The sequence below is a fragment of the Aulonocara stuartgranti genome, assembly GCF_965226115.1.
Source record: "Aulonocara stuartgranti genome assembly, chromosome: 16".
Classification (NCBI taxonomy): Eukaryota; Metazoa; Chordata; class Actinopteri; order Cichliformes; family Cichlidae; genus Aulonocara; species Aulonocara stuartgranti.
In genome coordinates this window covers 20,862,280-20,934,158 of record NC_138952.1, presented here as the reverse complement: position 1 = coordinate 20,934,158, position 71,879 = coordinate 20,862,280, and the positions used below count along the sequence as shown (strand labels likewise).

At 40.2% G+C, this 71,879-nt stretch overlaps 3 protein-coding genes and 2 long non-coding RNA genes across 5 annotated transcripts in view; 1 reads left to right on the top strand and 4 right to left on the bottom strand.

Annotated features, from left to right (window-relative positions):
• Window positions 1–11,986: 11,986 nt before the first annotated feature.
• On the top strand, window positions 11,987–15,882 carry LOC309690935 (dynein light chain Tctex-type 3-like). The gene is made up of 5 exons (XM_082508411.1): window positions 11,987–12,148; window positions 13,229–13,270; window positions 13,366–13,489; window positions 13,607–13,684; window positions 14,952–15,882. The coding sequence occupies exons 1-5, from the start codon at window positions 12,122–12,124 to the stop codon at window positions 15,026–15,028; spliced, it is 348 nt and encodes a 115-aa protein (XP_082364537.1). The 5' UTR covers window positions 11,987–12,121; the 3' UTR covers window positions 15,029–15,882.
• A 1,097-nt stretch (window positions 15,883–16,979) lies between these two features.
• xk (X-linked Kx blood group (McLeod syndrome)) lies at window positions 16,980–25,885 on the bottom strand. Its single transcript, XM_082508410.1, has 3 exons — window positions 25,053–25,885; window positions 21,127–21,389; window positions 16,980–19,036 (listed from the first exon to the last, which is right to left on the bottom strand). Exons 1-3 carry the CDS (start codon window positions 25,295–25,297, stop codon window positions 18,108–18,110), a joined length of 1,437 nt encoding a protein of 478 aa, XP_082364536.1. The 5' UTR covers window positions 25,298–25,885; the 3' UTR covers window positions 16,980–18,107.
• Window positions 25,886–29,389: 3,504 nt separating this feature from the next.
• On the bottom strand, window positions 29,390–37,280 carry LOC309690865 (lanC-like protein 3). Its single transcript, XM_082508266.1, has 5 exons — window positions 36,561–37,280; window positions 34,169–34,292; window positions 31,837–32,034; window positions 31,544–31,751; window positions 29,390–29,632 (listed from the first exon to the last, which is right to left on the bottom strand). The coding sequence occupies exons 1-5, from the start codon at window positions 37,092–37,094 to the stop codon at window positions 29,473–29,475; spliced, it is 1,224 nt and encodes a 407-aa protein (XP_082364392.1). The 5' UTR covers window positions 37,095–37,280; the 3' UTR covers window positions 29,390–29,472.
• Window positions 37,281–53,966: 16,686 nt separating this feature from the next.
• LOC309690225 lies at window positions 53,967–55,977 on the bottom strand. Its single transcript, XR_014271674.1, has 3 exons — window positions 55,458–55,977; window positions 55,238–55,341; window positions 53,967–55,133 (listed from the first exon to the last, which is right to left on the bottom strand). It is a non-coding gene; the product is annotated as an uncharacterized lncRNA (long non-coding RNA).
• A 14,213-nt stretch (window positions 55,978–70,190) lies between these two features.
• Window positions 70,191–71,879, bottom strand: part of LOC309690957 — a 1,960-nt gene continuing 271 nt past the window's right edge. Inside the window, exons 1-3 of the long non-coding RNA XR_014271838.1 lie at window positions 71,633–71,879; window positions 71,413–71,516; window positions 70,191–71,310 (exon numbers count right to left, since the gene is read on the bottom strand). The exon at window positions 71,633–71,879 is cut by the window's right edge and continues 271 nt beyond it. This is a non-coding gene — a long non-coding RNA (uncharacterized lncRNA). The remainder of the gene's footprint in view (window positions 71,311–71,412; window positions 71,517–71,632) is intronic.

Below are 71,879 nucleotides of genomic sequence, written 5' to 3'. Positions count from 1 at the left end.
CAGACCACAGCATCCAGAACTTCAGGCCCCAGGGGGCCCTGCTATGAGGAGTGGTTTAACTACCTCAGTGAGATTTTCCCCAGTGATGTGCAAGCCATCCCCTTTTCCTGGGAATCCTCAAAGTATTCCACTGTACACTGTATCATGTTCCCCTCCCAAGTCACCTTATGGTTTGCCAGATTTGCTTTTAGGCTGACACTGGCCTACCACAGCTAGGTTTTTGCTTCAGCTGTTCGGCCAGCGCCGCACTGCATCTGGAGTCCCACAGGCCAACCAAACCCAATAGGAATTCTCGTTCAGCTTGATGACTCACTTCCTCCATCTGATTCATGCAGGAACGAAGATGGAGTGCTTTGTAATTGTTGGAGTAACTGCAGTTTTGTTTGGTAATCTACACTGAAGCTGATATGGGTTTTGAGGTCTTGTCTTATACAAAAAGAGCTGTCATGTTTACAGTGAACGGTGTACTGAACAGTTAAGACATTTGAAGGTAAACAACAAGACGAGAGGGAAAAGGGTTGGTTTATAGTGTGTGGGCTGCACACAATGCACTGTAAGCAATAATACACCGTGTCAAGACAATGCAGCTAGCAGTCATATTACAGAAGACAGCCCATATGAACAATGGAAGATGTTATATGAGCAGCACAGACTCAGAATGAAACTCTGACAAGAATCTCACATTGTAATTGAAATTGTTACTGCCAGGTCTGAATCAATCTGCAGCATCACATTGACAAAAAGAATTCAGCTTGCCCCTAGAATGACCTCAGAGTGACTGAAATCAACAAGATATGATGTTTTTTAAGGGTAAAACCAAGAACCAACAGCTGCAAACACTGCAAAGCCTACAACACTGAATTACATCTGCAAATTGATCTGTTTGTACTTCTCTTGCTTTATAAAAGTGCATGATGACAAAATGTATACCCACTTACAAGACTTAATTTAGAAAATGGTTCTCACAACTACACCAGCAGACGTGTAAAACACCTGCTGAAATAAGACAGGCCTCTGATGTAAATCAAAATAATGATTTAACCTGTATTATTACATTTGTTTCCTTAGATTCTGCGTGGCCAGTGACAGAGATGCCATTTGGTCCTTCAGTCTTCAGTATGATCAGCTGCTCTCATTTCTGCAGTGTGAAAGCTGCCAGTTTATTCTGGCAGGACTGAAAAGCAGCAGTAAAATTGTCCAGAACTGAAGCCACAGTCTGGCGCCTGTTCCTCAAATCTGGCACTGTTTAGAAACTGTGAGACGGTTCAAGTGCAGGAAGTCTGTTTGTTGGATAAACAAAGATTTTCACTGCAGAGAGTCTGAAATCTTTTACTCTTTGCCATCATACCCTCTGATGAGGGGAGGCAGATTTTAAAGAACAGATTAAACTAAGATTTAAAAATGTTGTCTTTATGTTTCGAGAAAACTTTACATAGTCAGATATGTAATAGATTTGCATGCTGCCAGTGCGCAAACACTTAAAGAACAAGAGACAAGAGCTTTTAGATTGAGGCAGGATCTCATTAACCCAGTTTCTGCTGCCACTGCTGCTTCTTCTTCGAGAGGAGAGGAGTGAGAGAAATGTTCGGGTTAAACCAGCTCCCTTCACTAACATGGTTGACTATTTCATAACACTCCAGTCCAACCAAATTGTACTTTCCTTCATCTTTTCAAGACACTACAAGCTAATGGACAGAAGGGAGATCCTCTGCATGCATGCGTGCGTACATGTTCATAGCAGCATTAGTATTAATCACAGCGTAACAACTGAACAGCATGTGTAATTTAAGGCTGGGCAGATGCTAATGGATTATGAAAATTCGTCTGATAAGCCCTGCATCATTTCGGCTTTATTGCGCTGTATGCTGGTACATTAGCATAGCTGGAAAATCTAGACAGATGCACAATGAAATTCAGTGTTAAGCGTCTGGGCTGGCAGAGCCTCCACAGCAGATCGATGAATAAAGATCTTCTAGCAAAGACAAACTGCTGTTTAGACAGACAGGTGGGACCTGAATCCTCCGGATTTAAAGCACTTCTGGATGTTATTTATCCCCATAACGTGTTAGAGCATGCATTTATAATTTTCCTAAGGATTATGTTGTTAATGGCCATGACATACATTCATCTGAAATGGAACAAAACATTTTCTGTTCTATATGCCAGCTCCTGGCATCCCACATGCTTGTGGAAAATCCAGGCTAGGAGCCAAAACAACTGCTTCTGCAAAATAATTAGCATTCAGCAACCAATATTTAGAGCACAGGACGTTTTGACAGGAAGGGCATCCTGCTCTGCATTTCAGAGCAACCACAGACAATTACTGATTTCTCACATAGGCTGGAAAAAGGTTTTGTTTTGAAGTTCAAAGATGCCCCTCCAACTCGCAATTAGAAAGCGTTACCAAAGAAGCAGCTAACAGGTTTGTTCATGCCTTATATTGCTTTAATTGTGCTTAATTTGTGGATTAGTCATTTTTACGAAAGGGTGTCATGTTGTGAAACATCACTTTGCACTCTTATAAAGCAAGACTAAAGCTGCCAGAAGGAATGGGAGACTTCAAATTAGTACAAAAATTCAAGACACAAGACTGGGAACTTTGATTTGGCAGATTTTTAACAGCAGCTAAACCTGCTGATGCAACCCCAAAGAGTTTTGTTTTCCTTCTTGGTTTGGACTGGGGATCTTCTATTAGAAGACTTCTTATAGATTATAGATTTACAGTCACTCAAAGTTCTCAAGGTCTAAAGCCTCAGTTACGTGGGAAAAAGTGTAGTCCTCGACTTGTTGGAAAGCGGTCCCTAGAGGTTACTGTCTGTTGCTAGGTGAAACAGGGCACAAAGAGAAAAATCTTTGTGATTGCTGTGGTCACTAACAGACTCCCACAGTCGCCTGTAATTTGCATGGAAGATGGCAATTTGCCTGCAAACAGCCTTAAAGACCAAGCAGTAACAAAACTTGATACGTAAACTGGAAACAAAGACTCGAGCTGTGCTTTCACTTAAAATGAACGCATTTCCAAACATGTAACTTTTACTTTAACTGCAAACTGTCATTTCAGGTTCGCATTGCACTAGCACTTAGCGATTGGTTGGAGAGTAGTTGGCGTTTTCTATACAAACTACAGGTGATGACGGCAATCTGCCAGCAACCAAAGCAATCACAAGTAGATTTTTGGTGTACCGCCATTTAGCTTTTTGTGAAAATTTCGCCTAACTGCCAGCAACCTCCAGCAAACACTTGCCAACTACAGATTGGGAAATGCAACTTTTTTCTAGTGTCCCATGGTTAGTAGTGGTTCACAAACTGGTCTCTAGAGCCTACACAATTAGGGCTTTAGCAGTCAATTTAACAGCGACTGACATCAGTCAGGAAGGATTGGAATACTGTTTTTATCCTAGCAACAAGTGGTTGCCAGGTGGTTGCCAACCAGTCTCTAGGCATGTGTGATCAGGGCCCAGCATACTAACCTAATGTGAGCTAGGTTCTGCTCATAAGCAGGCTACTGTAATTAGCAGGCAGCTTGAAGAACAACTAGAAGCCTTTCAAAGCCTGCTCACCAACACATTTCCAGTATTATATCAGGAGGGTCTATGAAGAACTATTTCTGTATTTAATTCAGTAGACAAACCAACATTCACACCCACGTAAATCTCCAGCTGCATGGATTTGAAAGTGAGCCAAGGTTAACTATGTGTTAGCAAATGATCTCTGAAGTCTACAAATTATTAGTCAAATATTTATAAATCTTCAATAATCTCTAACTTATGCAACTTTCGAAATCACGCTGCACTGGATGTGTTGCGACATATAAAAATGTGAGTCAATGAACTGTAACGTCATTGGAGGAACTAAAACAGCTAATTAATGAGCTCAAATGAATTAAAAACTCCAACATGATCTGACCTTAATGTAAGAAGAGGACTACTAAAGACACAAAACAAAAACACAACTGCATTTCTCAGAACCAACAAAACCAATACGGACTTTGCCCTTGTCGACAAATATGGGTGAGGTCGGCGGAAAATTTAACCGAAACTTCTGATTAATGTTCAGGATTACATGATTCAAATGTACACAGCAACGAGGACTATGTTATAATCCTACACCTGTGAGTCTCCGTCTGTTATGACGACATAAAGGCAGTGACCTCCTGTCTCATTCTGATAAAAGTCCTTGTTGACCAGATGAAATATAAAACCTCGCCTTTTTCTTCAGCAGCAGGTAAACATTGACTTCAGATTCAGCTTTATGTTTTCCAAACCTGCGCTTACTGGAAACAAAAGTCTATTCGCTTAGAGCTTAGCAGCTAGCCTTTATTAGGAGTCCCAATTCTTTTGATTATTGGCTCCATTGTCAAAAAGTTACTTTACTAATAGAGTTTAACAGCATGTCACATCGATTTTAGGAAGATTAAGTCGACTCCTAGCATCCAAATATCAAGATTTAACTCTAAAGCTCAAATCCAGTTGATTTCCATTTAACTAGAACACATTTTAGAAGCAAAATGCCAAATAATTAAATGATAAATAACAGTCATTCAACTCTGTAATACCCCATTTGTTGGTTTTCAAACATATAGCGCTTTTTAATCAGTAGTTTTCCATTCATCATTCATAACTCTGCAGTCATTTCACAGCCCAGGTTTATTGCACATTTCCATTAATTCCTCACATCCATTCACGTCACTGCAGCTGGTTAAAATAGTTATGATTAAACACCGTAATGTGCACGAAATGTCAACAATGAATTTAATTAATGCCTGTGTTACATGTACACCGTGCTGGGTGGATTTTCTTCACTGGCACATCCCGGTCAGCATGCTGAGTGCTGTGAAACACTAAGATAAGGATACAACTTTAAATAAAAAAGGGGCATTTTCAGTGTTTGTACTCTGTGTTTAGGTTCAAGTGTCCCATCATCCCACTGCAGCGCCCACAGAGGCATGTGTCCACACATTCAAGGTTTATGGAGGGCGACAGTGAGGCATCACTCCCTGACCAGCAATCTATTACTCAACTGAGCCCTTTCCCTCAGCACTGCCTCCAAATTACATTTCTGCTGTCGAGATGCTTTTCCCCTCCCACATCCGCGGGGTTGTTGTTTGGACAGGTTGCCTACTGATTGCCTTGCTGCTGCTGTGATTGAACAAGGATGCGGTGCATCTCTGAGGCCACGCGGGGCTATAGGCTGCATACCAAACGGGCAAGCAGCATGCGTTTGGAGAGCTTTGGATGAGAGCGCCATCAGTGAGTGGGAGGGAGGGAAACCCCGCACAACACTGCACTACAGAGATCAGACATTCAGTGCAGCAGCATGGAGGAGCTTTGTTTCAGCACCTCAGGCATCAGCAGTTAATCTGAATGTAATTGTGCACCAATCTTAAACACAATATGACTCGCGCTTTAAAGGACGACAGTTTGATGTGTGAATCTCCATAATTCTTTAAGACATCTGTGAAAATATGAGTAAATGAACAATGCAGAGAGACGTTGTTTAAGAGGCAAAGAGGGTTCCCTAGAGAGGCGGAGAATAACAACTAAAAAAAAGGATTTCAAGTTTCCAGGCTTTCTAGGAAACTGCAAGCACATTATGTATTTTTAGCCCCAGCTCATTCATATGTCTCATTAACAGAGAGATGAAGCTTGAAATATTAGGGACTGCAAGTATGAGATATTTCCAAACTGGTAAAATTACAAGAAAAGACTGTATCAAAATAAAATCTATCACTAACCCTTCTGCAAGAAATCAGTTCACTGTTTGTTTAAATCTGTTTCAATATGGTAAAAAGCTGTTACAAAAAACAAAACTATAGACTTTATTTAGCCAGATTTTATGTCTTTTGTGTGATTTTAGGCCCATTGTGTTAAGAGAATATTCAAATATTTAAAAAATAACTGTTAAGTCAGACATGTGAGGGTGAAGAATATTAATGCATGACATATTGTTATTACTCGGCTCATATCAAGTTTATTTTGCCTTCCTAAAGCTTCATGCCACCATCTTCCAAATCTATGTTCTGCACTCCACTTAAATTAAATCCATTATATTAAAACAGAGGTGAATAAAACTGACCATTTGAAGAGACATTGACTTTATGTCCTCTCCTAAACTTCTGGTTTCACTAGAGCTTTGTGTGCGTGTTGCTGTAAAGGGAGGGCAGGGTGAAGAGGGAGAAGCGACAGGAAGCCATTTCACAAAGAAAGTCTTGAACACATTACTATAAATTTAGTCCTAAAGAGGAAATTTTAAGGAAAACAAAAGTCACACAAAGGTTAACATTGCTTTAACTGCTGAGCTCATATCCATCCACTTAAGGTCACTAATTACGGTACTTCCAATCGCTCGATGCAGTCTAAACAAGGCTCATCTGCTGGTCGCTTTGTGAAGGAGATAAATGGAGGAAATAAACTCGCTGGTGTGCAGTATGCATTATGGTGGGTGGATATAGTTCCATTAACTAGTATACATTAACCCGTTCCACTTACCTGCCCCAGTGACAACCGTATCAGTTACTGGTGATCACATGAAAGGGACTATATGACGACACAGCCTAGAGATCACCACATGTTGTTTTTCACCCACAGACATAAACATGAATGTTTGTTTAAGACACTTTCTGAAGACAGAAGCCATGGCCATCTTTTATATACAGTTTATGGACAAAGCCAAGGGAATGAATTAAATATTTTATGGATACAGCAAGTCAGGTGTGAGGCTTAGCTACTCTTCTTTTATCCAGCTCTATAACCTTCAACTTGAACATTTTATCATACAGCCTAAGAAATCCTTACTCCAGCTTACTCCCACAGTTCAAAGACATGTAGTTAGTGACGTTAGTTTAACTGGTGATTTTTAATTGCCCATTGGTGTGAATGTGAATGGTTGTCTGTCTCTCTGTGTTAGCTCTGCGACAGGCTAACAACCTGTACAGGGTGTACCCCTTGATTCGAACTATGGTAGCTGGGATAGTCTCCAAAAACCCTCCCTCCACTCCCTCAGGACCCTGAATCGGTTAGGCAGACAAGAATGGAAGGAAGCGTAAGAAATCAGAGGACTTTGGCTCTCAGACTCCAGAAAATATCTTCACATATTTTCTCATGTAAAAAAAATAGAAATGATTATGAGCACACCAAGTTTAGATTGAGGCTTTAAATGCTGCACTGAGCAACATTTTACCATCTTCCCAAAGAAGCTTCACCTTCTTTATCTGTAACAACAACAAGATCTCACAGCTCACGACAACGCTGCGAGCATCAACCACAAGCGCAGCATGAGCTAGTCAGATACTGCAATCTAGACAGCTACAGAAAGGTGGTGCAGCTGTCTAGTTTGCTTTTTGAAATACGACTTTGTAGAAAGTATGACATATTTGTGGTATAATAGTTTTGTCTCAAGTCAATCTGATACAAAGAGCCACACCATGACTCAAACTTTAAGCAGAGGTTTTGGATTTGCAGCACACAAGTATCAGTCTGGCACATTTGGCTGCAGCCTGCAGTGTCTGTCACAAGAATGCATGTGCGAGCAAATGTATGTGCACACATACAAATGCACGCACACACTCCTCTATCCTGTGCCGGCAGATCCCGGAGACCTCTAATGCTGTGTGACTGCAATCCCCAGGGATTCTTTCTGCACTACTGGATGAGCTCCCCTGCCTTTGTGTTAAGACATCAGGGAATCCCTACATTCGCTTGCTTCTCTCATTCTTTATTTGCCCATTTGTTCCCCTCACAACCCCCACAGCGGGTGTGCTGCATGAAGGTTCGGTTATCATCACCGAGGTACCCTGCTCGAGACTACGATACAACAGCCTCAAATGATAACCGCACCTATTGCTTAGAGGAGCCGAATGAACCAATTTAGGGAAGCGTCAGTATGACAAATTACAGTACGGCAGGATAATTTCTTACACTGCAATGGCTTGTTGTTTATGAAGGAAACAGCAGTGTACATTTTGGATCTTTCACATTGGCCTTTAGGGGTTCATAATAAAAATTATGCAATATATGAGCTCATTAGCTCAGCAGTGTTGTTTAAATCTACTCAGTGGACGGGGCTGACAGATGAAAACGTTGCCAGTTCTCGTCTGAATCTACTTTGTCAGTGTTAAGTAGCCACTCTGGACAGCAGCCAACCCTGTCTGAGGTCTAAGAGCCACTTGGGAAAGTTGAATTGGGCTTTTCTATTTTCACATTATACTGGCTGTTAAGATGTAACACTTGAGGCCAAATAAGAAAAGTAAATACAATTTAATTATGGATCAGCCCACATGTCTGACCTAAGGAGCAAACTTGCTCATCATTTCAATGGGTGCTTCAAATATTTTTTTTTTAAATCAAATATTGCAAATTCAAACAAGTGACAAATTAAAAAAGAAAAAGAAAGAAAAAACTGTTATTTTGATTACACGAGAAAGAAATTAAAAGGGTTTTTTTCACCAGTTGTGTAAATATCATTAGGTGATTTCTTGTTGCTTGGATATTTCAAAAAGTATTCAACTTCATCCTCTCTAAATCAAAAATTATTTAGCACTTAAAAAAAAAACCCATCTACAAACAAATAATTCACTCTGGAGCCTAAATCACTGATGAAAAAATGAACTATTCTTGAGTGAAAGCTCACTATTACGCTGTTGATTCAGACAAAACAAGGCAATCAGAAAACATCCTTTTTGCCACTTTTTCCTCAATTTTCTGTCATTTTGTATCCCGAAACAAAAACACACAAATATGCATTTGAGTCACCGATGATTACTTATTCTCCACGGCTGAGGCCCCAAATTGATGGAAAGCCAACCAAGCATAAAATATTAATAAATAAATCCTGCATACATCATGTTTTCCTGTTGGTAGCTGAGCAGAGGTTTTTTTTTACATCCTGCAGCTGACAACATTTCAACCACCAAATGGAAGAAGAACTTCTCATTTCTGAATCACCCACATGCACCTCTGCTCATCTGAAGCAAAACCCACCTCTGAACAGCAGAATGAGGTCAGCCTGTTTCTTTATCAGCGCAGCCAGAGTACAATGAGCACTGTGTCACGCAACCAGCCCAGCCTCCATACATTCAGCAGCATCCCGAGGCCACTGCTGTGCGCCTGTCACCTTTACGGTGAAATCCCCATGAAAAGACCTGGTGGGATATCCTGGTGACTCCGCGGACAAGGTCATCACTAATTAGGCTAAAACTCGGTTTATTATAAGAATAGGATGAAACAGCCTTGTTACACGGTCACTTCTTGTCACATCAAACCCAGCTCAGATCACTTGATCTAAACACGCATTGTTTGTGCTTTATTTATGTTTCACATCATCTTTAACAGCTCTTCGGTCTGCTGGAACAAGTTCAGCAGTGCAACACATTCTCAACAGGTTATTAAATTAACGAACAGGTAAATCTACCGTCGAAATCAGCGGAGGCAAGAAGGGAAATACCAGCTTTCTGCTGCAATGCACCTGCCCAAACGCGCCTAACTTTAGGTAAGAAGCGGGGCTGTCTGGACCCACTGATGTGTGCTGAGTCCTCTGAGGTCGTGGTCGTGATGGTGGACGGAGAGAGCCCCCTCCCCTCCTCTTTCGTCCCCGCAAAACAAGGAAAAGGCACAAATAAAACATCAGGAACTGCGAACAAGCTGCACTGCTGACCATATGTGCCGTATGCAACGCGCCGGTGTTTCAGCGTCCCGGAGCGCTGCCGGCTGACCTGCAGAGCGGCGGTGTCTTACCTGGTGTGCTCGCCTTTCACGGTGAGGGTCCGGAGGGGGGTGAGCACGGCCGGCTGCGGAGTCAGCCCGAGAATCATGAACCGTGTGAGAGCCTGTCGGTGCGCCTCAGCACCGTCTGAAGGCAGAGATCCACAGCCAGGGTGTTCCCGACAGGAGGGGGCGTGGTGTGTGTGTGTGTGTGTGTGTGTGTGTGTGTGTGTGTGTGTGAATGAGAGAGCCAGAGAGAAAGAGAGACAGAGAAATGGCTCTTTTCTGACAATGCGACATTCATTCTTTTTCTTCTTATTGTCCGTATAAATTAAACTTTAAAGGGCAAGTCGGTTCATAAAGCGCACACTGCAGTGCAGATCTAGGCTGAGGGAAACTCCCACTTGTCACTGCTACATTATGTATTATGGATTTCCCTGCTGGCATCCTCTGGGAGTCTGTATTTCTGTGGTAATGGCCGCAGGAGATGCCTGCTGTAGAGTGACTGTTTATTTACTAGTCTCACGAAGGACTGGGAGGGTTGATTATCTTTGGATAAAACACACAAATCAATATTAACAAGGCACACAACTTGTTTATGTCTGTGTGCCGCACACCTTTTGGTAAACAGTGCAGGAGTCTGAAATAAAAAGGATTTCTGGTTACATTTAAAATGTCAAACACAATCTGACTCATCCATCCACACACCAAGCAGCTGTATTTGTCTGTTTTTGTTCAACACACTGAGCAATCAGCCGCAAAATGGAAGTGAACTCTTTAATATAGTAACTCGTTAAAAAAACAGAACACCTACTGGGATCATTTGAAGGGTTAGAGATATGACTGAATAATAATTTAATCAAATTAAAAATGTTGCAACAAATCTGAAAAAATTAACAAATGCTTTTTGCCAGTCTGTGAAGCTGGGGGTCAGACACCCACCTTTACCCACAGCCCAGCCTTCATTGCTAGGCTCAGCCTTAGAGATGGCGCCGAGTAGAGTCGCTGCTCATTTGGCTCAGAAGGAGCTGCTTGAGGTGGTTCCCTCTGGAGGTTTTTCAGATATTTGCCCAACCTGAAAGAAACTCTGGGTTAGATCTAGAACCGACTGGGAAGGTCATTTATCTCATCTGGCACTGGAACCCCTCGGAATCCTGCAGGAGGAACTGGAAAGTGTTGCTGAAGAAGGGCGTCAACAACATCCTGTTTACCCTGCTGCAAAAAGTGACCCAAGGTCAGATAAGAGGAAGATAATGGATGGATGCTTAGCCATCATACCATTAAGCAAATGAAAATAATGCAGTATGATTGTTTTACAAGTAGGCTACAGCAAAATCCTATATGTAAAAGTAAAAAATGATCAGTCTAATAATTGTTCTAATCAATTAGATCATTTGGCTTTTGTGCAATCTTCTTTGTTTCTCCCCCAATACTTGTTCTTAAGTTTTATCAATGAACACCAAACAGTTTAACACACACACACAAAACAAAGTTGTGTGTAGTCTTTTCATTCCCGGTAACAAAGGGTAACACTTGGCTCAGAAGCATTGATCCAACTGTGTAAAATACACTTTCTGGCAATTACAAGGAACTTCTCCAGAAGGCTTTAATGCGCTGTGGTTGGGGAGGGGAGGCTTAAGAGGAAAACGCCAGGATTTTAACATTTTATCTTTATTTTAAATATCTCATTATGTTCTTTGGAAATCATTGTCCAGAACTTGGAAATCAATTGATGCTTCCTCCCTATCAGAATGGCACTTAATGCACAGATGAGAGAGAGAGAGAGATTTGTCTTGTGCAAAACAACAGTGATATGTAGTCCATAACAAATCTTATACTGAGTCTCTCTCAGTCTATTAAATGTAGAGATAGGTTTGACCAGGGCTTCCTGCCAGTCATCCTTTATAAATGCTGTTTAAATCCATTTCACTTCATTTATGGGCAACATTTGGCAGCTTGTTTGCATCAGAGGACGTGAGTAGAGAGTGAAATGTGTAATGGTGTGTGGGATATTTTCAGCCCTTTGGACCGGAGCATCATTTAAACACCACAGCTTACCTGAGTGTTGTTGCTGACCATGTTTATCCCCCCAAAAAAGAATAGTAATATAATAAGTATAGTCATTTTTCTAACATATTTGATGAATCTTAGTCATCCTAAAGGTTTCACAAATGTTTTCTCCTCTTGTGTTTCTCAGTATATTTCTTTCTGTGTGGCGCTTCTGTGCTAAAACGCTTTTGTAATGTCTGAACTGAGCCACTGAGAGGCGATACAGAGAAAACAGAGTCCCGCTTCAGGCTGCGGGTCCAGCTCTTCTCTTCGCTCGTCATCCGCGAACAAGAGGAAGTGAACAGGAACAATAACAGCCGACACACCGGAGATCACAAAGAGGGCAGGCAGTAGTGTTATCTGTGACGGCAGCGATGGAGGAGTATAACTCTGGAGAGGAGGTACGGCTTTCTTTATGAGCGAAGTTCATCCAAAGGTCCGCAGCCAGCAGTAAACTTACAGCTAAATTACCTAGCTGCTAGCTTAGCCTGTTAGCTAGGTGTGGTCCTGTTATCAGATTTATTTAAGGCGATAACATTTGTTTTAATTTAACCCAGCCTCAAATACAATGAAGGGAAAATGTGATCATGCAGTTAATCATCTGATATTAATATTAATAACAAATAATACAGCTTTCTCTATCCTCCTGATGCAAACATCCTTCATTGTGGTGCACTGACATTGCTTTCCAGGTCACAGGGATAGGAGACGAGGAGGCACAAATTGGAGAAATGAGAAAAGCCTTCAGGGGTGTCCAACTCCAGGCCTCAAGGGCCGGTGTCCTGCAGGTGTTAGATTTGTCCTTGATCCAACACAGCTGATTTAAATGACTAAATTTCCTCCTCAACATGTCTCGAAATTCTTTAGTGGCTGGTAATGAATAAATCATTGATATCTAAAACCTGCAGGACACTGGTCTTTGAGGCCTGGAGTTGGACACTTCTGTGGTTTGGTCTCAAATCTCCATTATACAAAGCAATAAATCCTCTGCTATACAAACAGGAAGCGCAGTAGGACAAGAACTTCCTGCTCTCATTAAAAATAAAATAAAATGGTTATTAGTTACTTGCAGAGGTGAGGGCAAGCTGACTCATTTAGTAATACTTAGTTTAACTGTGATTCAAAAATGTAATTCATGCAACTTTAATTTCAAATTTCAAATATCCTATGATATTGGTGTCAAAGTTGCCTGTAAAACAGATTTTGGTTTGAAATTCTCACTTGTTTTTAATCTCGTGTACTGGGGAAAATATGATGAATTAAAAAGGGCCAAATTTCAGCCTGCCCTGTGTACTTCAAGGACCTGTAATGAGGACTATTTTTGTAGCATGAACATCAGATTTCGCATCACTTGATTAAATATACGAAAATGACCGCACACAAAATCTGTTGATGTTGAGGGATTCAGGTGGAGGCAGTGATTGAACATTCATGGAATAACCCGGATCCTCTTTGTGCTTCTTTTAAAACTGATCCTGCAGGTCGGCTTTAATCCCGATGAGATCAGTGTCTCGGTAAAAGAGGTATGTTCTCTAATCTTTGGAAACATTCATAATAAACAGTATTTTAAATGCAATCAGATGGATGGATGACTTCCTGTTTACTGATTTAATCTCAGTGCGTTGAAGGCGTCATCGGTGGAACAGATTATAACCAGAGTAAAGTCAACCAGTGGACGGCCAGTATAGTGGAGCATTCACTCACTCACCTGGTGAAACAAGGTCGGGCGTTCAAATACATAGGTGAGCAAGTCCCTGTGTTCGATAACGTGAGCTTCAAGGACATCAAGCTTATTTGTAGCGTTTGTGTGTGAAGGTAAGCGTGTGTTTGTTGTAAAGCCGCTCTCTGATCTGTCCCAGTGAACTGTACGATCATGCAGAAGAGCGGCGCTGGGCTCCACACAGCCAACTCCTGCTACTGGGACACAGCCACTGATGGTGAGACACTCAAAAAAACAAACAAAGATTATTTCAAAATCATTTAAATCCAATATTTTTAATTGGAAGTGGCACAAATGATAACACATTAGAGTGATGTGCCACTTTTTCTCCTCCACATCCAAGAGGAGAAAATAATCAGTTTTATCTAGTGATTTTTTTTTTTTTTTTTTTTTTTTTACTGATTTAAAACAAACAAAAAATAACCACAACAGTCAAAATACAGAGGTACTCAATCACCCACAGCATAAAATATAGGAATGATCTTATAATAAAAATATAAGTAGATGGCCGGACCAGCACAGACCTGCCTGCAAGCAGATGAAATCATAATGAAACCTAAACGTGTTCTTGTAATTATTAATCCCATGGAGGAAATTAAAACTCCAAAAAAATATTTTCAGCACATGGAACAACTTAACTGTTTGATCTACACTCTGGACTTCGTCACCAGTTACTGGACTTCTAATTTTTTCAGACTTTCATTAAAACTGAAACGTCCCTGTCGACAGGGAGTGCTCCTAAAGAAGTTTCTGGGACTGCTTCACCCACGACCAAGGTTCATGGAGAAGAGGATAAGTTAAAGGCTCAGTTTCCCACACATGGATTAAGCCTAATCTTAGAAAACTTTGATTATGATTGCCATTGAAAGAAGTTTTTAGTCAAGGACTAGGCTTAAATAGACTGGAGAGACTGATCTTTTATTCTTTTCTCTATGTAGCTTAGAAGTTGGTGAAGTTGTGCCAGAAACCTCCTTTCTGTTTTTTGTTTTCAAATGTTAGAATAAATCACATTTTCTTGCTATAATGCAGAATCTCCATTTAACCTAACATACACAGAAGCTGGAGAACCCACACAGGCTCAGAGAGCGCCCAGAGAGGGGGTGAATTCAAACCCAGGACCTCCTTGCTATAAGGCAACAGTGCTAACCACCACACCACTGTGCTGCCAACTTGGAGCTATAATTGTGGAAATAACAATAATAATAGTTAATATCCGTGTTTGCATTTTACATATGACACTGATGTTACATTTTGGATTAAACCGGGTTAATTAATTTATGAGAGGTGGGTTGTAACACCCCCCAACACTCAGACCAGATTTGCCTCCCTTATGTTGATGCATGGTGCCATGGTTGTTGGTCAGTTTTTCTTTTTTGATCTATTGAATAACTTGCCCACAAAACTGGTTTATAAATGGAATCATAAAAACATGTATTTCATGTATGATTTGGAGTAATTTCCTCTGCTTGTCTGTGGGTTTTCAGGGAGCTGTACTGTCAGGTGGGAGAACCGCACCATGTACTGTGTGGTCAGTGTGTTTGCTGTAGCTGTGGCGCTGTGACAGCCCTGCGCCCACCTCTCCATCTTCGAACACTGTCATGTCTCAAACTTTGCTTGAATGACACTGAAGATCCTCTGATTATATACCCTCTGATAGACGCTGACCTACAAGTATCTATTTCTCCTTGCAGGCAGGAACAACAGTTTTGGTTTGTGAGTTGGCAGCCTGTGAATACGTGCAGGTCTGACAGTGACAACATGTTGTTTGGTCTGGACTGGAGTCATGATCTGCAAACAGACCTGTTTGGAAAGTACTTTTCAAACATGCTCAGGTGTTTTCTTTGGCCCAGAAGTACCACATGTTGACTGTATTTTTTTTTCCTGTTGTGTAAAAACAGATGACTGCTCTTTGTGTGCAGCAGGAAGTTTACATTTGTATTTTTGACTGAAATATCTGAACATTCATTGGATTGTTTCTTATTAAATTTAGCACTGATATTCATCCCTCAGGAAAAACTATTTTAATTTTTAATTTTAATTGATGACATTCCTTCAGTCTCAACTGTGCTTTGTGCTGCTAATTAGAAAATGTTAGCATGTTTGCAACTTTGTCTCCTTCACTATGTTCCCTTAATAGAAACTGAACTATGACTATAAGAAGCTTTGTATGTTAGAGAAGCTCTGTTTAAGTAATCACTACAATATACTGTATTTCTACTAGTCTATATTAATATTTTAATAAGTTATTGAAATGTTTAGACAAAACAACAGTGTTTTTCCTGTGATGCATTTAATGGTCAGTCCCTGTAACCAGGATTTTTTTTCTTTTCTTTTTTTTTTTTTAAGATCTTCTGTATTACTGTTGAGTTCAAGACTGTTTTTGTTGAATTTTGTCCAATAAAGTCCTTAAAGATGTTCCACTGTGTGTTTTCGTGAGCACTGATAAAGAAGCTGAAGGCCAACACCTTTGGATGAGAGGATGGATTTAACCAGTGTTGGAGTACAGCGTACTTGGTTTTTCACTCTAGTTTCTGGTCTCTTCATAGCACCACATTTGCTTAAACTTGCCTTCAACTCAGTGTAGCATATTTTTGTATACCACTTGGAGCATTGTGTATGCATTTCTGGCACTGCTCTGGAGTGATTCAGAGCGTACCTGGCTCAGAGAACTTTTCATATTAGTCATGTGGGGTTCCACAGGGCTCAATACTTGGGCCTCTGCTATTGGGAAGGATGACTGCTTTATTCAAATTTGAATTGAGTGTCTTGAGAAACTAAAAGCTTGCATGGCTCTAAATCTTAAGCCTAAGTCTTAAATTTTAAGAGGTGATTGTTTTTGTTTCTGATGTCACCGGTGGGACTTACCCTATGGCACAGTATGGATAGCCTACTGTCACAAACTTTTGTTTTAGGATGGACAGCGGCTTTAGACCGGATGGTCAGATCAGTGCAGTGGTGAAATCCAGCTTCTTTCAGGTGAGACAGTTGGTGAAGATTAAAAAAAACAAAAAAAAAAACATTGTTGAAATCTAATTTTAAAACCATAATCCACATCTTTACCATGGGATTACTGTAATTCTTTGTATGTTGGTGTTAGCCAGTCCTCCCTGTCTCATCTTCAGCTGGTGCACAATGCTGCCACACACTTTTTAACTGAAACACAAGTTATTCTCAACATTTACGTCAAATTTATTTTTATTTCTGATTAAATATCCTGATTTTCTCTGTGTCCACCTCCAACCCACTGAAAAGAAGTCTTTTATAAAGGGTGTGCCAATGCACCTTTGCTAAAGTAGATAATTAAGTAAACAGTGGGTGCCTTTAATTTGCATTTAGAGCATCCCACTAGCCACACAGATCCCTCCCAGGTCACTTCAGTAAGTCAGGATAGAGCAAAATTCACTAGTCATCTGCAAACGAGGATTTGCTAAAACAGGCAGTTTCACTGATCAACCACTAGAGGTCAGCACAGATTCACATTGCGTGACAGATCAAAATAATGCAAGACAATATTCACATATAAATATAAATTTAATTTCTTTTTTTTTTAAAGTACGACTTCATATTTTCAGTGCCTCCTTTTGTGTCTCTATATGTTTGATGTGTATATTAATTTTTTTTGGCTTAAACAGTGCTTTTCTTATTTGTACAAACATAAGAAGCATTCATGTGATTCCCGAGGTCATCATCTCTCTGCAGACACGTTGCAAAAAGTAGTTAGTGCAAAAACAACCACAATCACATTCTCTCTCTATCTCTTGCTTTCTTAGTACATTAAAGGTTGAAATAAGAATAAATACTTTTAACAGTTCAAAACACAGACTCTTTTTCAGTTAGATACAGTAAATGTTTCGCGTGCACTCAGTGTAAATTTTCCAACTAAAGAGACAGACAGACAGAAACACAGTTGACAGACATAATAGGCGAAAATAAGAAAAGGAAAATGCAAATACATCCAAACAAAGCACATCACTACAGCTGCTGCTGCTCAAAAAATGAACCAAACCACCAAAGTCCTTTCTTTTTTTGTGTAAACGTGCAAAAGCCATTGGGAATGTCCGTGCTTTACAGTAACAGTATGTCTGGCGATGGAACAGGCTCTTTTACAACGTGTGGCGATTAACATCTCATCATCAAACACGAGCACATCACGAAAGCAGCGCGTATTAATCTTAAAGCTCTTATTAAGGAGTACAAAAGCATAATTGTGGCCAAAAAAACTAGCACGGGGCCGGCTCTCCCCCTCCTCTGCAGAGTAACCAGTTACACCTCGTCTGAGGCTCCACACATGCACGCCTCCATGCCAAAGAGACACTAAATACAATCACTTCAAATGCATTGGCTCCTTGTGATCAGTAAATGCAGCATATACGTGGACACGGTCTCCGAACCTAAAGAAGAGAGTGAGGTGATGGTGCCTGTGGGTTTTTTCTTGGTTTTAAAGGCTGCAGGATGAATTGTTGGCATGTAGTCTGATAAGACAGGCTGCGCGTTTACAGCAAGGATAGCTCTCACGTTAAGGACACATTTGCTTCATGTAGAATTGCAATGGATGTATGAGGGATCCATGTGGCACTTAAAAAGATTAAAGAAGGTTAGATAATGTCCTCTTAATGGCACGTAAGAATAATTCTGATGCGTTAAACGGTGCAGGGTACACCGTGTCTAATGTCGCCATTTATTCCACCTCCTATGTTGCTGTCCATTTCGTTCGGCGTGTCGAAGGTGGTGTCATTGAGCATGTCATACGTCGTGTCGTTAGGCATGTCGTCTGTGCTGTCGCTGGCTGTGTCGTGGGGCCGCTGTGTGGCTGGCTCTTTTGGCGCAGATGGGGTCGGGGCCTCCTTCCTCATGGGCCGGTTCTGTGGAGAGCCAGAGCTGCACATCAGGCAGAGAAGTGAGGAGCAATCCCAAAGGCCCTGGGTCATGCTGGAGGAGAAGAGCCTCCGACATGGGTGGCAGAATTGGTAGAAGACCAGCATGAAAAAGATGGCGATGGCGTAGGCTACCAGCAGCTGCAGCACCAGCAGCGGGGCACAGATGAACTTGTAGATGTCTGTTTTATAGATGTACCAGAGCAAGAGCAGCGAGGCATTTTCCACAAAACGCAACATGTAGTACACGGCCATGCGATACCAGTTCTGGGACTTGTTGATGAGGTCTGGGTCACTGAGTTTCACCTGCACGGCAGACCAGCAGAACATGTTGATGCCAGCGTAGAGGAACGTGAGCATGCAAAGCACGATGGTGGTTCCCACTCTGGTCAGAGTTTTTTCTATATTCTCAGGGAAAGGGGAGTGGCTCTGCCAGAACAGGATCCAGGGGTAGAGGAAGAAAACGAGGAAGTTCAGCAGAACCACGGGCAGGATCCAAAGCTGGAGCACCGAACTGAACAGGACCAAAACCACAACGCGAGTGGCGATCTCAAAGCTTCGCCACAGGAATATGCAAACATAAGCCATAGGCCGGACGTCCACTTCATAGTCATCATATTTGATCTTGATGGCCAATATGTTGCAGCGCAGGGCTCCATACACAATGGACAGGAGGGAGATCACCATCAGTGTGCCTGACATGCAGATAGAGACAGAGTCATTTTTTTAAAAAAGTTGGAAAAAATAAAACAAACAAATCTGCCTATAAATCAGTGAAAGCACGTCTCCAGTTTAGGATACTTTGCAGCTCATTCCATGTAAACACTGCTTCGTTCCTGAAAAACTCTTCTACCAAGGTGAGTGTGTACATGAAGTACTGCGTTGCCAGATTTCTGAGAGAAAAAATATGATAATAGAGCTTTAAACTCACCATCTACTTTGTAAGGTACATCTGCTTAACTGGTAATTATTTTCTAACAACTGTCTCCAGGGTTTACAGAGAATGAAAATAAGAAAATATCCACTGATGACTATGAAAGCTGTCACACAGTGTTATCACTGCAGTGACGTTGGAGCACTGACAGAACGTCTCACTCAAAGACAGATATGACAGGCCACTGCAGACTCATTTCACAGCTGGAAGAAAACAGACGTCCTGTGCATATAAAAGAAGCTTGGTATGAGTTTAAATTTCTGCTGTCAAAATTACTATGTTTTCTGTAATATTCGAGAACAGTAATAAGGCTGACATTTTTAGTTTATTACAGGATAGACTGAATCACAGGGAGAAGTGGATGAACCTTCACAAACATGATACCATTAACTTGGCATTTTCTGCACGTGAAACTAATCTGTGATTAGAGATTGCTAATTGAAACAAATCAAAAGCAGACTGAAGGTGTAGTTAAAGCTTTCTCCCCTAGGTACACAGTATTAAAGTAACAAGGCACAAAGCAGAGATAGGCCTCTAAATACATACAGGCCTAAAGTTTTAGGTTATTTCTCTATTTATAAACCCAAAAAGGTTAAAAGAAGAACAACATATCACAGTTTAATTACATGCAACATAATTTTATACAAACTAGTTTTCTTTCATAAAATATTTTACACATGCTGAGCCATTAACATCCCATTTAACACTTGTTACGGCCCTGGGCCTTGGAGAGAGTGAGACTACCCTTTTGTGCTTATGCAGATCACAGTGTGCCAGACCTCGCGGACGATTGGCTGCCTGGAGATCCCATGACCACTCCATGACCAATTGACTGGCTGATTGTCTGCACCGGGGAGTATAAAAGGCTGAAGATCCTTCACACTATGGTGAACTGCTGCTCTGAGGTGAACATGCAGTGGCCTCCTCGTCTGCTTTGCATGTGAAGCTTGTTTGTTAAACCTGTTTGCTGTGTTGCTCTTTGTTTAAACCTGGTATACAGCTGAACTTAGTTTCATTAGAGTTTTGTGATGCTGGCTTGCCTTAGTTAACCCTAAGCTTTTACTCTTGCCTGTTCTTTTCTGTTCTAAAACCCCTTATTTACTCAGATTTTGTGAGAGGGCTGGTGTATGTTTCTCCCCTCCTGTCGCCTAGCAGAGGGGGTCGTAACAACACTTCAGTTACTTTAGTTGGTTTATATACAAATTATGAGTGAAGTTAGACGGTTGTTTCTTCATGTGTTCACAGATCGATTTCAGAAAGATTTTAAAAAACAAAACAAAAAGCTGTTTGTGCTTTCCATGTAAGTGAACAATTTACACTCGCAAGAAAATAAAGATGGGATCTTAAATTGGCGGTATGAGTATAAATGACTATAGCAATATGGGACCATTATTTTAGGACAGATTTAAAATATGTAATTTAAGATTTTTATGTTCGGGCTATGACACAAAATAAGACTGAGATATTTATAAAATCTTTTATTTTGACCCAATTCAAAGACCAGATGTCCTAGTTTGACTGTTTGAACCCTTTACTCGATTTCTCCCAGGAATACTCAGGAATAGACCTCCTCACCCCCCCACTCCACATACACAGAAACACACACAGCCTGGCTCCCTGTTGGCAAACAGAATCACCATTTTCCATCTTTAGTATCAGAGAGGCGGTTACATAACACCACTTTGACTCATGAAAACATCCATTCTCTCATTTCCAATATCGCACTTAGCTGATCAGCCCACATTGTAGAGGACCTGTGACGGACTCTTAGCAGAGCCGGATGGGTGGATGATCCATAAAACTGTCCGGTCCCACACAAACACACGCTTACGTCATACGTGCTCCCCTCACCTCTTCCGATGGACACCCCTTGTTGCAGGACGCAGATGTAGAGCTGCAGCGTGAGCTGGGGGGCTGATCCCAGGAAGGCCTGAATGACAGAGGTGCGGGCAAAGGCCGCTCGGTGCGTAAACAGTTTCCCCTCTGCCTGCCCAACCTGCCGCTCCACCTCCTCTGCCTGACCCCTGCGGGGCATCTGCTTCTTTCTCGTGATGCTGACATAAGGCTCCTCCACGCGGCCCACGCTGCCGTAGATGCAGAAGGCCTCCAGACACCTGAAACAGGAGAGGAGATGAGCGTGTGCATCGGATTTCATCCACCTGATGAAAGTTGGATATATTGTACTGTCTCATTAACAACCCTCTAATCTAATAATTCAGCACAGTGTTGTAAAGGTAGTTCTCTTTATTTAATTTAGAAACACTGACCAGCATAAGGCAAATGAACTGTGCTTATCTTTTAATGGCCATAACAGCTCTTTAAGGAAAGGACTCATTTTCCTTCTAAGGCCGATTTAGTCCATTTCTCTGCTTGCTGATTATGTAGTCTTGTGAGTTTATGTGAGGTTGTACTTTACAGGAAAAATGCTATTATTCAGAGCTTAAATTTGATGTAACATAAAGTTTATTACTGTTTATAATAAGTATAGCTGAAGAATACATATAGCTTATTCTGCATATTAATTCAATGCTTGTTGCTCAGAATTATGAGCAGCTACAGAAGCCCAAAGAGCCAGGGGTAATTTTCATATGATCCTCATTTGGCTATCCATTATCTGTGTCAAATGAGGCCTCAATGACAGGACAGAGTCATGTATTGGCAAGTGCGACTCTAAAAACACTGAGGTGCATAGAGCGGGCAAAGCGCCAAAGGTTGAGGCAGCGTTGTCCTTGTCAAGCAGTGCTGATGCACAGCCGGTAAACAGCAAGTCGCAAGGATTTAGCCACAGGAGTGCTCAGGGACACACCGTTTATCAGCATGACTTACACTGAACAGACGTGCTTAGTGAACGCCTCACTGAGTTAGTAAAAATAAACGACGTCATTCAAGGGTGAATATCAGTCTCGCGCTCTGTCTCTGCAGAGCAAAGCATGTTGTCGGGAATACCTGAACACCTGCAATCCCATGTAACTATTCGACTATTGGTGATGCAAAATCCTGCAGATGTTTTCATTAAACAACAGAATTGTGAAAAAAATGTGATCACAGCGCCAGATGGCTCGATTTCACTATTTTTAAAACTGCAACTCTCCTGGGATTTTCACCGCAGATGTCTCTAGAGTTTACTCAGAGACATCTGAGTAAAAAACAACCAAAAAACCCATCGTGTCAGCAGCAGTGCTGCAGACGGTGATGCCAAAACGGTCGGGCTGGATGGAGATAAGAAAAAGGTTACGGTGACTTAGATAACCACTCTTAACTGCTGAGCAGAACAGCATCTTGCAGTGAAAAATGAGTCCGATCCTGAGACTGAAGCTGAAGATGTCAGCTGAATACAAAAAAGCTGTGGCTTTTCTGTTGGGGGAGGGGTGGTGTTGTCTTGTCATCTTGGCACACTTTGGGCTCATTAATATAAATTAGCAATTGTTTCAATGCCACAGCCTATTTTAGTGTTATTACTGGACATGTGCAGCCCTTTAGAGTTCAGCATGTTTTTATGGCTGCTCCCAGCCTGTCACAGAGCAAAAGCAACCTGGATTCATTATGAACATCATGATGAGTTTAGTAAAATGTCTGTCAAGCTACCAGATCTGAATCCTGTAGAACAGCTTAAAGACGTCGTAGAACAGGATCCTTTAGCTGACAAAACTCATGAACTTATGTAACAGGATCATGTAAACAGCTGTTTACAACACTCCAGGTCATATGATGAACTGCTGGCAGAATGATAGTCATATGCTTCAGTCACTCGTGTGTATTTGAAATCAGCATTTGCTCTCTTTTGCTCGTCTTTGGTCTCCACCAGCTCGCGAGGAAAACATCTGCTTTGGATTCATATTACAAGTGACCCAGTTCACTTGGTTATTTCACGTTTCTTGCTACGAAATATAGCAGTTATAACCACTATTTTTATATCCCCGATGACAGGTTGGGACACGTCACTTTATAAAGACTTCTGATGCACATCCAGTCATTTTGCTCTACAAGCAGGCCTGAAATACCACAGAAACTGCTCACTTCACAAAAGAAAAAAACAAGATTTCTCCAAATAAGCTTTCAAGAGTTAAAAGGTCATTTCACTCCCAGATCAGCTCTGCGTATTTGTCCCTTTAGCCTATGAGGCCTCTGTTCCCATTCATCTAGCAACATTTAGATTTTTGACCTGTAACATTACTGCAGAGTCACGAGTATTTAAAAAAAATGTTATTGGAGGTTTAAATACATCTTAAGGATAATTTGTTTAATAATTTTGCATACGCCCATTTAAAAATCCCACATCTATGCAATTTTTTGAAGCTTTTGCACTTGTTTAAGTTGTACATGAGCTTTAAATTATTTCGAGTTGCAGAAAAGGCGGAAGTAGACTTCTGTTATTTTGACAAACTACTCTTCAGCAACACTTTAGTGTTAAATAGATTAAAGAGCACTTCTCTTTAGGGCGACAACAGAAGAAATGATTACACCCAACGCAGACTTGTGAGAGATTTGAATACTTTCTCTGATGGTGACACACATCAAAATATCAGAGGTGTTGTTTTGGGAAGTCAAGAGGAGGAAGTGCTGCTGTGCTGTCTGCAGCAGAGAAAGAGAGAGACATTCCCCGGTCTGCTGTCAGAGATAAGGAGCCAGCAGTGACATGTGCTATTCTTAGATCTGGTCTTCACCGAGGAAGGATGTAGAGGTCTGAACAGTAATCATTTGAATGCAGTCGGGAGGGTAGGGAGGCTGTGCTGCTCAGTACGACTCTATTCACGAGCTGAATCATGAGGAGGCATAATTACCGTATGTGTGGCTGCAAATACTGGTTGTTTAGATTGTCAGGATTGCCTGTCACAGTTGTTATTAATATGGTCTATTAATTTTGGAAAATAGCAAAAGCTTGAATTGAATGAGGAAGATTAGAAAAACACCCATGAGTTTAATCAACTGCTCAAATAACCGATCTTAAAAGAGAAATGTACCAACCCATAACATAACCAACTTTGAACTAAGACAAGAGCAAGTCTTCCCATTTCATCACTGAATCACACACATAGTCTGTAAATCACTCTTCTGTCCATCTGGAAATGAATTAATCAACCAACTGCAAACCATGAGTGGGTTTTAATGAGTTTACCAGAGTCAGATTTCCTGCTGTTTGTATGTTTGATAGCAGTTTCATCTCTGTGTGTACAGCAGGGATGCTTTCTATGTACAGGATTGGGCTCAGGCTTATACAAAGAGGAAGACCGGGCCTATTATGATTTAAAGATTTCTCCGTGAGTGTGGAGCGACTCCAGTTAGGCTTCATAACGATGATTTAATGTCCTTTCAGTCAGAACAGTCATAAATCAGCTTTGCCCGAACGATCATGGCTGAAGGTGATCAAACTGGTAGAAGACCTTATTGTACTGTAAGTGCTTTGGCTCAGCAGCCTGCCAGCTGTGTATATATGTAACATATATCGATCAACAGTGGCAACATTGATCAGCCTTTTGCTTCCGAGCTGAACAACACGGACATACAGCACATCATGCGCCAGTATGTATGGAGCCAACCAGACAAAAGGCGAGAGAAAATGAAAACAACAGCATGTGCGCAATGCATTCATCGCACCATCTGTAAGCAGCTTATGCGCTGGCAGGCCTGGCATGTTTTTAAGAGGAAAAAAAACATCCGTGGGCACGACACCTGTGGGAGGTAAGAGACATGCCCTCGGCAGAACACAGTGGACACTCTGGATACAATGGGATCCAAGCTCCTGTTTGACAAACGGAGGTAAACATGTCAGCACTGACCTGACGATGGGACCGAGCTGCAAGATGTGCAACAGCAGAATGAGCGGTCTGTCTCTGCTCAGGTCCCGGTGGATGAAGGTGAGGGTGAGCTGCACGAGCACGGACGGTACGAGCGTGAAGAGGAGCGTGAGCCCCTGCCAGATCTGGTCTCCGGCGGAGCGGTACGTGGAGCTGAGGTACAGCGCTGCCGTGGTCTCGGCCGTGAACAGAGACACCGACACAAAGATGGAACTGGGGAATCGCATCCTCACTCACTCCGCCATTTGGGGAATGCGGCGCGCTGCTTCGCTCAGAGTCTGCACGTCCATAACGAAACCACCGAGTCGTCGGTTGGAGTGTTGGAGGAACGCCGCCGCAGGAGCAGCAGCTTGTCTGCGATATGTGAGGCAGGCGGGACAGGTTCACAGCCAAGTGTTGTCCCGGGGAGAGACTGCTGGGGGCGCAAGAAGCGCTGCGCTCTCCAGTGCGCACTGAAGCGCCAGTCAACGAGACGATAACGCCCCGAAGACTGATGTTACAATGGTGGTGCAAACATCTGCAGGGCCATGAGGCTAAGAGTTTCAATTACAATTCAATAACCAGCTTACTCATTTTTTGGACAATTTCACAGGCCTACTAATCTATCCATCATGGAGCCAGAAAGCCCAAATACTAATGTCACGTAAAATTAAACATAAAACAAACAAATAAACAACAACCATGAGCTATGACTAGTCTGTAAGGAAGGAAAAGCTTACAATTCAAACGTGACACAGGAAACTGTCTCTACGTAACACAGTCGCAAAGCTGCTTTGACGCCCCCAAATCATAACAAATGTTCCTCTGCTGCAGTGAAGTTGTGACAGAGGCTAAAAACATTTGAAACTGTACGAGCACACACACTACTGTAACTGTATATGAGAAAAATAAGGAACACATAAGTCAGCTTTAAATAAACCTGACACTGTACACATTCTCGGTGTCTCCTGTCACCAGCAAGCTGGTCCAAATTTTTTGAAAGGGTTTCATTCAGACAGCGCTGACCTAAAGAACCTGCTGATTAGTCGTGGAAACGATCAAGTGGGACACCACCTCCGCGCAGGAAACACACTAACTCAGGCTGGAAAATCCCCAGACACTTCCACGGACCATGACAGTTTCAGTGAATCAATGTTCTGATGGCTGCTTACAGCAGTATAGCGCACCATGTTGCACAGTTTAAATTATCTCACACTAGTTTCTTGAACGGGACAGTTCACTGCACTCAAATGGCCTCCACAGTCCTTTGGCATGTGTTGCAATGTGAGAATCACATTATGGATGTGCAGCTGACAAATCTGCAGAAAGTGTGCGATATTATCATGTCAATATGGACCATAATCTCCGAGGACTGTTTTCAACATCTTGTTGGATCTGAAGTCAAAATAGGGTCCAATATTAGCAAGGTGTACCTAATAAAGTGGCCAGAGAGTGTACATGTATGTGGGATATGACCAAGATGAGACCTATGTTGTTTTTGGCACTTACAGCTCAGTTAAAGTCCTGGCAGGAACAGGTGTGACTTGACATCTGGCCCATGTAAGGTGAAAATGTTCTTGCACTGAGGCAGCTGAGCTCACCCACGTAACAGCTGTGGCCCACTACATGTGTGGGCCGCAGCTGGACCAAATACTCACCTCTAAATAGCCTGTAGTGCTGGAGTTTAATACTGATGAGAAAGGTTCAGACATTTTATTGAGACTCTGTTCTAGACGACATTAAGAGCCTCTAACCCACGTTAAGTATTAATATCTTCACATTGTCTTCAACACTCCTATAATGGATTAAAATAAAGGTAAAATATAAAATAAAAGATGTAATAGTGTAGTTTTTATCTGCTCAGAATACGCAGCTTCCATTAAATTACAAATGTTTATAGGCTGCAACAAAGCGAAGCGTCCTTCTCCTCTTACGCTCTAAAAGCCAACTGTTCAGTGCCTCTACCAATATCAGGGACTAAGCAGCCATTAACATACAGGCACAAGTGTAATGATTTCCAAAATGTGGGTTTTATTTTACCCCACAAACAACAAAAATAATGTCAGATATGCACAATCACATAAATAAGCCATTTTAAGAAATAAATGGGCACTGAGAGGTTCAGCTAAATACAACGGCACCAAAAAATAATGGCTAACAAAATTAAATCAGCTGAATGTATATATTAACTGAGTAAACAATTTTAAATGCAAAAGGAGAAACAACAGGAACAAAAACTAAATTTAATTTTGTAAAAAAAACCACAAAAAAACCTGTTACCCCCCCATGTGGTCATAGAAGATGGTTAAGTCTATTTGTTTCACCTTTGGACTTAAACTAGCTCCATCTTCAACCTCCACTTTTGCTCTAACCTTAAAGACTGCAGCAGGAGCCAGGTTGATAAAAGAACCCCCCAAAACTGAAATATAATTAGTGCAACCTATACATACTTGCATATACCTATAAAATACTGTTAAAATGTTGTAAAACAAGTATGTACAGCATCATTTATTTATCTATATGAACCTCACTGACGGCTGTTGTGCGGTTGTGGACCAGCACATCCAAGCTCGATGGTTCCAGCTCTGAAAAGCATAAAAATACATTTGAAAAAGTGTAATATTTTTCTATTGCGAGTACTGATCCACTCACAAGGGGATTTTTTTTCTCTGTCACATTGTTCATAAAGCGGCATTGAAAAGCTGATAAAATATTACAGCAATTAAAAGTCATCAGTTTTTATGCAGTCTCCAATAACAGATCCTCATCAATCACCAGTGGACGCTTCGGTTCTGTGTTTTCATGTATTGAGTGTGTTTTCCTGCAAGGCCTCTCCCTTGAATAAAACACCAGTCATCTCTATTATTTTGTCATCTGGACACTTTATTGGTATCAATAATCCAGTAGCAGGTATTGTTTTAAACAGCTTGGATTGCAAATGAAAAACAGCAGCACACATGTACAGCTTGTAAATGTTTCACAACCGGCTCAGTTAAAGTTGGGAAACTGCTTTGGTTTGCTGTTATTCGCAGGCAGTTTTTTTTAATCAACATGAGCCACATGTTCATATAAGCTTCCCAAAGCATCTTCAGTTTCCTGTATTCTCTGCCTTCTTATTCTCTGAGAGATGTGATATCATATCTGAAAGCTAGACATTTGTTTGTAAAGCCTCATTTGCGCATTTAGCTCAAGAAATTCACCACAGAAAGAGTCGCCTCAAGAAACGGACTGAGTTGGACGAAAAGTGAAATTCTCACATCGGCAGCACACTTTGTTCTTTTCTCCTCCGTCTCCATCACAAAGGTACAGACTAACTTATTGTTTATCTGTAGGGTAAAAGTTGAAACCAATCACAACATATTGATCACTTTGAAAGTACCCACACAGTAGCTAACATAGTTTTGAAATATTAATAAACACAAATGGCTGTCACACTGGTACAAGGCGTAACCTCAGCTTCAGCGGGTGAGAACAGCACAGCGGAAACAAAGTGTTACTTTTATGTCGATAAACAGTTACATCCCTTCTGTACCTCCCCACCCAGCTTTGATGATCTTTATAGTTTGCGATTATGTAAAGACATGAACTCAAAGGTCTGCGATATGTGACGCTGAGCTGGTGAACTGGTAGAAAAATTTTAAAGGCATTTATGTGACACTCGTTTTTCTGTTTGCAGCTTTTTTGTGTGTGTGACTGGGGTGTGATTGCCTTTTACTTTTATGTGTAAGTAGCTTGTGTGTTTCTGACCTGAGAGCAGCATCTTGGAAGAATATCTCAGTTTCTCATCTCTGTACTTTAGTGCTGGGCTCCTTTCTTAGAGTGACCCTGATAAAGCAGACGACAACACAGACGGAACAATCTGGGCGCTTTGGGTGATGTAAACAAGAAGTACAGCTTAGTGTTAGCGGAGTCAGTGAGTTAGTTGTGGCCGCGTTGTTTTTAGCCTACATTTGTTTACACCATTAAAAATATTGCACTGTACCCATGGATGCATTCACGACTATCACTGCATTACTTTTACGATACAGAAGCAAACTTGATGATTCCCAGACGAATCTGGAGTTACAAGAAGCATCTTTGTTTTTTGTTATTTGTCCCCAAACAGATTTATTGATGTATACGCCCAACGGACATCTCATATAGACCTCCATCACTAGTGACAACAATGGACAATGTTTTTGTGAGTGCCATGCATCGGATAAAGCCTCAAAGCTCAACATTCAAACAGAAAAAAGACAATTTTTCTACAGCAACTTTCCTCTGTGTGATATTGATCTAAAGCCCAAACAAAAAACATTCATCCCTCCACTCTCGTTCTGATCACAATATCAATCCTAAAGTTTCTATAAGTTGTTTAGCGATTTCACTGGGAAAGGGGCGGGGTCTGTTCAGGTCAGTGAACAGCAGTAACCTTTCAGTCCATTCACACAAAGACACTGAACAGAGGGAACTCTGACTGGTCTGGCTGCAGGAGGTCGACCAGGAAACAAACAGTCCCCGACAGGCCTTCGAACAGACTGTAGATCCTGGTAACTGAGCGAGAGCCTGCCTTGAATTCCTCAGTGAAGAGGAACTCTGCAAACCTGTGTGGACAAAACAAGAATGGAGACACATAAAAACACAATGTGAAAGCAGCATGTCCAGAACTGAGCTATAACTTCTTGTAGAGATCAGGAGTGCACCTGAAGTTTCTGAACCTCCTTTTAAGACAATAAATGTACACAATGTGGATAAAAGCATTGGGCCACACCTCTTAATCTTTGATTTCAGGTGTTTTCAGTGCCACAGGTGTATAAAATCAAGCACTTAGCCACGCAGTACAACTTAAACAAACATTTGTAAAAGAGTAGGTTGTTTCAAAAGAGGTCATGACATTGAAGCATGGTGCTCTAACAGGATGTCATCATTGCAACAAGTCTTGTGAAATTTCTTCCTACCAAGATATTCCACAATCAACTGTAAATGTTATTGCTGCAAAGGGCAAGCAGATCATGTAAAGTCACAGACCTGATATGCATATAGTGTAAAAGTCACATGACAACGGCTGCTGTAGATGTAGATAATGCGTGTTTGTCACTGCTGCTAATGTAAAAACATGACCCACATGTATGAAGCTTTTGTGATGAAACAGTTTTTGTGATTCTTGTTATGCCCAATGTGTTTTTTTCAAACATTTAAGAGTTAGAAAAGATTGATGCCGCACTCGTTGTGTTATACATGTAGCAAAAGCCAGGAAGCCTAGCTTAGCATTAGCACTGCAAATAAACCAAAGCAGACAGCTTGGCTTTGATAAGGTAATATAATAAAGGTGAAATAATTCACATGCCAGGACCCCTAAAGCCCTTGAAATGTGTCCAAAAATCAAAGTGTAAAAATGACAGTTCACTGTTTAATGGCCAGGCTAGCTGGTTCCTCCCATGTAGCTCTGTGCTACATTATGCTAACTGTCTTCGGTCAGCTTCAAATAGACACGAAGACAGGACCATTGTGTCAATTTACTCATCTAATTCTTGACAAGCAAAAGTTCTCAAAATTTTAAGCATTTCCTTTAAATCACCAGCAATTTTACACACACCAGATAATGCTGAATACAGCCTGAATATTCCCACTATTTTGGTTTTACAAAGCCATTAATCACATTTATGTTACACTTCTTAATAGCAGACATGGTTGAAACCCTGGCATCATCTTCCTGGTAGAAACTGGATGCAGTAGACCTGCAGAAACCAAACTGTAGATGGTTAGATGTTAATGTTACCAAACCCTGAATTACACACTGCTCTCACATAAGCTGCCTTGATGGTTTGAAGTACCTCAAACCAATGTCAGGTCAGCTGTCATTTTGAAACTACACTCAACAAAAATATAAACGCAACACCTTTGTTACTGCTCCCATTCCCCATGGGATGGACGTAGAGACCTAAAATTCATTCCAGATACACAATATAACCATCCCTCCCAAACAGTGGTCACAAATCAGTCCAAATGTGTGGTAGTGGGCACATCTGCTATATTGAGATAATCCATCCCACCTCACAGGTGTGCCACATCAGGATGCTGATCTGACATCATGAGTAGTGCACAGGTGTACCTCAGACTGCCCACAACAAAAGGCCACCCTGGAATGTGCAGTTTTTTGCGCTATTGGGGGTCTGGGGACCCAGAACCAGTCAGTATCTGGTGTGACCACCATTTGCCTCATGCAGTGCAACACATCGTCGCATGGAGTCTATCAGATTGTCAATTGTGGCCTGTGGAATGTTGGTCCACTCCACTTCAATGGCTGTGCGAGGTTGTTGGATATTCGTGGGAACTGGTACACGCTTTAGGTCTCTACGTCCATCCCATGGGGAATGGGAGCAGTAACAAAGGTGTTGCGTTTATATTTTTGTTGAGTGTATTTATTCGAACTTGATGTTGACAAAAAACAGTTATTCAATATCAAAATGTTTGCTGGGTTGTTGCAGCTCCCCAGAAAAGGAGGGCTTTCTTGCCTCTGAGCACGGTAGATGTATTTGGAGTTGCCTGTGAGCCGATAAAGCAGGAGGAAGACATATGCGCTGCCTGCAACTCCGTGACAAATCCCAGGACCTTTCTTCAGCAGACCTTTCTGCCATACGAGTTCTCCACTTCTAATGCATTTATCCAAGTACTGTGGCTTCTTATTGATCAGATAGGCTTTTGCGAAAAGGTACGCCACACCTGTAAGAGACAGGACAGTGTAGCAGTGGGGCTCTAAACCACGGGACAGGAACAGGATGATGGGCATTAACAGCTCTGAGCTTACCCGGGGCTCCGTGGCACCAGTGCACCAACTCGTTCTCCCTTTCGATGATGGCTCCCAGCTCTGCAGGCCAGTTACAGTTTTGCTCCTGGTTCATGAGGAAATCAACACTCTGCCACACCAGATCCTTTTCAGCCCCACTGAGCATGTCTTGGTAGCTCAACAGCATCTGCAGCACAGATGAAAGGCCGTGGGCTGCGCCTGACAGAGGAGGGAGGGCGAGGTGTGTGGGGAGGGTCGCACATGCACAAACAAAATCAGGCATGCAGGAAAACACCATGCCAGGCACACAGACGGACACCACCCAGAGCACAAAAGCGCAAACGCTCACAGAGCACAACGGGAGGACTTGTTTTTGTTCCATTCTAATCCGGAGCTCACTGTACATATTTGACAGTTTTGATAGGTGACATAAAGTCCTATTTTCCAGCACTGAGGAAATACATCAGCAGCCCGAACTTGATGCAAGAACAGGGAAGTGTCCGTCAGCTACATGACATCTGGCCCACAAATAGAATGCTTCAAAACTAGAGATCACTTCGTCAGGACAGTATTTACTGTACATGATGCAGGAATGCAGCACCTGTACTAAAGAGCTAAAAAGACACTGAAGGGATCCAGTAATATAGAGTAATTAGGCTTCAGACTATCTGAACACATGTGTTGTCCGGAGGTCCTCTAGTCTGAACAATAGACACACACGTCTACACACTGATCTAATTACAAGTATACGGACATGCTTGACGCTGGAAATAACAAGAGATAGAAGAGTAACCCTTTGTAGCCTTGCAACCATCCAAGAAGATTATCTCCTGACAAGAACATCATAGCTGGATGATTCTGCACATTTTTAGATTCGCATCAAGTTTAACTGCTTTCCACATCCAATGACAATATTTCCAAACTCTCACATTATAGGTAACAACTACATAATACTCAAAATACGGTAGTAACTATGGTAACGTACAAATGTCTTGAGTCACTCATAATTTCTTTTTGTTTTGCTTCTAAAGAGCCAGACTTTGTCATTATCAAAATGGTCTTTAGTAGTAGTTTTCTAGGCTTTCTGAAGGTCTTTCAAAAGTTTGGGTTTCTTTTTTGGACATTGGCTGCTTTTTCACTCAAATTCAATCCAGTCTTTGTACCTGGACATTTTCAGAGGACTTGTTTTTTTAAATAAGCCACTAAATACTGACCTATAAATCATTCAAGCATAAAAAGACACGACACTGAAGTGTGATACCATCTGGAAAGTGGCAATGGCTGTGTGGGATCATCTTGACAGAAAATGGAACAAAAGGGAACCAAGATCCATCCTGTAAGAAGCCCGGAGCACTATTCCTGAAAACTGCGTAAAGAAAATAGAAGAAAGCTTTCCAGAGAGAGTTCAGGCTGTGCTGGAGAATAAAGGTGATCATCGCAAATATTGACTTTCAAGTTTAACAGAATTAAACAGAATCTGTTTTTGCTGTTTAAACTGTATTTCCATGTATGTTTGCACATGTTTCAATAAATCACTGCAGCTGTTTCCCATATTAATCGATAAATATAAGGAAATGAGGGGTGGCTCAAGACTTTTGCACTGTTGCGCTTTTGTACTGAATATTCAGGTTTTCATATAATGTTTAAATGACCTGAAAGCAACGTGAAAAAACACTGTGAACATGACTGAATCAGTTACCGTAGGAAAGCATTTATCATAGGCCCATAGCTCCTGTCTCCAACCATCCACCACCCCAGACTCCACCAAAGAAATGTCTTCCTCCTGCACTGGCGTTGGATGAGAATCGTAAGTTACAGAATCATCAAACATGGATGTAATTCGTTGGGATCCTGGAGCGAGACTTCCTAAATAATGCTAAACACATGCAGGAAACCAAGACTCTCTGAGGCAGCCCAGCCCACCGCAAATCGATCAAGAAACTCCTCCAATAGCAAACCTCTCATGACAGGCAAACTGAGAACACATGCAGGATCTTCAGCATATATTTTCATCCAGGTATTTCTAATCTACAGATCTCTCAAAATATAACTGTTCCACTTCCTCGTCATCCTCAAAGATGTTGCTGTATCCATGCAAAAGTGGCCAGCAGGGCTATGCTTACTATGAACTCTGTTGATGTGAAAGTTACTTCAACCCTGAGGGGTCTCTTCCTCTGATGCCCATCAAGGAAAAGGACAGTTAGTTTTACACACATGAACACACCAGTCCTGTGACAACAGAAGCTCCTGCTGTGGTCAGAGGACTGAAACTGTGAAAAATCCTGATATCTGTGCATTTACACTACCTTTATAACAAGGGCACTGAACGTTGCACGAAGCTGGTGGTTCTTACCGAGGTACTCTGTTCCATAGTACGAGTACATGAGGGGGAAAGGCTTTCTCTTCTTCCTGGCATACTGTTTTCCTGACTCGATGATGGCCTGGCAAATAGATTTGATTTGATCTTTGCTCAGAATCTGCAGAGCAAATGACACACTGCAGTTAACACAGATAAAAACTCAATTGGAAATACATTGTGCAGCGTTAAAATATTAAACATTTTAATGGTTGTGCACACCCACACTGCAAACTGACCTTTCTCCCAGGAGACATTTTAATATTTTGAAGCACAGGTGTAATTAAAAACATGATGGTTGTATTGATTCAGTCCAGGCAGGCCCAGCATCTGATAATGCACAGTGGCTCAGTGAAAAGGCTTCCTGTGCTGCTATTCCTCCCCCAGCAAAGCCAGCCCCAAACATTTCCAAGTACAGGTCTAATCATGCAAAATAATGACACTGACTGACTCGTGATGAATGTTTAAAGGAATAATGACAAGAATAAAAACTTTTAAAGCAGAAGCAGGCTTAATGTTTAACATAGATTATTCATCTGTTATCTTTTTATGTCAAAACCAACAACATGTTCAGTGTAACTCCAGTGACTCACAACATTTGGTTATATTATGCTGACAAAGTGCTGCAGGGATGAGTTCTGTGTGAAATAAAAGCTTATGATTCCAAAATGTTTTATTGAGAAAGACTCACAGACTAACACTTTTAGAAATTTTGAAATGCAAAGCATCAACATAGGGCTGTTTGCAAACTGCACCATGGTTGCATAATTTCTAGCTGCTGCTCAAGAGCTTCATTTAGACAGCTGTTAGTAACCACCATCTCTGGGGCACTCAACAAGCATTAGAATTCACGAGTGGTGCGATTACTTACTTATTTTATGTAAAGGTCTTTGACACGTTTAAAAAACTGACTTTGAGACGACGAAAAGTTTAAGACCTGTTAGCTTCAGGCAGACATCCACTACAGTGAGCCACAGATGTCTGGGAAACTCACTTTTTTCTACTCCATAACAACCTTTTTTTTCCATTTTCAAACATCCATGTGGTGCTGACTCCAGTGACATCACTTGAACCAGTCTGTCTGGTCTCACAGATCTCTCTCTGAAATCACTAAAGGTTTTTTTTTACATCTCTTTTTTCCACACTTGAATTCCCTGTTAATGGATAAAGGTGTGAAACCCATACAGCTGCTCTTTCAGCAGTCTCAGGGCATGTAACCCAAACGTCTCACAGGGGGAACAGCGACACCTTATGAAGCTACTTTCCACTGTTCCCTTGTCACAAGGTGTTACCTTTCATTTGAAAGATTCTTATGCTGGATGCCCTTCCTAACATAATCCTAAATTTATCCAACCTGAAAATGTGAACACATTTTTAACAAGTGGTTATCTGAGTTACTTCTGTCTTCTCCTGAGTTTGAGGTAGACTGGCCATTCTTCTCTGAGTTCTGATCAACAACATGTGTGGGGGGGGGGGGGGGGGGGGGGGAATCATTCAAAGATGATAGTGTGGGAAAATCCCAGTGAATCAGCAGCTGAAGTAGTCATACCATCATCCCATTCTGATGCTTGGTTTGAGCTTCAGCAGGTCATTTTGACCTTGTCTACTTTGCCTAATTGCACTGAGTTGCTGCCATGTTATTGGCTGAATAGTATATATATATTTTATTTATTTATTTTGTCAAGCTATGACTTAATAACAATGTGACTGGTCACTTGCAATGACCAGTCACCAGCGCTGAACCAAGGCCAACATTAGTTTTATATACGCCCTCATTTTTCCCCACCTTGGAGGAATTTGGAAATTGTGCATCACACAATTTGTCCAGCAGTGGGCGTAAACAGCGCTTCAACACAACGCCCTAAAACTTGTACCCAGACTCCCTGTGGTGTTATCTGCTTTTATCTTTATTTTGTATAATTAATGGTGTGAGAAGAATCGGACAATTTATTTAGTGAGAAAATCTTTATCAGCATTCATCGAGATGATGGATTTATCCAGTTAGTTACTGTCCGAGGAAAATGTTAAGATTTCTGTGGGAATTTGAGATTTTCCCACAGAGATTTTCATACAAAATTTATAATCAGTAAACTAATAAGAAGTATTTAAATCAATGAACTGCAATATGAAATGGAAGTTATGACAGCACCTTGAGCTTCGAAATAAAAATTGGAATCACTTGTGTTTTTAAAATCTCGGTCTATAAAATAACCTTTGCAGAAAAAACTGACGTAAACAAGCTTTTGGATTCAGATTAGGAATACGTATTTATCTAATCTAGTCCACACTTAGACCTGTTTTTCGTTAGTGGCAGCTCCGGCAGCTGAAGTTTATTCTCGGAGAGGGATTTATCATTTTAAAGTGCGCCATGCTGTTGTTGTGCGCTCACCTCTATGCCCAGCTTCTGTTTGAGGACCAGGGCGGCGCACAGGTACCCAGCCCGCCCTACAAACAGCTCATCCGAGCCGCACTCCAGAAAATGGATGGGAGCGCACACCTCCCACAGGTTACGGAATTTAGTCAGCGGCTTCACGAAATCAGCCAAGCCCAGGGACTTGTAGATCATAGCGGCCACAGCGTAGATGCCCGCCCCGCCGAGCAGGAAGGCGGCACGCATGTTTTTGTCCGGCTCCGCATCCACGTATCTGACCGACATGTCGATGATCTGCTTGGCCGTCTTCAGGTAGACATCCCGGTACTCAGAGAACAGCGGGAACTCGCTGACGTGATACAGCATGTAAGCCACCCCGGCCGGCCCATCGTATAGCCCTCCGTCGCAGTCGCTGAGGTCGATGGGAACAGTTTGAAGGATTTTATCTATGCTGGCGACCACGACGGGCACGGCAGCTTCGGCGCCCTGGCCCGGGAGCAGCGCACCTTTGTAGTCGGAGAAACGGTTGGCAAAGCAGCGAGTGTTTTCCATCACCGACGAAAAGCCGATAGAGACAGCACGACGTGCACGCAGGACCCACTGATAACGCAGATCCGTGTCAGCTACTCAAAGTATCCAAGAGGAGAAACACTTTAATCCAATCCCATCAGGTCTCAGCTGATTGGACGCGAGCAGTGATGGCTCAGCCTCATATTGGCTGGAAGGACCTGAGCCTGTCAGCCTCCAGCTTGCACCCTCTCAGCAGTCCTTCTAGAAGTAGCAGAGTCGCAAACAGCCACAACAAGCATAGAGAATGGTTTGGCCTCTTTTAACAGTAAATCACAACAAAAACAGGCTAAAGATGCATTTTAATGGGAAACTATGCAGTAAAATTCATTCAGGTGTGTATTTATTGGTTAGTAGTCTGCACAAGTCCTGAATGGTCATGAACATCAACCACTCTGAGACAGTTTACCCTTCATGCAGCCCGTGCATTTCCTCCTATTAAGATAACTGCGGGTGCTTCCAAGTGTTACAATAAACACAACCAATAATTAAACTTAAATAAAGTAGAATACATCAATAGAATACAAAACAATATGGCAAAATAAAGTAACCCAGTAAGGGAAAACCACACAGAAGACAGAATCTCAGTTACAAAGTAACATAAAATAAAATAAACAAGCTCGATATGTAAAAGAAAAGTAAAATTTTAATTTCTTATGTTAAAGCTGATCAAATTCAACTAGTTTTTTGAAACAACAGCTTGCTTCATGTTGCGCATACAATTGTACTATAACCCTTTGTGCTGTATGTTGTTGGGCAGTTAGAGATTTGCCATCATATTCTGTGAATTTATTTTGTATGACAAACCTGAATCTGGAACGGATCATTGCTCCAAAGAGGAAACTTTACTAATCCCTAAGGAAATGATGTGGTCACAGTTGCTCCCAAACAATAAGAACAGTAACAGACTGAACTAAACGAAATAACACAGTTATATTACAAAGTTTCCGAAATGTAAAAATAGCTCAGTTATTATATCCAGAATATTGCAGAGGTGGAGTATATATGATTGACATTTTTATTCTAACCTGTAAAACATGTTATTTGTTATTTCACTCTAGAGGATGTGCAAAAGGGTTTAACTGCTGCACTGTGTCCTGTACATTAGATGGAGGAGAGAGCCACTGTCATGGTCCTGGGTCTTTTGACCCAGCGTTTTAAGTTTGAGTTTATTTTGTTCATTAGGTTATCTAAGTTCATTTGGTTATTAGACTCCTTGTGTTTTCTTCCCCTGTATTTAAGCTTCCCCTCACCCTTCGTGTTTCATGCTGCGTGTCTTATGTTATCAAGTTTGTATTATCATGCCTAAGTGTTTCTAGTTCTTATTATTTCCCCCTCCGTTTCCAACCATGTTAAATCTCCCCTGCTCTTCATGCGTTTCATGTCTGTGTCTTACATTGTCAAGTTCTGGTTGTCGTGTCTAAGTCTGCATGTTTCCTGTTTTATTTTGAAAAGGGGTCTTGTGTTCTGTGCTCATGCGGTTAGTTTTACTCTTGCCTGTGCATCATTATGTTTATCCTAGTCAGCTGTTTCCTCATGTGTCTCCACTTCCCCTAATCACCTCCTGTGTATTTAAGTCCTCTGTTTTCAGTGTGTGATTGTCAGGTCATCTGTTGTCCACGCCATGTTTCTGATGCCATGCCATGCTTCCAAGTTTCTTGTCTAGGTTTTTCTTATTGTTTGTTTAGATTCCCCAGTTTAGGTTTGTGTTAATTTTGCTTCAGTTTGCCTTGCCCTTTGTTTGTACCTTTTCTTAGTGATGGGCAGATGAAGCCCCATGAAGCACTGAAGCTTTTCATCCAATTGGTTCACCCCAACGCGAAGCTTCATGAAGCTTCATTTGCTCTAGTAGGACACCTACTGGACGTAAAAATAATAGCTGGCATGAATTTGAAGAGTGTGGCATTTTGCACACAGCCTGTAAATGTCAACAACAAAAGGAGTGTGTAAAATATCTATATTGTAGTGATGGCAGTATACTGTGTATATTTATGCTGGCAGTATGGAAAGACAATAAAAACAAAGCACAAATATAAATATCACACACATCACTTATTGCATTGTATGATATTGTTATATCATTTAGTAACATTACAGCATGCTATATTATCATTGCATTTGATGGCTCACCTGGTCTTGCTCCACAATCGGTGTTCCCCTTATTCTCATGCAAAGCTCTGTAGTGCCTAAGCATGGATGAGGTGTTGTTGTTATATCCCAGCTCCCTGGCACATAGCAAACACCTCACCTTGTACAAAAGTACAGACAGCCTAACATAGGTTTTATTGCACCATCAGTATTATGAAAATACATCTTCTGTGGAAATTCACATACCTTGTTGGGAGGAATAAGATCAAAATGTTCCCACACAGGGGAGGACATCCTCCTCTTCTTAGCTGGCTCCATTCTCTCCTGACTTTCTCTCCTCACTCTCATAAACCTCCAAACTGTCTCCAAACTCTCACTAACCGCAACTCTCCATCAAACACCCACATTTTGAATGAAGTCTGAGGGGTTTATATCGCTGTCATATCTCGCGGAAAAAATTCGAACCGCTTCATGAACCAGTCACGTGGTACAGCCAGGCAGCGAGGCTTCGGACGTCATCATTTTCAGCTCCTCCCATAAATGAAGCAAGCCTCGATACGCGCTTCGCGGAAACGCCCCCTCCATTACTCGACACACGCTCCGAAGCCTCGATACAGAACGTCCCATCACTACCTTTTCTACCAGCCATATTAAACGGCTCGCCTTTTGTTAACATTCAAGTTTTGTTCCCTGTTCCTTGGAGTCTGCGTTTTGGGTCCTTTTCTCAATTCATACAGTCTGCCCTCGCCAGACTGTGACAGCCACAGGCAGGAATAATTTCCTGTGTTGTTCAGTGGTGCATTATGGGTAATACCAGTCTCTCACTGAACGTGTTCCTGTGACTGGCTAGCATGTCGTATTGTAGGTGGGAGGTATTATCTAGCATTGTCCTTATGTTGGACAACATCTGCCTCCCTGACACCACCTCAAGGAGTCCAGCTCTGTCCCCACAACATTACTGGCCTTGTGGATCAGTTTATTGGGTCTTGTGGCATCGATTCTCAACCTGCTGCCCCAGCATGTAACAGCATAGAGGATGGCACTGGCCACAACAGCCCCATAAAAAATCCTGAGCATTGACTGACAGATGTTAAAAGACAGCCGTCTCAGAAAACAGAGATGACTCTGGCCCTTCCTGTAAAGTGCAGAGCTGTTTTAACCCAGTCCAGGTTATTATCTATGTGTAATCCGAGATATTTATAGTCCTCCACAATGTCTACGTTGACCCTGTGGATTGAAACAGAGGTCAGAGGTTTCCTGGTCCTCATAAAGTCCACAATCAATTCTTTGGTCTTTGTCACGTTGAGCTGGAGATGATTCTGCTTGCACCATGTGACAAAGGAGTCAACCACAGCTACGCTGAGTCATGAGAAAACATCTGAAGATGTGCAGTGGCTGAAGTCTGTGGTGTAGAGGGTGAAGAGGGAAGGGAAGAGGACGGTCCCTTTTGGTGTCCCTGTGTTGTTGATCACCTTGTCAAAAACATAGTGTTGGAGATGCACCTATTGTGGTCTTCCTGTCAGGTAATCAACAATCCTGGACACAAACGGGGCATCCACCTGCATCGCTGTCAGCTTATCACCCAGGAGGATCGACCTGATGGTATTAAATGCGCTGGAAAAGTAAAAAAAAAAATAACACGACCCTCGAAGTGCTTGCCTGCTGGTCCAGATGGGCGTAGCAGGTCCTGATCTCCAAGGTGGGGCTGGTAAGTGAACTGAAGGGGATCCTGATGTGGCCTGACTATAGGTCAGAACTGGTCAAGGATGAGTCTTTCCAGGGTCTTCATGACATGGAAAGTCAGTGCCACAGGCCTGTAATCCTGGGGGCCACTGGGAAATATCCAGTATGCTGGTTGGTACAGGAATGAGGCATAATGTGTTCTGCTTCCATGTTTGTCAATATAACTAATATTAACATCTTCTGCTGTTCATCAACGTGAACTCATTCATGTCACTTAATCATATTGACCAGCAGGTGGCGACAAAAGCCCGCAGGCTCACTCTGGCTGCTATCCATGGTGCTGAAGGACGCATGGCGCTGTTAATTGTGACAGAGAGTTCACTGAGCAGAGGATTACTTAACTGGGTCAGGAGCTTCGCTTCACCAATCACTTCAGATTGAATTGGTTGGTAAAATCAACTAACAGAATTATACAAACACAATAATGGGCGCCAAGTGACTACACAGAGACTCAAAATGCACACAGAGAAACAAACCAAAGTCAAGAGGGTGTATGGGAAAAAGTCCAAAAGAAACAAAATGAATACAAAAAGATCAGAAAAAACAACAACAACACAAAAGAGCAATTAAAAGACAGAAATTAACAGAGAGATTTCACTGCATTTGCTCACTTTCTACAAAACAAAGGTGAGAAAATCAAATGGCACACCAGCTGGAAATTTCACACCCACACCACAATTTAAAATAGGAGGAACACTAGCTTATTAGTGAGGGAGCACAAATTTATAACCTCTGTAAGAATTCAAATATCCAGCATACAAAGGAAAACTAGTTGGTGTGAAAAATGTCTTCTTTTTAATGAGCTACGCTTGGTTTAATTAGGAAGAAAATCTTCTTTTTTTTTAGCAGATCATGGTGGAAAATGTTAATATATAAAATGCATTGTTGTACTTTTCCTTCAGTAAAGAGTCTGAGTGCTTCTGCAAACACTGATTGAGTTCTCTCAATTTCAATTAAAAAATTCTTTGAGGTGTTTGTTATGTTATTATCCGAATAATTGCATTCCTTTTCTGACAAAGTCTGTAGTCAAATACAATGTAAATAAAGTTTTGCTTAGTTAGCTTTTATTGGCAGCGAGAGCCAAAGTTTTAACAAAACAATCTTGTGAACATTCAAGAGGACCTGTTGTGTTTTCCTATCACACGTCACCACAGTGGAATTTAAATCAAACAATCGAGATGTAATCGAAGTGCAGACTTTCAGCTGTAATTTCGAGGGTTTAAGAAAAATGTTGCATTAAATGTTTGGGAATTACAAATATTTTTGAAGTTCAGATACTCTGCTAGATCTTGATTTCACCCACCTTCAGCTGTAGCTTGTTTGTGGCGCATCCTCTGTCGGGCAGAGACCAGTCAACTGACTTAGTGATTGAAGAATATCCCATTTCTTTGCCTTGATTTGCTTTTGTACATTGCTGTGCATCACTATGCACTTGGCCAGAGAGATTTAGCAGCATTTGGCTCAATCTGAACAGAGACTATTGCACTGTACATTTCAGACATCATCCTGCTGTTTCCGTCGGCAGTCACATCATCAATAAGCTCTAATAGGCTGGTTCCACTCACAGCCATACACAGCCATGCCATAAAACTGCCTCCTAAATGTCTGATGGATGATGTGGGATTGGGGCGTGAGCTGTTCCTTCTTCTCTTTAATTTAAGAACATGAGACAAAGGGAACTTAAACACTGGCTGATTTGACCACTCAGACCCACAAGGTGAAACAAATACAAACAAACAAACAAAGACGCAAAAACAGTTACTTCAAACTTATAATCAGACACAACTGGTTACATACCTAAGCTAAATTATAAAGATGAATGGATTAATTACCCACCCTCCTGTGATGCTTGGTGTAGCCCATCCATCCATCCATCCATCCATCCATCCATCCATCCATCCATCCATCCATCCATCCATCCATCCATCTTCTTCTGCTTATCCAGTTCAGAGTTATGGATGCCAGTTCACCTCAACAGCTAACTGGTACCCCTAACGCTGGTGAAAGAATAGAAATAATTTAAGAAATTTGAATATAATACACAAAAATTAACTAAATATGCATACTACAAACAGGGTTCATGTGTTCCAACAGTAAATATGAGTATGATATTTAAACTCAAGATTTACGTGTCATTATTTTTGTTTCTGTGTGCACTGTATGAAGTGAAATTCAGATAAACTGTATAAAAGCGAGGGTGCATGCAGTTATTGACTTCATTCAGAGTCGAGATTGTGATGGTGAAAAGCTTTGAGCGTTCTAATTTGAAACCAGACTCTTTTTTGCCACCATTTGCATGCAAAGAGATAAAAAAAAAAGAGGATGAAGGCCAAGGAGATATGAATTTGGAAGTAAAGGCCATCTTATGAATATAGAACTAATTCAAAATTTTCACCACTAAATTTCACTTTTCTACCCCCCAAAAAAGACAAAGTAGAAGTGAAATAAATCCAAATTAAGCAAAGGCAAAGCTTTTTATGGGCATTTATCCTAAAACGGCGCACGGGAGAAGAGATTGCTTTAACATCAAGAGAAAACAAAAGTGGATGCAGCTGCACTCAGCGCTTAGAAAACGTTGTTTTTGGTCGAGCTAGTTATTACGGCGGTGGAATTAATGTCAGCTTCTTGGAGCGAGTTTCTCTCTGGGAGTTCAGATAAAAGCCCGGTTCAACTGCAAGTGCACTTTGATGGCCATTTTCCAAATAGCAGAAACGTATGCACACACTGGGGGTGGAAGTTGTGGTTGGGCGGAAAGGGGGGTAATTTGGAGAATTACCAAACACTGCAGCCATTTTGTTCTTTGAAAAAAACATTTGAGGCAATTTTTAGTAAAGTTCTGGAAAATTAAAGTGGCTCGAGTCGTGCTCAGAGAAGCATATTTTCATCTGTCTTATCTGCTGCATTGATACAAGACAACTCAATTTGCATTTATATTAGAAAATTATTTGGGGCTCAACATGGCCCCATCTGATGCCCCAGAAAGTGATGCCTCCCTCTATGTCTCCAGCGCGAGAGACAGAGGCCTCGGATAGCGCTGCGGAAATCAGAAACAAATCGCGGTGCACTTTTGCAGAGGGGTCAAACAACAGCACAGACAGCATGACAGCAGTCCGGATGCTTCTAGGACAAAGACAGGCTGTAAACTTGGAATTTTTATGAAGACAAGTTATCTGTCTGGCATGGTCACAGGATACAGTCATAACATGGAGTGCAAAAGATAACTTGCACATCAGCATGTCGTAATCTGAAAGATTATAATATGGAGATTTTTGTTCATGAAGGTCACCTGGACTTTTTCAAAAAAATCCAACACACTCCTCCATTTCCATCATTCATTAATCACACTGTTACACAAATACGGCACAAGCAACAGACCTAAAAATCCAGGCAGGTTCAATGTAGGTCATCACTGTGTGTGTGTGTGTGTGTGTGTGTGTGTGTGTGTGTGTGTGTGTGTGTGTGTGTGAGTCACAGGAAGCACGTTGGTGGTTTTGTGTATGGCACAGACATTCCTTGAGGCGTAGCGATCTCTAAGGAGAAACGAAGGCAGGCTCTGAAACATCAGATTCCGTATCTCAGCCTAGATGAGAAGTTGGGATCCGGTCAGGCACATGTCAGGTGTTTTTGTTTAAGTGGGCGGGAGGCGAGCGATCAACGGAACAGAGGACAAAAAACTTTGAATGACAAACATAATGAGGCACCATATTCAGTTCATAGAGGTGACTAAATCTCCCTTAAGATCCTGAGTTTGCATGTCCTTCATCTCTGGTTTGGTGTGCATTTGTCACACTGATGTATGGAGAGAAATAATAAGACATGTCAGAGCACAGATAAGTCAGTCCATCACACCTTACTGCTTTATAGCCCTAAAGTGGGCCAATGGCTGGAGCTCAGAGTGCAGGCAGAGCTCACTTGGCACGTCTCCCTTGCCAATGGGAGTTTAGACTTTCCTCCCTGACCTGGTGTTTGGTGGAAGAGAGCACTTTACTTCTCCCCGTCTGCTCTCCCCGTAAATGTGATGTTCACCCAGTGTGGGGGTCACATCATGTGTGTTTTGGGAAAACACAGTAAGATTAGTTTTGCAGTATTTCAACATGTTGATCTCACAATGGTTGCTTGGGGGCCTACACACATCTCTAATCGTCTGGGAGGTGAGGTGAGCACAGCCCATTTAATATAGCAACACATTTATGTTCTTCCACTTCAACAGCAACGGGCAGCAACATGCATGGATTTAAACACTGCAGTGCTTCACAGAACTGCATTGTATTTGACCAAACACGTGTAAACGAGCCAAAATCCTCCCATCTGTCACTGTCATGCTTTGACAGCGACCCATAGGGAGCAGACTTGGTGCACTAAACAGGCTGAAATGTGAGCTGCACATTTATGTTTTGACTACAAGGAGCTTGTGATATCGAGGCATTTGTTTCTGAAGTTGTCCTTGTACATCCAGAGGTATGTGCAAAGAGACAGTCTACGTGTTGTTGTTTTTTTTAGTTAGTTTCTAGAAAACGTTCAGTGTATTTTTTATTGTTTGAAAATGTTTAGCTTTGGTCCTTTTAAATATAATTTTATGGAGGACATGCACTGCAGGCAGGATTTAGGAAACTTAGTACAGGTAATATAATAAAAACACAGAGCATTTGAAAGCAGTGGACGGACGTTCTCGTAGGTGTAGGTATGTATTGTTTTTTTTTATTTTATATTAGTTAGTTTTCTAAATTCATAAAATCATTTCACTGAGTTTTTCTCTAAACTGTAGCGTAAATTTTTATTTTTACTTTAATAACTTTCTTAAACATCTATCTGGTTTTAATAGATTAATTGGCAACAAGAAGACGGTAAAAGTACATGTTCAAAGTTTATCATCACTGTAAAACTTTCTCTCACCACTTGTCCTGATGCCCTGACGGGGTGAACTCCGCAGGTTGTTGAACACACGGGACTTAGAAACTGTCAATTTGTCTTCAAGGTGGGGAGCAGCTGGTATTACATGTGTAAATAGCTGCACGCCAGGGCTCTAATGACGGATGAGGTAGATGAAGGTTGAACATAAAGTTTAGGATTTATTCCAAGAAAAGAACAAGTCACAGGCAGTCCAGAAACAGGTGAAACAGGAAAAACACTAGGGACCTTAACAAAAGCAAGGGCCTACATGTGGATCTCTTTGTCCACTTTCTTCTGCTCTGAGGTTATTTTCAAGGTGAATGTTGTCTGACCTCACATGACCTCTCTGTACACCTCCCTGTCATCATCATCCCAAACCAGACTGTGTGCTGATGTCTTTTTTGGGAAACGAGTCGTGAGCCATGACTTCTTTCATCTGAGCTTCTGACCAGGGCCAAAGACTACTGTGGACTTTTGTAGGGCAGCTGGAGGGTCTACTTGTTGTTGTCTGGTGTGGTGGACTCAACACTGGTGTGGTTGTCGTGCATTCCAATGAGGGCTCGTTGCTGGTGGGCTGTGGTCAGTAAAGAATCACTGGAAGAGTCTGCTGCCGCTGTGAGTTGTCCATCTTTTGTTGTATGGTGGTGGTGGAGGCAGTGGAGGTCAAGACTTTCCTCAGAGCCTCAGTGTGACCATTCTGACTAGCCCGAGGAGAGCCGTGACCAGAATTTATAGGTTTCATCCTTTCCTCTTTTCTCTTTTCCTGAGCTCTTCTTTAGATTTCTCTCTGTCCCTGCGTCACATTTCCACACACTTAATGTCTTCAGGTGATTTTGCATTTCAATAAAATCTTTCATATTTTTCTTGGCTTTTATCTCCTGTATTCTATTATGTTTTTTCCCTTCCAACTACATTAGAGAAACTTTATTTCAGACACTGTAGTCCATTTGAATATAAAAGAACGGAAAATTAATAAAAGACGACATGAGGACAAAACGCACTGAATTAACCGACATGTAAATTTCTGTGTAAGATTTGTAAGCAACCCATGAAAGGGAACATTCGTATCACATTTAGGTTACACTTGTCAAATGTGACCTCTGAGCACAACAACCAAGATCCTGAATGCATCATTATATGCCACCCATCAACTTTCATATCATTTATTTGCACTGTATGAGTATGTGCTCTAAAAACATCATCCATCATATGGAATTTACAGACTAGTGCATTTGCTGCTGCATACAGTTTACCACAAGGGTGCATCATCATCATCATCATCATCATCATCATCATCATCATCATCATCATCATCACGGAGATCATCCCTGATGATGTGACCCAAATATCTAACTTTAGTCACCTCACTGAATATTTGCCTCCAGTCCACCTTAGCTGAAGCGATCATTACTACATTATTTTTAAGGGTTGAATTCAAAATCAAACTGCAGCTGCTGCAAGCCGTCAAGGAGATCAGCAAACATCAAATGATTAAAAAGGCTCTCTTCCATCACGATCCAGTATCCTGCTTGTTTGGTGTTTTAGAAAGATCATCTCTAAACTAGAAAGTGCATTTTCTGAAGAAACTGCAGTGTGAATGCTTGAATCTGAATGTATGCACTGAAATGAATTAATTGCTGAATTTTGAGTTAAAAATATTGAATGAAATAAAAAAAAATCAAAAAATCAAATTTAACCTGAAAACAAAGGTGCTGAACTGCTAAAAGCTGAAGGTTACACAGAAGAAGAAGTTGGAAAAAAGCTGAAAATGCTTTAAATGTAAATTAGAAAACCCTAAGAAATGAGAAAAGAACATTTAGAGTCAGAAAACATCTGAATGAATATTAAAAGGTCATATTCTTTGAATCACTGAATGACTAAAATGTGATCCCTCCACTTTGATCCACACAGTTTAAAAAGTTTAAATGCCTGAGCTTTGAAAGACACGGTGTTGGAAAGAGAACAATAATGGCGACAATTTGAGGGTAAAATGATGGCTGTAACACTGTGGACACAGCAGCAGTTGAAAGAGAAGTGCTTAAGATGAATCTTGGTACAGTGGCAGGCAGAGCTCGTTAAGCAGGCAGGTGTGAGCCTGGTTGCTATAGTGACTGCACCCAATGGCTCCATACACACGTACACAGACATGCACCTCACTTTTGCTGCTTAAAATGAACAGAAAAGTCAGGCCGAAACAAATTCTTCCCAAATGAAAAGTACATGTCGTATTGACAAAATTCTTTCACCGTGAGCGACAGCCATGTCTAGTCTACCTAATTCTCAGTTTTCATGCCTGTGGAGTTTATTATATGGACGTGGTGACAGTGTAAAGACACCATGCTCTTCTGATTTTCAAACGAACCTTCTGAGCCATTTTAACATTAGAGTCTATGGAAGAGTTGGAGGGAGGAGGCTGTGCATTGGTGACATTTATGAAAGAACCATAACACCTAGTACAATAGTAAACACATTGGATGAAAGAGGACAGCCATGGCTACGTTTTGAGGGTAAAATCATACCTGTAGAGCAAACGCTGTGGACACAGCAGCAGTTTTAAAAAAGATTTTAAGATTAATTTTTTTGCTCCTCTCACTCTAGCAGTTGAGCTGCCTCACTCTAGCCCCAACATTCCGTCCCATACACACCCATTATAAACTCTGAAACGGGTGAAAAAACATCATGAAACTTAAACTGGAACTGAAGAAAAAGTATAATAGATATTGAAAAGATAAATACAAGTTGAATAGTTGAATGTCTTGTCTTCGTTTTAAAGTTTGAATGGTGGCTCTATGTCAATGTATGTGGAAGTAGTAAGAGTTTAAAAATGAGTAAGTTGAATGAGGATTTGAAGGGTCTCCCCATTGAAATACATTATAAATTTTTGTTGAATAAAGTTGAATAAAATTAAAAATATAAATGTTAAAAATATGAAAAATAGAAGCAGTGTTGTCCAAAAGAATAGGAATCTAACGGTGTTTGAATGGTTTTTCTAAGTTGAACGGTTTTGAAGTTATAGGATTACAAAAAACGTACGGAATAGATAAAATATAACTAGAAAGTGCATTTTCTGAAGAAACTGCAGTGTGAATGCTTGAATCTGAATGTATGCATTGAAATGAAATAATTACTGAATTTAAGTTAAAAATTTTGAATGAGATAAAAAAAAAAAACCCGAATTTAACCTGAAAACAAAAGTGCTGAACTGCTAAAAGCTGAAGGTTACACAGAAGAAGAAGTTGGAAAAAAGCTGAAAATGTTTTAATTGTAAATTAGAAAAACCTAAGAAATGAGAAAAGAACATTTAGAGTCAGAAAACATCTGAAAGAATATTAAAAGGTCATATTCTTTGAATCACTGAATGACTAAAATGTGATCCCTCCACTTGGACCCACACAGTTTAAAAAGTTTACATCTCTGAGCTTTGAAAGACAAGATGTTGGAAAAAGAACAACGATGGCGACGTTTTGAGGGTAAAATGATGGCTTTAACACTGTGGACACAGCAGCAGTTGAAAGAGAAGTGTTTAAGATGAATTTTGGCAGAGTGAGAGAGAGCTCGTTAAGCAGGCAGGTGTGAGCCTGGTTGCTATAGTGACCGCACCCAATGGCTCCATACACACGGACACAGACATGCACCTCACTTTTGCTGCTTAAAATGAACAGAAAAGTCAGGCCGAAACAAATCGTTCCCAAATGAAAAGTAAAAGTCGTATTGACAAAATTCTTTCACTGTGAGCGACAGCAATGTCTAGTCTACCAAATTCTCAGTTTTCATGTCTGTGGAGTTTATTATATGGACGTGGTGACAGTGGAAAGACACCATGCTCTTCTGATTTTCAAACGAACCTTCTGAGCCATTTTAACATTAGAGTCTATGGAAGAGTTGGAGGGAGGAGGCTGTGCATTGGTGACATTTATGAAAGAACCATAACACCTAGTACAATAGTAAACACATTGGATGAAAGAGGACAGCCATGGCTACGATTTGAGGGTAAAATCATACCTGTAGAGCAAACGCTGTGGACACAGCAGCAGTTTTAAAAAAGATTTTAAGATTAATTTTTTTGCTCCTCTCACTCTAGCAGTTGAGCTGCCTCACTCTAGCCCCAACATTCCGTCCCATACACACCCATTATAAACTCTGAAACGGGTGAAAAAACATCATGAAACTTAAACTGGAACTGAAGAAAAAGTATAATAGATATTGAAAAGATAAATACAAGTTGAATAGCTGAATGTCTTGTCTTCGTTTTAAAGTTTGAATGGTGGCTCTATGTCAATGTATGTGGAAGTAGTAAGAGTTTAAAAATGAGTAAGTTGAATGAGGATTTGAAGGGTCTCCCCATTGAAATACATTATAAATTTTTGTTGAATAAAGTTGAATAAAATTAAAAATATAAATGTTAAAAATGAGAAAAATAGAAGCAATGTTGTCCAAAATAATAGGAATCTAATGGTGTTTGAATGGTTTTTCTAAGTTGAACGGTTTTGAAGGAGTAGGCTTTCAAAAAACGTACGGAAAAATAAAATATAATAATAATAAAGATTAGAATAACAATACTGTGAATGCTTTTCAAGCATTCACACTAATAACTAGAAAGTGCATTTTCTGAAGAAACTGCAGTGTGAATGCTTGAATCTGAATGTATGCACTGAAATGAATTAATTGCTGAATTTTAAGTTAAAAATGTTGAATGAGATGAAAAATACAGAAATTTGTACCCGGAAAAAAAAAAGTGCTGAACTGCTAAAAGCTGAAAACCACACAGAAGAAGTTGGAAAATAGCTGAAAATGTTTTAAATGTAAATGAGAAAAATCTAAGAAATGAGAAAAGAACATTTAGAGTCAGAAAACATCTGAATGAATATTAAAAGGTCATATTCTTTGAATCACTGAATGACTAAAATGTGATCCCTCCACTTGGACCCACACAGTTCAAAAAATTTAAAAGTGTGAGCTTTAAAAGACACGGTGTTGGAAAGAGAACAACGATGGCGACGTTTTGAGGGTAAAATGATGGCTGTAACACTGTGGACACAGCAGCAGTTGAAAGAGAAGTGTTTAAGATGAATCTTGGCACAGAGTGAGAGAGAGCTCGTTAAGCAGGCAGGTGTGAGCCTGGTTGCTATAGTGACCGCACCCAATGGCTCCATACACACGTACACAGACATGCACCTCACTTTTGCTGCTTAAAATGAACAGAAAAGTCAGGCCAAAACAAATCGTTCCCAAATGAAAAGTAAAAGTCGTATTGACAAAATTCTTTCACTGTGAGCGACAGCAGCTTCTAGTCTACCAAATTCTCAGTTTTCATGCCTGTGGAGCTTATTATATGGACGTGGTGACAGTGGAAAGACACCATGCTCTTCTGATTTTCAAACGAACCTTCTGAGCCATTTTAACATTAGAGTCTATGGAAGAGTTGGAGGGAGGAGGCTGTGCATTGGTGACATTTATGAAAGAACCATAACACCTAGTACAATAGTAAACACATTGGATGAAAGAGGACAGCCATGGCTACGTTTTGAGGGTAAAATCATACCTGTAGAGCAAACGCTGCGGACACAGCAGCAGTTTTAAAAAAGATTTTAAGATAAATTTTTTTGCTCCTCTCACTCTAGCAGTTGAGCTGCCTCACTCTAGCCCGAACATTCCGTCCCATACACACCCATTATAAACTCTGAAATGGGTGACAAAACATCATGAAACTTAAACTGGAACTGAAGAAAAAGTATAATAGATATTGAAAAGATAAATACAAGTTGAATAGTTGAATGTCTTGTCTTCGTTTTAAAGTTTGAATGGTGGCTCTATGTCAATGTATGTGGAAGTAGATACAGTTTAAAGAGGAGGAAGTTGAATGAGAATTTGAAGGGTATCCCCATTGAAATACATTATAAATTTTTGTTGAATAAAGTTGAATAAAATTAAAAATATAAATGTTAAAAATATGAAAAATAGAAGCAGTGTTGTCCAAAAGAATAGGAATCTAACGGTGTTTGAATGGTTTTTCTAAGTTGAACGGTTTTGAAGGAGTAGGCTTTCAAAAAACGTACGGAATAGATAATAATAACTAGAAAGTGCATTTTCTGAAGAAACTGCAGTGTGAATGCTTGAATCTGAATGTATGCACTGAAATGAATTAATTACTGAATTTAAGTTAAAAATTTTGAATGAGATAAAAAAAAAACCCCGAATTTAACCTGAAAACAAAAGTGCTGAACTGCTAAAAGCTGAAGGTTACACAGAAGAAGAAGTTGGAAAAAAGCTGAAAATGTTTTAATTGTAAATTAGAAAAACCTAAGAAATGAGAAAAGAACATTTAGAGTCAGAAAACATCTGAAAGAATATTAAAAGGTCATATTCTTTGAATCACTGAATGACTAAAATGTGATCCCTCCACTTGGACCCACACAGTTTAAAAAGTTTACATCTCTGAGCTTTGAAAGACAAGATGTTGGAAAAAGAACAACGATGGCGACGTTTTGAGGGTAAAATGATGGCTTTAACACTGTGGACACAGCAGCAGTTGAAAGAGAAGTGTTTAAGATTAATTTTGGCAGAGTGGCAGAGAGAGCTCGTTAAGCAGGCAGGTGTGAGCCTGGTTGCTATAGTGACCGCACCCAATGGCTCCATACACACGTACACAGACATGCGCCTCACTTTTGCTGCTTAAAATGAACAGAAAAGTCAGGCCGAAACAAATCGTTCCCAAATGAAAAGTAAAAGTCGTATTGACAAAATTCTTTCACTGTGAGCGACAGCAATGTCTAGTCTACCAAATTCTCAGTTTTCATGTCTGTGGAGTTTATTATATGGACGTGGTGACAGTGGAAAGACACCATGCTCTTCTGATTTTCAAACGAACCTTCTGAGCCATTTTAACATTAGAGTCTATGGAAGAGTTGGAGGGAGGAGGCTGTGCATTGGTGACATTTATGAAAGAACCATAACACCTAGTACAATAGTAAACACATTGGATGAAAGAGGACAGCGATGGCTACGTTTTGAGGGTAAAATCATACCTGTAGAGCAAACGCTGCGGACACAGCAGCAGTTTTAAAAAAGATTTTAAGATTAATTTTTTTGCTCCTCTCACTCTAGCAGTTGAGCTGTCTCACTCTAGCCCCAACATTCCGTCCCATACACACCCATTATAAACTCTGAAACGGGTGAAAAAACATCATGAAACTTAAACTGGAACTGAAGAAAAAGTATAATAGATATTGAAAAGATAAATACAAGTTGAATAGTTGAATGTCTTGTCTTCGTTTTAAAGTTTGAATGGTGGCTCTATGTCAATGTATGTGGAAGTAGTAAGAGTTTAAAAATGAGTAAGTTGAATGAGAATTTGAAGGGTCTCCCCATTGAAATACATGGGAAATTTTTGTTGAATAAAGTTGAATAAAATTAAAAATATAAATGTTAAAAATATGAAAAATAGAAGCAGTCATGTCCAAAAGAATAGGAATCTAACGATGTTTGAATGGTTTTTCTAAGTTGAACGGTTTTGAAGGAGTAGGCTTTCAAAAAACGTACGGAATAGATAATAATAATAAAAAAATAGAATAATAATAAAGATTAGAAGAACAATACTGTGAATGCTTTTCAAGCATTCACACTAATAAAAAAATGGAATAATAATAAAGATTCGAATAACAATACTGTGAATGCTTTTCAAGCATTCACACTAATAATAACTAGAAAGTGCATTTTCTGAAGAAACTGCAGTGTGAATGCTTGAATCTGAATGTATGCACTGAAATGAATTAATTGCTGAATGTTAAGTTAAAAATCTGAATGAGCTGGAAAATACAGAATTTTTAACCTGCAAATAAAAGTGCAGAACCTTTGAAAGCTGATGTTCACATAGAAGAAGTTGGAAAAAGCTAAGCATGTTTAAAATGTAAATAATAAAAAGATGAGTAATGACAAAAGAAAATTTAGAGTCAGAAAACCTCTGAATGAATATTAAAAGTTCATATTCTTCTAATTGAAATGAACTTAAAAGATGAACAAACATTCTGCAGAAAATACAAACTTTAATATACAGCATGATGTTTTTCATCATAGTATTACATACATCAATTTGTTTTGTATGTCATAGAAAATAACATAAAAATCTTAAGTCATATTTTACAGCTTCTTTCTGAAAAGGACTGGTAGAATAAAGAAAAATAACTAAATTAAATAACTAAATAAAAAATAATGAGCAACATATGAAATACATGAAAATTCAACTTTTAAAACCACAATCCTGAACCTTTAAATTGTGTTGGTTTCTTAGAACATGGCTGAACAGCTGTTTCTATCGGTCTACTTAATCTTCTGATCTGTCTACACATCTTTTTATTACTCATTCTTTTTTATGTTTTAATGTAAACAGAATCCACACAGTGGTAAAAGAGAACTGTATAGAGATTTGTGAGTAAACTCAAATGAAAGCCTAAGGTGGTGACACAGTTTAACACATGCAAATAATCAAATAAACACATTAGTCCTTTTTGTGAACATGGATAAATAAGTATCAATACAGCATTGTTCAGCCATGCCACTAAATGCTTTTTTACACATTGTTTTAACCTGGGCTCAGACACAAAGTCCCAAATTTAGTTAGTCCCTGACTTTGAGTTGTGGTTATGACTAATTATTATACACAAGGCTTTATCTATCTAAACTCTAAGGACACAAATATGAAAAAACCTATACTTACCAGCTGATACCCCACACTACACACTAGGTGTGCCATGTGACCTGAAACTTTGGTACAAAATCATCATAATCATTCTGTTAACACTGTTTTTTAACACTGTTTGTGTTGCTGTTCAGCAGTTTAAAATGTTTTAGATTGGATTACATGGAATGAATTTGAATTTTCTTGGGGGTTTTTGTATGTGTTTCGTTCTCAGCAGATTTTTTCTTCCATACTGTTGAATTCCAGTTACCACATTTCTGGTCATATGACATCCCAAGTGCCCACTTAAAAAAATCCCCACAGTTAATTCAACATTAAAACAAAATAAAAAAATGTTAAATAAATAAAGGTTTGCTCTGTGATGAAATATTAAATAAGCATACATTGTACAGAGCACTAACAATGAAAACAATCCTTTAGCCTGTTGATCAGAGAGAGGCAGTCATTATGTCCATTTAAAACCTGTAATCACAGAGCACAATGTTTCTGTGAAACTATGAAGTCCCATATGATCCTCATCATGTCCAGTGACTTCAGAGTGGATCCTCCCTGTCATCCGGCCAGTGTTTGATGTGTGGCAAGCAGCACAGAAGCAGGATAGCTGAGGACTTTAAAAGAAGAGCAGAAAACGGGAACATATGTAGTTGTAAATGTAAATATCAGTGATACTTGTCTTGTCAAAGGGAATAAAATAATGAAAATGTTAACTTACACACTCATTTAGAGAGGATCTTGACACTGCACAGAGGAGGCACAGTCAGTCTGACAATGATGGTGATCTCCAGGGATGTTTTCCTGCAGCAACATTCCTGCCAACTGGCCGTATGATCCAGAGTAGTTGGTTTGTAATGAACAGAAAGGTGTATATGTTAGGTAGTGTGCACTCAGAGCTGGTCCTAAGAAACAAACACATCCTGTAATAAACTGAATACCTGTAGTAGTGCTGCTGCAAATATGAAGCCCTTCTATCATGAGTGGTTTCAAAGAAGGTGTTTTGGAGGCTCGGTCACAGAAACTGTGCAGTCTGTTCAGTCCTGAGTGTCTCAGCTCTGATGGGGATGGATCACAGAGGGAAACACCTGAGTACAGACATTACAATACACTCTAACACTCCTAAGGTCAAGTGAAAACACAATTTAAACACTTTACAAAGAATGAATACATGTTTTCATGGAAATTATGTCATTAACCCTTTTTGTTGTGAGTAAATCTCACCGACTGCTTGTGGGACAAGCTAGAAGGAGGACTTATCACAGAATGTCTCCTGTGCTCCAGATGTGAAGTCTCACGCTCTGATCGTACGGCGATGAAGATGGTGATGATGAAGCCTCTCTGATCTGTGGCATTACAGTTTCTAGCTGCTATGTGCTTCACACTGTTGGATCTTACATGTGAAGCTTGGAGAAGACACAGGAGGACTGTGTCTCTCTTAAAAAAGAAAAAGAAAAAAGGAAACCTAACACCCCCCCCCCCCCTCAGCTCCCACCGTAACCCCCCCCCCCCCCCCCACTCAACTCCCCAACCTCACACCATCCAATGTCTATACAAATGTAGGGTATCAGCTGGTAACAGAAAGCAAGTGTTACATATGTACTACTTATGTAACACTGCTGAAACATTTCTGGCCAGAAATGTGCAGTTATCAACCCAGACCCACCCTAATAAATGCACTGGCCGAAACATGATAAAAGCTCATAAAAATTTATGTTTCATCGAAAGATTTGTCCAAAAATATAATCGTATACTTTTGAAAAAGTTTAAAGTTTATAACAAACCAAAATAATAACATTTTTGTAAATAGTATTTCAAAATAGAGGCACACATAAAGTGGCTTAACTGTCATTATTGCTGTAATTAGGTTTGTTTGTTTGTTTGTTTGTTTGTTTGTTTGTTTGTTTTTTTAAAAAGCAACCTTTAGTCATTATTGTTCTCTCAGAAACAATGAAGAAGCTGTTGAACATTTATGTGTTGTGTAGGCAATCCTCTGGTCCACCCTCCCTCCCTCCCAGCCACAGTGAGACTGGGGCAGCCTGGCAGGATGTTGAAGCCTGGCTGCAGAGAGGATATGCCTACACTGTTCGTTTCAAACTGCTATATTTGATTTTTCTGACATTTATAGGTTACTGTTAGTGAATTTTAGATTTTCTGTAATAAATAAAATTGTCATCTTTTACTGATATCATTACTTAATTCATGTAATTGTATTTTATGTAAACAATTCAACCATTATACTGCAATGCAGGGCGTCAACTTTTAAATATCGCTCTACTTTCTTAAGTCATTCAAAAATATAGAAATTACTTACTGTATTCAAAGATCTAGATCATGAATCATCACAGGACAATACACAGTATACTGGGTCATGGTAACTATGGTATGTCTTCATGACTCCAGAATGGAGACATCGATCTGACTGAGAAATGAAAATTAGGTCAAGCAGTGTGTTCTTCTCTGTGGTAGGGGCAGTGATGACCTGTGCGTATCCCCTAGACTCAAACAGCTCCAGGATTGGTTTGTTTGCACTGGATAAAACATTCTCATTAAAATCACCACAAACTATGATGGGATGACAGTCCATGATCTCCAATGAGTCTAATAGGCTTACCAGGTTTTTCAGGAATGGCCTCAGAGTGTAGTCTGGAGGTCTGTATACAACTGCAATCAGAGCACTGACTGGTGCTTCAACCTTTAAAGCCAGAAATTCAAGGTCAGTTACATTATGGATGTACTGTTTTTCATGCACTTGAATGTCACTTTTCACATAAACAGCAACTCCACCACCACTTCTGTTTGCCATCTGGGGAAAGTTTGTGTAGGACAGGTGTCTGTTGCGTTTGAACAAATTGTAATTTTCCAAGTGGAGACTCTCTGCGACAAAAGAGCCCCGCAGGTGTGTTTCTGTTAGGCACAAAACATCTGCTAGACACAATTCATGGTGACTTTTGATGTCATTAATGTGAGCTGGCAGTCCCTCTGTATTATGATGAACAATGGTGAAAACCTCTGACCTGCTCAGTGTTTGCCTCACGTGTAGAAGAGGCATCATGTCATCAAGGTTGGCTTGTCTCATGTTCTCAAGCGCTGCAGTGATTTCTGGGTTGGTGAATATTTTTTTCTCCTCCATATCAAGAAGATACAGTCCACTGAGAGACGTCACTCTACTGACAGCTACGTAGGCCATGCCGGGCTCAAAAATGCTCTTAAGAGAGACAACAGCTGATGTAGTTGTCATACCCTGTACCTTATGTATTGTACATGCAAAGGCCAGCTTCACTGGGAACTGTCTTCGTACCACTCCTTTCTGCTTCAGATTCTCCTCTGCTCTCTCAATGTACACCATGTCGTCTGCTGGTGTGCGGTTATTCTTTCCAGATGTCTCATTATCCATTTTAAGTCCAAGCTTGATGATGTGTTGGTCGTTTTCAGAGTGAACTACTCTAAGTAGTATTCCAAAAGCTCCATTAACCAAACCATTTTGTATGTCAATGTTTCTGGTGAGCATGACACGAGCTCCTTCTGCAACTTTCAGTGTGTCTGGTAACTCGTTTTTACCTCCTTTCAATGGTCTGTCTTGAAGTGCCATTCTGCCAGTTCTAGGATCTTTTCTATAATCATCTGCATGGATGTCAATGATATGAGTGTGGAGCAGAGCCAGTGTTGCAGAGTTGTGTGCATCCACTTCTTTATTAGTTGCAAAAATGTGCAACGCATCAGTTGGACAATGGGCTGGTTCAGTTATGGCCTGTGACAACAAATTTCTATCTGCTTCGCAAAGCTCATCCAACTTTCCTTTCACACGAATTCTGTTCAGCATCTCTGCAAAGACAACATCATCTTTCTGACGCATAATCTCAGTCAGAGTGATCATCTGAAAATGCTCCCGCCACAGGTCGATCTCAGACGGGTCGTGCACACAGAGAGGTTTAGACTGTCGCACTGGGGGTAGCTGATAGAAGTCTCCGACAGCAATGACTGACATGCCTCCAAAGGGTCTCCGAGTCCCTTTGATCTGTTTGAGTCTTGCATCTACATATGCAAACAGATGTCTTGACACCATAGACACTTCGTCAATGACGATTATTTCAGCATTCAAAAGTTCTGATCTGACTTCATCCAGCTGATTGCCAAGTCCCTGAATGGGAGGTTTTAAGCTTCTAGGCAGCTTGAGAAGAGAATGCAGTGTTGTTCCAGAAATGTTAAAAGCTGCAGTCCCAGTGAAAGCAGTTAACAGGACAGTGGGTTTTGATATGTCAACGTCGTCTGCATATCTGGGCACTTTGCTCAGTATCTTAGATGCTTCTGAGTAGATGCATTTGATAAGATGTGATTTTCCTGTTCCAGCACCACCATTAATATAAAAGAAAAACTGCTCTGGATTTAGAGCACAGACTCTTTTAATGCACCAGTCTCTAACTGCATAAAATATGCAGGCTTGCTTCTTGTTCAGATTCTGAAACATCTGACGTAACAATGTGGGATCAATAGCAGGGGGTTCCCTGATGGCTCTGACTTCTGTTGAAGCATCAGCCTGACGGCTGTAGTCGGGCACATCTTCCTGTTCATTTTCATTGTCTCGCTCTCTTTCTTGTTCAACAAGTGGCAAACTTACGAGATCTGATTCAGGTGCCAGATTACACCATTCGTCAGTCACACCTCTGTTCTGCTCATATTCCTCAACAGCGCTCTCGATCTCCTCACTGTTTTTCTCATATTTTTCTCTGTTTCTTTTGACAATGTGTTGCACGTACTCAAGATGGTCAGTACCTGGTAGCTGTACACAGCCAGCACCATAGAAAGCCTGATAGGTTGGCAACGATGGTGTTTTCAGTTCGTGGTCTGAACGATGAGGAAGGTACAGTTTAAGCAGTCTTCCGTAATATTGCTCTGGATGTTTTTCTTGTGAGCAGCGGTGAAATCTGATGATAGCAGGCTTATTGTTTTTGCGCCTTTGCACAAACCCCATCTCATTGAGAAGGGGCAAAACATCTTTACCTTTTTTCTGTTGGCCATAGACAATCCTGCAAGTAGCAGCAAAGTCTGCCATGCACATCTCCTCATACTCTGGTGTTTCAGGTCTGGCTTTGTATTTGTCATTCAAAGATGTCATCCAAACATTGGAAGACTCAGGTGTTGTGTTGTCCAGAACTGACAGGGGACGACTCATTTTCACAGGATTATCATCAGTTGGAATGAATATTACAGCACGTGAGCATTGCTTCATGTGAAGACCACATGCACGAGCAACACACTCCTGTGCACTGATCTCTCGCTTCTTTGAATATGCCTGCATGACGGCTCTCATTTCATCGCACTCATTTACACTGTCCTTATGGGAGTTCTCAATGACAGTTTTCAGGTACTCAGATAGCCCGCCCTCTTTTTTTGATATATATTTCATTAAATAATTTGCAGCACCAAAAGCATCTAAAACAAAGCTTATGTCGATATTACTGTTCCAGGCTTCAAGCAGATGTGGATTATAGCCGTTTATCCAAGAGTCTTTTGGATCACGCTTTAGTATGATCGTACTCCTCATGTTCATTTTATTCAGGTATCTCTCATATTCTGCATGTGTCAACTTGCATCTTTCCAAGAGCTGCTCTAAACTCATGGAAGCAGTTTCAGGTTCATTCAGCAGCTGGTTCAGTGGTCTGAGCTTGTTCTTTGCCGTTTCTACTTCCAGTGCATCATCCTCACTGGGTCTTGTGATCATTGTCTCATTGCAGGGTGGTTTGGGAAAACCAAAACGGCACCCGGAGCTTAAACTCCTAAAGCACGTCTTTGTGTGGTTCTTACTGTGTTTTTGCACTTCTGTTACTTTTTTGTACAGTTCAGGTTGTTTATGTGGATCAGGCAGCTGAGCTGTGATGTATTTGTTTATAAAATCAAGAACAGTTTGCTCATCATCCTCCTCAAACACAGGAGCACCTTCTACCCACAGGAGGCAGTGTATGTGTGGGCTTCCTCTGTGCTGAAACTCAACTCTGTAAAAGTAGTCAATGACTTTCCCAAGTGGCTCTGCGGGAGATAAGAGTAAATCTCTGAATAATGCTTCAACTCTCTTGTCAAACATGCGCATTGTTGTGACAGGATTGCTTCTCAGGATGTCACACTTTGCTGACCAGTCGAGTCCTTCAAAATTCACTTGTTCACCTTGCTGCCTTGTTATTGCCTCGATCACTTCAGGCCAGCGCATTTCAGCAGCTGAAAATGTGCAAAAGAACGTGGGAGTTCCCAACTGTCTGATCATGGCAAAAAGATCTCTTGTTGTTTTCTCCCAATAGGCTGGGGTTCCTCTCAGAGGCTGCATGAATCTCACTGCATCTTTATTTCGCACCAGTTTCTCCACCTCATGTTTATCTTGTAACATGCCTGAGGTTATTTTTCTACCATCTCTGGTCAGAGGCTTTGCCTTCCTTAACTGTACTGTCATGCTGGATGTAGCCAAGTGTATTTCAGTCACAAACTGTGCAAAGAATAAATAGTTTGTGTCTTTGGCAAAACGATCATCAATGCAGAAAAGTCTTGATTTGAAATACCCACTGGGGGATACTTTGATCAGCCTTCTTTCATCAAGTGTGTTTTGGCCTGTAGGAAACTGCACAGGGAAGGCCATGGCCTCCAGTTTAGGTGTTTTGAAAAAACTTATTGGATTGTTTCTCTCTGCAGGAGCAACAGAGTAGATTCCTTCACTGAAACATAATATCTCCTCAGCCACATCAGGGGGCTGCAAACAGGACTCGAGTGCAAAACCACCATTAGTCAGTCCATCTGCTTGCTCTGAATCATCTCTCATCTGTTCATGCGATTGTTCACCATCACAGGGTAACATGTCAATGTCCTGTTCATTTATATTTTGTGCTTCACTCAGTGCATTTTTCTCACAGCTGTCAATTTCCATTAAATCAGCCTCATCATAATCGTCCTCATTCATGTTTTCATCATCATCATCCTCATCATCTTCATCAGGAAGAGTTGGATCACACAGCTCAGCATCATCTCTGATGCTCACATCCTTATACTGTGGATGAATCTGCTTGAGTTTATGCAGTGCTTGCACAAGTTTAGACCAGCTTACAGTCTGAAACAGCTGATGACCTTTGTAAGACAAGCGTCTCTTCAATTTTACTCTGATCACCTGAGAATTAATTCTCAATCGAGGTAGTGTTTCAACAGTTTCCTGTACCTCTGATGGGACACAGACCACATTTCCTCTAATTGCTCTTTGTCTGCCTTTGGGAAGAGGAATGATCTTGGCAAATGGTATGCACTTGGCTATGAGATGTCTCTCCAGTATGTTGAGATCAGAAAGTTCAGCTGGAATATCAGCAAGATCCAACTTATTGGCAACAGCAAGTGCTGGCATGGATCCATTTTTAAGATGATCGTGGCAGGTGTGACATATCCACTCTCTCTTTCTCTCATCAGGCACTTTGCACTGCTCATTTCTGCAGTTTTCATCACAAACATGAACAAACTTTCCTGTCAAACATGTTGCAACTACATGTGGGTTTTTGACATACTTTGACCTTGTGCAGGGTCGCACTTGGTTTGGAAATGAAGCCTTGAAGCATACAGTACATGGGTATGATGGTCCAGCTTTGATTTGTGATTTGAACACAGATATGGCCTCGTTGATCACACTGTTGTCACTCTCTTGGGTTTGTCTGTTCACCCATCTGTATTTCCTTTTTATTTTCATTGCACATCTCATGTTGTGCATAATCCTGAATGCAAGATTACTTTGATACCTGTCTCGCATTAGTTGTTTCATTAGTTGTCTGTGTCTTACTCTGAATGCATTGTCACGTGCATAACGCTGAGTCACTCGAGATCTCTGTCTCTCTCTGAATTCAGGGTTTTCTTGATACCTTTCAGTTATATAGTTTTTTTGTTTTTGTCTAAATTCAGCATTGTCACAGTAGCGTCTTTTAATATATTGTTGTTTTTTCTTTCTGAATTCATCGTTCTCACAGTAGCGTCTTTTAATATATTGTTGTTGTTTCTTTCTAACTGTAGCATTCTCAGAAAAACGTTTTTTAACATATTGTTTTTGTTTCTGTCTGAATTCATCATTTTCACAGTAACGTCTTCTAATATATTGCTGTTGTTTCTGTCTGAATTCATCATTTTCACAGTAACGTCTTCTAATATATTGCTGTTGTTTCTGTCTGAATTCATCATTTTCACAGTAACGTCTTCTAATATATTGCTGTTGTTTCTGTCTGAATTCATCATTTTCACAGTAACGTCTTCTAATATATTGCTGTTGTTTCTGTCTGAATTCATCATTTTCACAGTAACGTCTTTTCATATACTGTTGTTGTTTTTGTCTAACTTCAGGATTGTTTTTATATGTCTCGCTTGTGCAAGATTTTTTCTTTTCTTTGTAATCTTTATTTGAAGCATACTTTTGTTGTTCTTTCCTTTTTTGGTTTTCTTTTCTCTGATTTCTGGGTTTCTCTGATGCCATTAATCTTCTTTTCATTTTTTGCCTTTGTTGTTTATTAACTTTTTTCAGTTTTTGTAAAACTATATCAGAAAGGTCACAGGCAGCAACATTTGTTATGGCAGCATTTGATTGACATGAAAAAGCATCACTTGATGGAAGGAAACTTAATTCACTGCATAGTTCTTCAGTTGGTATATTAGGAGGTTCATTCTGATCTTCATATGATGTGAACTGAGTCATGTGGACTTCTTTTTGTTTCACCAGTGGCGTACAAATGGACATTTGACAAAAGATATTTTCAGTCGGATCAGTGGTTGTGTTTCTCCTTGGAGTAGAGGGGTTTGCTTCATCAACAGTTGTATCAGAGTGAGTAGGTGCCACAGCAGTGGCAGCTGTTGGTCTGCAGACTGTGTCTGTGATAGTATCACTCAGGTTGACTGTGCTCATACTGTAGAACTGCACAGGCTTCAGTTCATAGTTACAAGAGGGTGATATCTCCATCATTTCATAAGAATCTTGGAGCCTCTTAATCATGTCACTGAGGAGTGTGAATTTCAGCATCACAGCTGTACCACGATTACGTGACTGTAGTAGTAGAGGAAGACCAATGGGTGTTCTGGGGTGTGGGTCAAAGAAACCATATATGCCTGATGTGGATCTGAACACTGCGATACACAATCCACTCATAATCAGTAAGGCATACTGCACATCTGACAACAGGCAGCTCAGTCCTGCTTCTAAGCTCAGAAAGGTATCTACTGCCTCCTCTGGAGGTTCTTCAAATGTCCCATACCGGGAAGGCTGTGTCATGTCGACATCATACATAGACCTGCGAGCATCAACTTTGTCTGGCAGCTCATCGGTTGCCAAATGAATATTTTTAGGAAATCTTTTCTTGGCCTCTTTGTACATCACATCACCTTTATCCAAGACCAGATTTAGGTCAGCTGTAGTCATGTTTTCATTCTCATGAAGGAAAGCAAGAAATGTGAGTGAGTTACATGTGCACTGCTTGTTTCTGGAGTCTCCATATTTAGGATGAGCCTGGCTGCGAGATGCACAGACATGTATAACAGAGGGCTGGTTTTCAAGGTTCAGTCTTTCTGCATGAGATGGTCCTGCCACATCACTGTGACAGCCTCTTTTCAAAAAATCAGCATAACCCACCTGTGGGTCACATGACACCTCATGTTGTTCATTAAATTCATGCTGCAGTCCACTCTTTACAGCATCAGCATAAGATACCTGTTGTACATGTGCAGGAACATGTTGACCTGCCTGTTTGACACTGTCAGAATTGGTCTTTGTAGACACACTGTCTTCTGCAGAGCTCTGAGGAAAATCAAACTCAGCTTGTTCACATGTTGGTACACTGTGAAACTCATGAAACTTTTTCCAGCGTTGTTTTGCAGCTTGTGACTTTTTCTGCTTCCTTGGCATTTTCACACACCTGCAAGTTTCTTAGTCTTTAGAAAAATTGTTCACAAGATAAGAGTGGCACACACCAGGAGATGTTGTCTTTGTTTTTATATTTCAGTTTTTATTTGTCTTAAACAGTTGTCTTTCGTTTGACAGTTTGTTCTTCAGTTGAGAGAATATTATGCACTCTCTTTATTGGCTTGGCACAACTTAGCAGCAAGCCAAGAGTGAAAAACAGGTAGAGAGAAAATTTAGAAGAGAGAACAGGCAGAGCAGGAGAGACACGGCTGGGAAATCACAATCAAACCGTGAATTAGTTTTCTTTGTTTGTTCAGTTTGTTCTCAGGTAGAGGCAATATATGCACTCTTTATTGCTTTAATGGCTTGGCGTTTTTCAGCAGCAAGCCAAGAGTGAAAAACAGGTAGAGAGAAAATTTAGCAGTGAGAACAGACAGAGCAGGAGAGACACGGCTTTAAATCAAACCGCAGATTTTTCTTTGTTTGTTCAGTTTGTTCATAGGTTGAGGCAAAATATGCACTCTTTATTGCTTTGTTGGCTTGGCGTTTTTCAGCAGCAAGCCAAGAGTGAAAAACAGGTAGAGAGAAAATTTAGCAGAGAGAACAGACAGAGCAGGAGAGACACGGCTTTAAATCAAACCGCAAAAGGATTGTTGGTTTGGCAAAATTTCTCACAAACCACAGAGTGAAATACAGATGGAAAGAAGGCAGAGACAACAGGTGGAGCAGGACAGAGGATAGAGGGGTTGGGGGGTTGGGATGTGAGAGAGAAGACTGGAGATCTGGTCCTTGTTCTTCTTCTGCACACTGTGAACAAAAAACAAGAAAAAAATTATTTTATTAAAATTATATCACATGGTAATTGTATGAACTAATTGTGACTACTGAAAAAGGACAAAACAAATATTCAAGCTAAACTGTTGTCGGCTGCCATGTGCAAAAAGTTGCATAATTGGGCACTTTTTAAAAGAATAAATATTTAATTAAATTCAGCAATAATATTTTTAAATACAAATATGATTGAGTGAATCATTAATTAATCACATGTGTGACTACAAAAATGTACGAAAAAAATATTTTAGCCCAATTGTTAAGCTGCACTTATGTGTATTTATTATAAAATTGTGTTTAAAAGGTCTAGCACAAAGTTTGAACCCATCACTTTACATCTTATATTAGTCAGATTATTTTATTATTTTGGTCTACTTCTCTTACAGTATGTGCACACCTACCAGGCAAAGCACAGTGTCAGTCAGGTTCCTGAAAGTGTAACACGAGAAATAATACGTTAGTTGTCTGTACAGTGTTATCAGACTAACAGAAATACAAAGCCCACACGACATGATACACTGAACTTATAGTCAGCAGGGTAATTATAGAGTAATATAGCACACCAACTGATACAGCAGCCATTTTACAATTCAAACTAATTAACTGAAGTATTGCCACTTATGTAAGGCTACTGTTAGACTGTTACTAGCCTTAGCATTGCTGCTAGCGCTAGCATTCCGGCTAGCATTAGCACTTCAGTTAGTGTTAGCAATGCAGCTAGCGTTAGCATTGCAGCTAGCGTTAGCATTGCAGCTAGCGTTAGCAATGCTACTAGCGCTAGCACTCTTACTGTTAAAACTGAGCCACAATGGCAATAATAAAGCTCATTTCTTACTTTTGTCTCACTGACCGGCAAGAAATATCACAGGAATATTATTTTTGTCAGTTAACAAGTGCTAAGGCTAGTGTTAGCACTATAGCTAGCGTTAGCATTGTTGCTAGCATTAGCATTGTTGCTAGCATTAGCATCGAAGCTAGCGTTAGCACTGCTGCTAACAGCAAAACATCATAAACGTATATAAATGATAGCGAAGGTTATTCTTTTTTCTTTCTTCTTTGAATTCTTTTTAACTCTGTTGGACTTGATATGTGAGTTTAAATGTCAAACATGTATTTTTTCCATCATAAAAATAAAACACTGCAGTACTGAGTGTACTGTACTTACCACAGCAGAGAGCGAAGCGGAATGACGACAGTTGGTCCAGTGATAGGTTAAAAACAGATGAGGCGTTCAGGTGGTGCTTGGAAATTTGACCATCAGTTTGAACAGCAATAATGAGCATATACATGTCTGTGTGTTGGTCTCTGTGTGTGACAGACATAGAGAGATAGAGGGAAAAAATACACTATACTAGTGTACAAATTGGTACTTTTTGCCCAAGTATAAGCGAATGAGTGACATACAGAAAAACAGGGCAACTGGCATTAAATGAGCAAATAAAAAGTATTAAATCTTGAACTGTTTTGTGGGTTTTATTTTAAGACTACTTTGAGTGTATTCGTGGGGAGATAAACTATACAGACTATAAACAGAAACATTAAATGAGATTAGATTAGTTAAACGTTAGTTAAAAGGTGGGGAAATTAACTACAGACCAATAGATGCTGAGAGCTTTAATTATCCAGTCAGAAAGGATGATTTTGAAGTCATCAACTGACTCCAACTGCCCAGATCTGAAAAACCTTTGTGCCAATCACAATGCTCTACTTACTTTTGTCTCACATATACTAACTAGTGACAAACTATTAATCTGTGGCAAAACCCTGTCAAATCTGTCTTATTGTACTATTGAAAAAGTTAATCTTACTACAATCTAACATTTTTAGGTTTAACCTTGGCAGAGTGAGAGAGAGCTCGTTAAGCAGGCAGGTGTGAGCCTGGTTGCTATAGTAACTGCACCCAATGGCTCCATACACAGGACACAGACATGCGCCTCACTTTTGCTGCTTAAAATGAACAGAAAAGTCAGGCCGAAACAAATTCTTCCCAAATGAAAAGTACATGTCGTGTTGACAAAATTCTTTCACCGTGAGCGACAGCAATGTCTAGTCTACCAAATTCTCAGTTTTCATGCCTGTGGAGTTTATTATATGGGCGTGGTGACAGTGGAAAGACACCATGCTCTTCTGATTTTCAAACGAACCTTCTGAGACATTTTAACATTAGAGTCTATGGAAGAGTTGGAGGGAGGAGGCTGTGCATTGGTGACATTTATGAAAGAACCATAACACCTAGTACAATAGTAAACACATTGGATGAAAGAGGACAGCGATGGCTACGTTTTGAGGGTAAAATCATACCTGTAGAGCAAACGCTGCGGACACAGCAGCAGTTTTAAAAAAGATTTTAAGATTAATTTTTTTGCTCCTCTCACTCTAGCAGTTGAGCTGTCTCACTCTAGCCCCAACATTCCGTCCCATACACACCCATTATAAACTCTGAAACGGGTGAAAAAACATCATGAAACTTAAACTGGAACTGAAGAAAAAGTATAATAGATATTGAAAAGATAAATACAAGTTGAATAGTTGAATGTCTTGTCTTCGTTTTAAAGTTTGAATGGTGGCTCTATGTCAATGTATGTGGAAGTAGTAAGAGTTTAAAAATGAGTAAGTTGAATGAGAATTTGAAGGGTCTCCCCATTGAAATACATGGGAAATTTTTGTTGAATAAAGTTGAATAAAATTAAAAATATAAATGTTAAAAATATGAAAAATAGAAGCAGTCATGTCCAAAAGAATAGGAATCTAACGATGTTTGAATGGTTTTTCTAAGTTGAACGGTTTTGAAGGAGTAGGCTTTCAAAAAACGTACGGAATAGATAATAATAATAAAAAACTAGAAAGTGCATTTTCTGAAGAAACTGCAGTGTGAATGCTTGAATCTGAATGTATGCACTGAAATGAAATAATTACTGAATTTAAGTTAAAAATTTTGAATGAGATTTAAAAAAAAAAACCTGAATTTAACCTGAAAACAAAAGTGCTGAACTGCTAAAAGCTGAAGGTTACACAGAAGAAGAAGTTGGAAAAAAGCTGAAAATGTTTTAATTGTAAATTAGAAAACCCTAAGAAATGAGAAAAGAACATTTAGAGTCAGAAAACATCTGAATGAATATTAAAAGGTCATATTCTTTGAATCACTGAATGACTCAAATGTGATCCCTCCACTTTGATCCACACAGTTTAAAAAGTTTAAATGCCTGAGCTTTGAAAGATACGGTGTTGGAAAGAGAACAATAATGGCGACAATTTGAGGGTAAAATGATGGCTGTAACACTGTGGACACAGCAGCAGTTGAAAGAGAAGTGCTTAAGATGAATCTTGGTACAGTGGCAGGCAGAGCTCGTTAAGCAGGCAGGTGTGAGCCTGGTTGCTATAGTGACCGCACCCAATGGCTCCATACACACGTACACAGACATGCGCCTCACTTTTGCTGCTTAAAATGAACAGAAAAGTCAGGCCGAAACAAATCGTTCCCAAATGAAAAGTAAAAGTCGTATTGACAAAATTCTTTCACCGTGAGCGACAGCAGCTTCTAGTCTACTGAATTCTCAGTTTTCATGCCTGTGGAGTTTATTATATGGACGTGGTGACAGTGTAAAGACACCATGCTCTTCTGATTTTCAAACGAACCTTCTGAGCCATTTTAACATTAGAGTCTATGGAAGAGTTGGAGGGAGGAGGCTGTGCATTGGTGACATTTATGAAAGAACCATAACACCTAGGACAATAGTAAACACATTGGATGAAAGAGGACAGCGATGGCTACGTTTTGAGGGTAAAATCATACCTGTAGAGCAAACGCTGCGGACACAGCAGCAGTTTTAAAAAAGATTTTAAGATTAATTTTTTTGCTCCTCTCACTCTAGCAGTTGAGCTGCCTCACTCTAGCCCCAACATTCCGTCCCATACACACCCATTATAAACTCTGAAACGGCTGAAAAAACATCATGAAACTTAAACTGGAACTGAAGAAAAAGTATAATAGATATTGAAAAGATAAATACAAGTTGAATAGTTGAATGTCTTGTCTTCGTTTTAAAGTTTGAATGGTGGCTCTATGTCAATGTATGTGGAAGTAGTAAGAGTTTAAAAATGAGTAAATTGAATGAGAATTTGAAGGGTCTCCCCATTGAAATACATGGGAAATTTTTGTTGAATAAAGTTGAATAAAATTAAAAATATAAATGTTAAAAATGAGAAAAATAGAAGCACACCATTCCAAAAGAAGAGGAATCTAATGGTGTTTGAATGGTTTTTCTAAGTTGAACGGTTTTGAAGGAGATAGTCGGCGAAAAACGTACGGAATAGGAAAAAATAATAATAAAGATTAGAAGAACAATACTGTGAATGCTTTTCAAGCATTCACACTAAATAGAATAATAATAAAGATTAGAAGAACAATACTGTGAATGCTTTTCAAGCATTCACACTAACTAGAAAGTGCATTTTCTGAAGAAACTGCAGTGTGAATGCTTGAATCTGAATGTATGCACTGAAATGAATTAATTACTGAATGTTAAGTTAAAAATTCTGAATGAGCTGGAAAATACAGAATTTTTAAAGTGAAAACAAAAGTGCAGAACTTTTGAAAGCTGATGTTCACACAGAAGAAGTTGGAAAAAAGCTAAACATGTTTAAAATGTAAATAATAAAAAAATGAGTAATGACAAAAGAAAATTTAGAGTCAGAAAATCTCTGAATGAATATTAAAAGTTCAAATTCTTCTAACTGAAATGAACTTAAAAGATGAACAAAAATTCTGGAGAAAATGCAAACTTTAATATACAGCATAATGTTTTTCAGACATATACACATGTGTATATCATGTTTAATAGTATTACATACATCAATTTGTTTTGTATGTCATAGAAAATAACATAAAAATCTTAAGTCATATTTTACAGCTTCTTTCTGAAAAGGACTGGTAGAATAAATAAAAATAACTAAATTAAATAACTAAATAAAAAATAATAAGCAAGATATGAAATACATGAAAATTCAACTTTTAAAACCACAATCCTGAACCTTTAAATTGTGTTGGTTTCTTAGAACATGGCTGAACAGCTGTTTCTATCGTCCTACTTAATCTGTCTACACATCTTTTTATTACTCATTCTTCTTTATGTTTTAATGTAAACAGAGTCCACACAGTGGTAAAAGAGAACTGTATAGAGATTTTTGAGTAAACTCAAATGAAAGCCTAAGGTGGTGACACAGTTTAACACGTGCAAATAATCAAATAAACACATTAGTCCTTTTTGTGAACATGGATAAATAAGTATCAATACAGCATTGTTCAGCCATGCCACTAAATGCTTTTTTACACATTGTTTTAACCTGGGCTCAGACACAAAGTCCCAAAATTAGTTAGTCCCTGACTTTGAGTTGTGGTTATGACTAATTATTATACACAAGGCTTTATCTATCTGAACTCTAAGGACACAAATATGAAAAAAAAAACCTATACTTACCAGCTGATACCCCACACTACACACTAGGTGTGCCATGTGACCTGAAACTTTGGTACAAAATCATCATAATCATTCTGTTAACTGTTTTTTAACACTGTTTGTGTTGCTGTTCAGCAGTTTAAAATGTTTTAGATTGGATTACATGGAATGAATTTGAATTTTCTTGGGGGGTTTTGTGTGTGTTTTGTTCTTAGCAGATTTTTTCTTCCATAACGTTGAATTCCAGTTACCACATTTCTGGTCATATGACATCCCGAGTGCCCACTTAAAAAAATCCCCACAGTTAATTCAACATTAAAACAAAATAAAAATATGTTAAATAAATAAAGGTTTGCTCTGTGATGAAATACTAAATAAGCATACATTGTACAGAGCACTAACAATGACAACAATCCTTTAGCCTGTTGATCAGAGAGAGGCAGTCATTATGTCCATTTAAAACCTGTAATCACAGAGCACAACGTTTCTGTGAAACTATGAAGTCCCATATGATCCTCATCATGTCCAGTGACTTCAGAGTGGATCCTCCCTGTCATCCGGCCAGTGTTTGATGTGTGGCAAGCAGCACAGAAGCAGGATAGCTGAGGACTTTAAAAGAAGAGCAGAAAACAGGAATATGTAGTTGTAAATGTAAATATCAGTGATACTTGTCTTGTCAAAGGGAATAAAATAATGAAAATGTTAACTTACACACTCATTTAGGGAGGATCTTGACACTGCACAGAGGAGGCACAGTCAGTCTGACAATGATGGTGATCTCCAGGGATGTTTTCCTGCAGCAACATTCCTGCCAACTGGCCGTATGATCCAGAGTAGTTGGTTTGTAATAAACAGAAAGGTGTATATGTTAGGTAGTGTGCACTCAGAGCTGGTCCTAAGAAACAAACACATCCTGTAATAAACTGAATACCTGTAGTAGTGCTGCTGCAAATATGAAGCCCTTCTATCATGAGTGGTTTCAAAGAAGGTGTTTTGGAGGCTCGGTCACAGAAACTGTGCAGTCTGTTCAGTCCTGAGTGTCTCGGCTCTGAAGGGGATGGATCACAGAGGGAAACACCTGAGTACAGACATTACAATACACTCTAACACTCCTAAGGTCAAGTGAAAACACAATTTAAACACTTCACAAAGAATGAATACATGTTTTCATGGAAATA

Bases quoted from the DNA above. Each gene is read 5' to 3' on its own strand.
- LOC309690865 (XM_082508266.1), bottom strand. From the start codon at position 37,094: ATGGAAAACACTCGCTGCTTTGCCAACCGTTTCTCCGACTACAAAGGT. The intron at 34,293-36,560 runs GTGAGCGCACAA...TTTGCTCTGCAG, and splicing joins AACAGAAGCTGGGCATAGAG to ATTCTGAGCAAAGATCAAAT. The intron at 32,035-34,168 runs GTAAGAACCACC...CTCCTCTGTCAG, and splicing joins CTATGGAACAGAGTACCTCG to GCGCAGCCCACGGCCTTTCA.
- xk (XM_082508410.1), bottom strand. From the start codon at position 25,297: ATGCGATTCCCCAGTTCCATCTTTGTGTCGGTGTCTCTGTTCACGGCC. The intron at 21,390-25,052 runs GTCAGTGCTGAC...CTCCTGTTTCAG, and splicing joins CAGCTCGGTCCCATCGTCAG to GTGTCTGGAGGCCTTCTGCA. The intron at 19,037-21,126 runs GTGAGGGGAGCA...TCTGCATGTCAG, and splicing joins AGGGGTGTCCATCGGAAGAG to GCACACTGATGGTGATCTCC.
- LOC309690935 (XM_082508411.1), top strand. From the start codon at position 12,122: ATGGAGGAGTATAACTCTGGAGAGGAG. The intron at 13,490-13,606 runs GTGAGCAAGTCC...GATCTGTCCCAG, and splicing joins TCGGGCGTTCAAATACATAG to TGAACTGTACGATCATGCAG. The intron at 13,685-14,951 runs GTGAGACACTCA...GTGGGTTTTCAG, and splicing joins CTGGGACACAGCCACTGATG to GGAGCTGTACTGTCAGGTGG.